Here is a 69,202-nt window from a genome sequence, read left to right as displayed (position 1 = left end):
GAAAGTGGTATGAGAGAGAGAGAGAGAGAGAGAGAGAGAGAGAGAGAGAGAGAGAGAGAGAGAGAGAGAGAGGCATCATTGTCCATGCTGTGCAGAGACTCACCTTATTGCCTTTGTTCACAAGTTTTTGTAATTCTTCAGAAACCTGATTGGAGAAAACAGGCTTTTTTATAATAAAAAAAGGGGAGGGGAGTTTTCAAAAACATGTTTTACAGTATGAGGTGCTGCATATTGCCTCGATCTCTTTGGAAAGGAGTCTAACAAATTGAGCAAGTAAGCATAATGAGAAAATGTATGTGTACACTGTGTAAATTGTGGCTCTGTCGTTCCACCTTCAGTGCTCTTAAAAGCTGTCGCTTGTTCCTCCAGCCTTACTTGCAGGTAAGCTTGCTTAAGACCACAGCGTCCATTTCAATGCTTAGTGAGTTTGTTATTTGCATGTTTGCCTTTTTCATTTTAGTGGAACTTATTGATGCGTGCTTTTGCAAGCTATCCCCAGCCAAAGTGGCAACCATACAATGGCATTTCAGAAATGCCTTGCTTTCCCCAATCTATTTCCTTTAAAAGAATGGCTGTTTGCACCTAGGATGATGTCTCACTTTGGATAAACTGAAAGCAATCACATTCCTTCATGACTTAGCTTAGAAAACCCAATATCTGCCTTTCCCCCAACTACTTTGAATGTAATAGAGGCTTCCTACCCCTCTGTCATTAGTTAATGCCTCATTTAAAGTGCTATAGATTAAGTCTTATACTTAATGGTGCTGCTGAAGAGAATATTGCTTACCTTCCGAAAGACGCAAGGTTCTCTTTAAATCCCGAGTCCTTTCTCTTTGTGAGCTGATTTTGTGGCTTAATGCTATTCCTTACCAGGGTTTTTAAGCTTGTTAGTGGAATGCTAAAAGATGACAGGTAGGTCATTGGTGTTCATGATTTTGGTTGGATGGGCCAGTTATGAATCATTACCGGATCTTTCTTTCCTTTTCTATTTTTAAGTGGGTCCATAGAGAAGATGTGACCATTGCAGGACTCCTTAGCAGTGCCTTCAGCAAGGTTTTCTCCACAATGCTAAGGTAGATCAAGTCAACAGCATGCTTCTTCCTTACTGGAGGAGTGTGTGTGTGTGTGTGTGTGTGTGTGTGTGTGTGTCATTGTTGCAGGGCCACATCCTGTGTGAGCCTGAAGGAGTGATGTTCCAAACACCTTTCTCTTCCAAAACAACAAGAAGAGGGAAAGAGAGATAAAAGAACACACACCACAACATTCAGAGACTATTGGGGAGACATTTCTGACTCTCAGGATTCTGCTGCTAACATCTAAGGTTCCAGTATGAAGGTGATAAGGGAGAATTCATTAGCAAATTCAAAGTGACTGTATTTGGACTCAGTCTAGATTGGAGCATCGTTTCCACCACAGAAGGTAATTGCCCTTCTTCAGGTGCTAAAATAGCAAAGCAAGGGAAATGTTCTTAGTGGCAATTGGTTGGGAATGAGTGTCTTGGTTTGTATTCATTTGGAATTTATACAGAGATGTGATGGGCTTACGGCTATCCTTTCATTTTGTGACTTTTGGGCCACACTGTCCATAAACTCCCCCCACGCTCTCTACCAAACTGCATATACCCCTTGACATCAAAGATTTATGCAATACCCGACGGATGAAATGGGCTCTCGTCTACAGAGTTCACCCACAATAAATGTGTTAGGCTTGAAGTTACCATAGGAATCTTGGTTCCTGTTATTGTAGTCAAAGGTATTGCAGTCAAAGGTACCTTCAAATGACAGTGTCTTTTGTATGCTCTGGAAAAGATGCTATCCAGGTATTATCAACATGAAACTTATATTTGATCAATCAACTAATTTCAAAGAGTAATCAGTTCAGTCTTGGAAGTGCTTTAGGCCACTCTAGTTACCAGTTGCCCGTGATCTGTCTCCTCTTCCTCTTCCCCTTCCCCTTCCCCTTCCCACCACACACATACTGTGCTGGTCCTGAGGGTTAACCATGCGGCAAGGTCCGAGTCCAGTCTGAGGTCAAGTGTGCGGTATGGAGGTAGTCTGTCAAAGCTGAAGCTGGGTCCAAGGCAGGGAGTTGGGTGAGGTCAGGAACTCTGGCAGAAGAGCAGGACAAGGTGCAGGCAGGAACAGGCTACCAGCAATGTTGCTCCCACAACTTGGGACTGGGGCTGGCTGGCTTTTATCTGCCCCAAGGCATAGGGCGGCCCCGGTCCACAGGTGACTCACCTCTCCTGGCCTGGAGGCGAGCACTCCTCCTCCGGGAACTTAGTTCTCTCTGGCTCTCTGCCCTGAGCCTCTGCGGCTCAGGAGAGGCTGGAGGGTTACCGGACCCAGAGGCAACCTCAGCTTCCCCTGACGGGGCTGAGAGTGGAGCACCTGCAGGCAATGGGTCCTTCATCACCTCAGGAGCCAGAGCAGACTCAGCTGGTGTCTGCCCCTGAGGATGCACCACAGGTGAGTACCCTTCAGGCTCAAGCCCCAACCTCGGCTCAGCTGGTTCTGGAGGTGGGGACTCCTGTGCAGGCTGGGATTCCTCAGGTTCAGCCTCCGAGTCTGAATCTCAGTCTATCACACATACTGGAAAGTGAGAGAGGTAAGTGCACATTCCTTCAGAGACAGGTTTCTCTTCCAGCAAAACATAAGCAACAAGAAGGACAGTGAAAGAATGGAACAGAAAAGAAGACACGGAGAGACAACGTTCACCACCTGCAGGGTTACTGCCACCAAGCCTGGAGCTCTCTCATCTTCATTGCCTGGCCCCCTCCTGACATGGCTGCCACAGGGAGGATGCCACCGCCAGTGCCTTTCCCTCTAAAGCAAGGAATGACTGCAAACTAATAATGGAAGCTTTTCCTAGCCCACTTAGAAAATAACAGGGAATGTGTACAAATGGAGTTCCTTCAGCTTCGTGTTATGTGGTATGGACCTATGGTATGTGCAGGTCCAGCCATAACATTGGGCAGAGTAAAAATTATACAAAAAAAGAAAGATGGTAAGTGAAGAAGTGGTCCATGTTGGTTATGGAAGGTAGGCCATAAGAACAGTGAACAAAGAAAGGCGGTGTCCAGAGTTAATGCTGGTGAGAACCCAGAGCTCATAGCAAGGGGAAATGAGGGAAGAGCGGGTCACAAACTTTTTTGTTTGTTTGTTTAAAAAAGGCATTGTGTTGCCATTAATTATCACAAGGTGGCAATTTACCTGTTGTTCTCTGCTCTGCTCCTGGGCATTGCAGCCTGAGTGTTGCCACCTTCGGTCCTAGCCCAGAGACAGCCGTTCTGCTTCTGAACTCCCCTGACATTTGCAGCCTGCACTTTTCATGCTAGACATGCTTCCATTCTCGCCAAGTAATTAGACTTTTCTCTCTAGCCCTGAGTTTATTTTAATACCCTTTTCAAAATACCACTTTCCAGGTGGGGTACAAGAAACCCCTGCTAATTGGGCATCTGGTGTGGGATGAGAAGAGGCTTTCCATTGCAAATAACTTGGATAACAGGTTCATTAGCACTACCTTTGGTGAACTGGACTTTTGACTGTGTTGATCTTTTAGGACATGATTAAGCTTCTCTGTTTATTAATGATGCCAAATAAGGTTGAACGTGCTCTGGTGTAACATAGTGCCTTGATTCTGGGTCCTTGCAGGTATTAGGAATGTACTGACTAGGTATGTGGCAAAGACATGTTGACGTACATTCATGGGTCAAAACTGATTTTTGACATACTCAGATAAATGAAAGTTAACCAACACCCCTTTTGGAAACATGGGTAACCCTTGGAGATTAAGGCGCAATCAAAGCAAATTTCGAAGCATTGTGATTTTGGGCTCCATACATTCATTCTTTCTTTTTGCATAGCAGGATTTGGATTCAGATCACATCCAGAAATTCTGAATGTACAGTGGTGCCTTGCAAGACAAAATTAATCCGTTCTGCGAGTCTCTTCGTCTTGCGGTTTTTTTGTCTTGCGAAGCACGGCTATTAGCGGCTTAGCGGCTTAGCGGCTATTAACGGCTTAGCGGCTTTAAGAAAAAGGAAAAAAACTCGCAAGAACTCACAAGACATTTTGTCTTGCGAAGCAAGCCCATAGGGAAAATCATCTAGCGAAGCGACGCAAAAAACGAAAAACCCTTTTGTCTTGCGCGTTTTTCATTTTGCGAGGCATTCGTCTTGCGGGGTACCACTGTAAATAAGTCTTAGGGAAATGGCTGTAGCTCAATAGTAGAACACATGCTTTTCTGTCACAGACCTCTTGACTCTGCCAGAATCTGGCCTGCTTTGGTGGCCCCAGATGGAAGAGGATGACACTGTAGGAGAAGAAGCGGGGGGGGGGGGCTGGAAGCTTGGTACCCAGGGATGCAGGCATCCTTGTGACACCAGATGCCAGAGAGGGGGAAGTTGTCTCCATTGCCCCTGCTGTCGAGTGCAGAACCTCATTGGGGAGAGGGGAGGACTTTGACCAGCCAGTGGGAGGGCCTGTGCAGGAGAAGGAGGTGGAGGAGCTGGAGTCAGAGGAACAAGAATGCCACCTCGGTAGGTGGAATCAGAGGCACCCACTCAGGTGGAACACACATTTGAATGTGCACCTGTCCCTTAAGGTGTGAGAGTTCTGTCAGTTAGCTCATTTCACTCCACCTCTGAAAGCATAGAGAGAGGAGTATGACAACTTGTTGGGACATCTTCATTGCCTCTGTTCAGTTCTGCTTTGCTTGCCTTTCCTGTTTACCTTGGAATCCTGGCTTGTGTACCCAGTGCTTGTTGCTGGGCCTTTACTATTATTTGACTCAATAAAGCTCTCTTCCTTACTCTCAAGTAAGAGCTGCTGTTTGGGGACAGGACCAGCCAGCCAGCCAGTTGTAGGGATGGGTGAAAAATTACATTCGGTTTGCATTTTAAAGCAAATCTACCTACCATACGAAACACTATGTGAACTGAAAGACAACTGTTTTGAAATTTGCACTTATCTGAATTTTGCAGTACAGTTCTCCAGCCAAGTCATGTGTACAAAAATGCAAATATTAGGGTAAAATGTGCAGTAAGATGCATCTGATATTGTCAAAAGAATTGGCCTTATATATGACCTTGGCAGCACGAATAGTAATTGCAGCTCAATGGAAAACAGTTCTAGATTTTACACTTACTGTGGAATATAGCTATAATGGAGAAAATTACTCTGCATTTGAGATTTTGGCAAGGACTAGACCCTCCTGACACTTTTTATATGTTTTGGCATTCCATACAGCAGAACCATCATTTTCAGACAGCCCTCGTCACAAGCCTGGAACGAGAATTTATGATCTGATAATATTGATATTCCATACTTGGACTTTGTTGTTTTAACTCATGGGCAACTACTCATTCTACGTGCCTATTTTATAATTTTGTTTTTCGTCTTCTAATTTTTGTCTGTTCCCCCTGTTTTATATACATTATAAAATGAAATAAAATTTAAAACTTTACAAAAAAGGCACATGCCAGTGAGATTAATATTTGAGAATCTATTGCACTGGGGAAAATACATCTGCCAAGATGGTCATGTTAGGGAAAACACTGAAATTTCCTTTGACTTTTCATAATTTTTGAATGCGATTTCTTTTCCCATATACTGATGGTCGAAAAATACAAGATCAATGTGTGGGATTGCACTACATTTGTCCCATTCACCAGAGTTAAACTGTTGTTGCTGTTTCTTCCTTTTTCTTCTTCCTCCTTTGAGGACGCAATAAGTGTTGGTGTGGAAGAAGTTCAGCTTTTGAGCATTGTTCCTGAACATTCAAGCAAATACGTAGGGCTGCCTCTGAAGGCGGATCAGAAACTTCAGCTGGTGCAGAATTCAGCAGCCAGGTTGTTCACCAGGGCAAGACAGTTCAAACATATTACACTGGGAAGACACAAGACCTACCCACCCGGGAAGAATGGCAGATGAAGGTGATGGACTACATGTAACTGGCGGAAATGACTGGCAGAATCCGAGGCCAGGGAGAAGAGTCGGTGGAGGAAGATTGGAAGAAATTTAAAGTTTATTTACAGAAACATTGTAAAATTAAGGAATGTTAGAAGGATGTTGGAATGAAGTTATGTGGTTTTAGCAGAAATGCTATAAAGGATTAAGTAAAAATAGATTGTTAATTGGTGAAAGGAGAGAATGTAAAGTTAAATTATTAGGACAAAAACAAAGATGGAAAGGATTTGCTGAAATAGCTAACTGAAATAGAATACAAAAAAGGGAGGTGTGAGGAGGTCAAGGAAACAAGCATATGAAAGATAAGTTACGGGAAGGTTTGATTTGTTATTTATTATTTTTATTTTTCTGTTTTTTCTTCTTTTTTTCTTCTTTCTTAATGTGATGTATTGTCTTGTTTTTGCTTAATTTGGTGTTTTCTCTTTTCTCTTTTTGTAACCTTTAAAACTTTAATAAATATTACTTTAAAAAACCCCAAACATGTTACACTGATCCATGCCCGACAGCAGTGGCTACTGATTAGTTTCCGGGCCCGATTCAAAGTGCTGGTTTTGACCTATAAAGCCTTAAATGGCTCAGGACCACAATACCTCCAGGACCGCCTCTTCCCATATGAACCTCCCCGAACCCTGAGAACATCTTCTGAGGCCCTCCTTCGTGTGCCACCTCCTCGAGAGGTGTGGAGGGTGGCAACACAAGAACAGGACCTTCTCTACAGTGGCTCCCCACCTGTGGAATGCTCTCCCAGGGAAGTTCACCTGGCGCCCTCACTATACTCTTTAGGCACCAGGCAAAAACGTTCCTTTTTAACCAGGCCTTTGGTTGATCTGATTTACATCCTATGCCCTTTTAAAATGTGGGGTTTTTTTGGAGGGTGATTGGGTTGTTGTTTCCATTGTTATTGTGTATTTTGTGGTTCTATATCTTGATTTTATTCTGTGAACTGCCCTGAGACTCCTGGATATAGGGCAGTATATAAATTCAATAAAAAGTAATTTGAATTTCTCTCTCTCTCTCTCTCTCTCTCTCTCTCTCTCTCTCTCTCTCTCTCTGTGTGTGTGTGTGTGTGTGAGAGAGAGAGAGAGAGAGAAATACTATTATAACAAATAGAAGAGAAGGGAGAATCATCCCTCCAAAGGCAGATTTTACAAAGCATTAAAACCAAACAAAGCAACCATCCAAATTGCTTTCATGCTGTAGGTGTGCTAAGGAAAAATATTTTTCTTTCTCCACAAGGTGTCTCCACAGTACAGCCATAACACAGAGCAGACCTCTGTACGGAGGTGAAAAAAGAGAATATAGAAGAAAAATACATTGGCACATGCCTGTCTTTATTCTAAAAAGCAAATTGCAGCCATGGAGTGATATGAGCCAGAGGGGTGGTATCATGGCAGCAGGGAAATGACACAGATTGAATAGTTTTCCTGTGAAAATCCATCTCTCCCAAGGAAGCTGATAATTAGTGGGAGGAAGAAAGCTGGTGTTGGCCCCAGTGGAAGCTGCCGTCCTATGCCAAATAGAGGCTTTTGTGGTGGTAGAGTTGCTGGGGCTTTGATAAGGGAGGAAAGGGTTAATCCCCCTTCCCAGTGCGCTGTGGTCCCAATCTCAATCAGTCACAGCCCCGCGGCATCTGCTATTTACAGTTTAATGATGATTCATGCAGCTCCAATTGATGCATTCAATGTCATGTGTCATTTGTCTCTCCGTCGCATCTGCAGAAGGCTCCATGATCAGATGAGGTAGATTGGAAAGCCTGAACAGTAAATCATGCAGAGATGCAGCAGGCAGCTTCCTCTAGAGCTAAGTGCTTTCACATCCTCAGAGGTTTTAAAATGTTTAATTTATTTGCATATTATGACACACCAGTATAAGGTTACCAGGTGTCCCTGTTTCCCGGGGACAGTCCCCGGATTTACAAATTAGTCCCCTGACAAATCCATCTATTGAGTAGGAAGTTGAAAAGTGTCCCTGGATTCATTGAAAAAAAATCTGGCAACCTTACACCAGGAGTTTTCTGGTATGTTTTGGACAACTGTCATTCTTGATCTAGAGCAGGTGAGGCCCTCTTAACGAACGCTGAGTTCTGGGAGAAGGGGGATCAGAGATACTTTCCAGTGACAACGTGTCAGCTGGCTGCCCTGCCGCAGTTCCTCCCCCCTTCTTAGAATCATAGAATCATAGAATCATAGAGTTGGAAGAGACCACAAGGGCCATCGAGTCCAACCCCCTGCCAAGCAGGAAACACCATCAGAGCACCCCTGACATATGGTTGTCAAGCCTCTACTTAAAGACCTCCAAAGAAGGAGACTCCACCACACTCCTTGGCAGCAAATTCCACTGTCGAACAGCTCTTACTGTCAGGAAGTTCTTCCTAATGTTTAGGTGGAATCTTCTTTCTTGTAGTTTGGATCCATTGCTCCGTGTCCGCTTCTCTGGAGCAGCAGAAAACAACCTTTCTCCCTCCTCTATGTGACATCCTTTTATATATTTGAACATGGCTATCATATCTTCTTCTAACGCTTCCCAACTCTTCTGTTCACCTATCTCTGAGCTGTGACTTCCCTTAAGCTCCTCAAACCCCTGATATAAATCAGTGCTGTGTTCTTCTTCTCCTGCAACGTCAGGAGAAGGGTGCGTGTGATTTCCACCATTCCTCCCCTCTCTCTCCCTCTTGAGTCCAGTCCCTGACATGCAGGTGGACTGTGCAAGCAAGACAGAGGAGCAGGGAGTACCCAAAATGTACCAGGCCACGCCACTTGCTCCTTTGTGCATTAACACAGGGCTGTTACTAGAGCAAACCTGAATCCCATGCCTGGTCATAGTGTGGAGCTCAAGATTTTTGGCAGGAGTTTTAAGTGGGTGTGGTGTGGTGTTAGGTATAATTTTCAACAGCAAAGATGACAGAACTTGGCAGAGCATGAGGACACCTTATATTTTTATTTATACAGGAAAATTACACACACACACACACACACACACACACAATGAATATATAATATATACTCTAAATACACAGACACACACACTGTGTATATATAATATATACACACTCCACAGTCCATGCACACACAAACACAATGAATATATAATATATACTCTAAATACGTGTGCACACACGCACATAGTATATAGTATATACTCTCTCTAAACATGCCCACACCCACTCGTTATGCATATATTGTTCTGAGTTTGTGTGTGCCAGACAATTCTAATCCCTGGCTCCAGCAAGTGTTAAAAGCTAAACAGGCCAGGCTAGCTTTCTGCTTTCAGGTGATCACTTGGCGACGGGCCATTAAGAGAAGAAAGGAAAGGTGATGGGCCATTAAGAGAGCAAATGAGTGGGGCCCCTCTTCTTTTTCTTAGATAGCTAGAAGGACAATGCCTGAGTTTGAGGGCAGAATTTGCTGTGATGTGACTGAGTGGAAAAAGTTGCCGGCTGAAAAGTGGCAGTGGCTTCTGGTGAGGTCTTGTGAGAGTTCTGTGAGATCTTGTGAGTAAGCGAGGCTTCTGGAGGTGGGGTGGTGCGAAGGCACCTTCCTATTTAGTCTCAGGCAGTGAAAGAGGATAGGTTGTTCCTGTAGTTTCCAGGTCACCTTCAAAGGTAGCCCCACGTACAGCGCACCACTCTGGCGAGCCTGCACCACTCTGGCGAGACAGTCTGTGGGCAGGTAGGGTCTCAGCATTTATCTAACTTCATGAAGAATGGATGCCCGAATTTATTTGCTTTCCTGTTTCCTCCCCATCCCTATGTGTTAAGTTGTGGGTGAACATATCAGACGACACAGCGATTCTTCAAACAGCTCTTGATTATTCACAGGCCAGAACTGAACTGAACTGAACTGAAGGGTTCAGCCAGCCTGCTTATATAGAGCTCCACTAGAACGCAACAGTAACTATCCAATCACTGAACGTCACTTTCAATCCCTTATTTGCATATGTGGACCTGAGTGAAAACTCTCTACAGTATCCCCCTGCTGGCCCAGGGTGAGAACTTCAGTACATAACACCATGCATCTGAACATTGCAATGCATTCTCAGGGAAACTTCCTCAACCTTCATCCTGACACAGCACATCCACATGCGTCTCTCCTTGCATGGATCCTCCCATCTTTCATCCTTCGTCCACTCATTCTCCAGCTGCCTTTCTCTGTGCTCCCCCATCCTCTTTCCCTGATGGGGTGAAATGTCTTGCATCAGTCCTCATTTAAGAGCTAAGGTGTACCCATGAAACATTTTGTGTGCTCCCTGCCCCACCCCGCAATGCGGTATGTGATAGGACTTTCTGATTCCCCTAAAATCACTCTGCGTCACTGTTGTTTAATGCTTGCTGCAAAAACCAGCTCGGCTCAGCTGGAATGTCCAGTAAGGATTGTTTTTTTTTCTTTTTGGCCCCAACTCAGGTTAATACATCTCCTTGAAAGACCTGTTCAGCCCCAGCTAGATTTACCTCCCAGGCCTTTATGTGCCAGTTGAACAAAGGAGCCTTACAGCAGGCAAGGCCTGAGGGCAGAAACACAGTGAAATTTAATGTAGGCAGAAGGCCGAAGCTTTTGGTTGCTGCCAGCAAAGGTCACGTGTTGGGAGCTGAGGAACAAAGATAATCAGGAAGAAGAAACATATCATCACCCAATATGCCCCCCGAATGAGGGCAAACCATCTAATATCCAAAAGCGTCATGAAAAGATGACTGCAAATATATTCCATCCACCCAAAATGTGTGGAAACGCTTGGGTCTGTCTCACTATATTTCCCTCGCATACAAAAGGTCTTTTATGTTAAAACCTTGGACTGGAAAGTTTACTAGAATTGCCCAGCAAAACAGTATTTTGCTATGTACACAGAGGTGACTCGTTTCTTAGAACAGGGATTTCAGAATCCTTCCCAAATCAATTAATTCGCCAAGGAACTCCTGCCACAGAAATTCTCCCACGTTGCAGAGGATTCTGGGAACATTTTATGGCACACTCATCATTTGTGTGGGGCAATTTTCCAGGGAGAGTCCCAGAATTGCAAGAGCCATCCCGGCTTTTGATTTGACCCCGGAATGCCTCAGTTTCCCTCGCCGGTGCTGCTTCTGCCGAGTTCAGGGGGGAGGAGGAGGTGGTTCTTGTCATGAGTGACAGCGGCTGCGGTGGTTGCTGCAAAGGAACGTCCTCTTGCCTCTCCATGGCTACCACTGCTGGCTCCTCCCTTGTAGCAGCTGCTGGAGAGCGGGCAAGGAGGAGGAGGAGGCGAGGCTGCAGCCGCTGAGGTCCAGCCCTGTGTGATGTGCCAGCTCTGAGGGGCAAAACAACAACAAACCTCTGGTTACGTGAACCATTCAATAAACACACAAGACGTAACCGGCTGCATGTTTCAAAAAATAATATATACTATTCATTGTATTGAATTGTAGATTTCAACAGAAGTAGCTCATAAAGTTCAATGAAAAAAGTAGAAGACCCAGTGGATCAGTTCATTCTCTAATCAGTTTATGCATAAGGTCCATATATGTGAAAATGTCTATTCCACCTGTCCGTTCACAGAGTCCAAGAATCCACATGAAAGGTTGTTGCAGTTCCACAGAATCCTTTCACGGAGTCTAAGACAAGGATTTCTGGAATATTAGCCTTGTTTCGCCGTCCTAGGCTTCATCAGTAGTATAAACTAGGTAATGCAAAAAAATACAATATCGTAATCTCACCCATTTTTACAGCAAAATTAATATAAAAGCCGTCAACAGCCATACATACCATATATGATATCGCAGGACAGTGGATCTTATAGCATAGTAGTAGCTGTAAGCAGCAAATTTTACAGAGTGGAGTTATATGGACAAGCACAATACTGATTCGAGTAACTGGTGTTGGCAATCAACAGGGTCTTCTACTTTTTTCATTGAACTTTATGAGCCACTTTTGTTGAAATCTACAATTCAATACAATGAAGAGTATATATTATTTTTTCAAACGTACAGCCGGTTACAGCTCTGAGGGGCAGGCAGAGGGCAGAAAGGGGGCGTAACGTGGAGCGCAAGGAGTCTCAGTTTTTATTCTTTTTAATGCTTTGTGTGTCCATGTGCCCCCTTTCTAAAATTTATTTATTGGTGTATGTTTTTCTTTTCGTAAAATGAAATAAAATTGGGATTAAGGGTTTTCCCATAATGGTGAAGGGTGTGTGTATTGTGCCCTGTCGTCCATAGTCAGAAATGTTACAGTACATGGTGTATGTTATGTTAATACAAAACAGTAAGAGCATAAATATGTATTCTGTGTTTAGTTGATATATTAATACAGAATGAAATTAAATTGAATATCAAGTGCCAGTACTCATCTAGGGTTGACTACTAATTGGTATACAGTGGTGCCTCGCAAGACGAAAATAATCTGTTCTGCGATTCTCTTTGTCTAGCGGTTTTTTCGTCTTGCGAAGCAAGGCCATTGACAGCTTAGCGGATTAGCGCTACAGCTGTCAAGCGGCTTCCAGCGATCAGCTGTTAAGCGGCTTATCAGCGGAACAGCTGATAAGCGGCTTAGCGGCTTAAGAAAAGGGCGGAAAAAGCGGAAAACCCCCGCGGGGGGATGCAATATTTTTTTCGTCTTGCGAAGCAACCCCATAGGGAAATTCGTTTTACGAAGCGCCTCCAAAACGGAAAACCCTTTCGTCTAGCGGGTTTTTCGTCTTGCGAGGCGTTCGTCTTGCGGGGCACCACTGTATTCTGTTCCAAACAGAGCAAGTGATGATCTGAACTAACAATTTTTGCATTACATAAACACAACCTCTTTAGCTGGTAGTAACTATACTTCATTCTGCTACATGATAGGTAGCCTACAGCAGTGTGCTTTTTTGGTTTTGTTGCTTTTGTCTTTTTGCGTGTTCAGACCCAGAAACCCTAAATAAATTCACACTTGACTCAAATTTTGGTTTTTGGCAGAATTTAGGCCACAACTTTATTGATTACAGAAAGTGACTGGTTGCATAGGCTCTGGTTTGACTAGCTCCCTGCCATGCAGGTAGCGCTGACCCAGGGCACCAGCATAGGTCAGCCAAGGGTGAACACCTGGATAAGTGGAAAGCCAGGAACAGGCTAACTCCACCACCCAAATGTCCCCCTGGACTCAGGCACGGGCACAACCCCCTCTTAGGGGTTGACCAAATCACCGAGCTCCTGCATTCCTTTAACGGAATACCCTTCACATAGGGATGGCGAGAGCGTTCTCCCATCCCTATCACCTGAACCAGAGCCCATCTGCAACCTTACAAGTTTTGACAATTTGCTATGCGGCAGGCGAAACCCAAATGGCAACAGCCAATCAGCCAATTGGGGAAAATTCCAGCCATGCCCCTGTCCCAACAAAAGACAACACACGACGGCAAAGCAAGGTCTAGCTCAAAGCCCTAAAAGTAGGGAGAGGTAGGCGGGTGTTCCGAATGCACGCACCGAAAGAGGAAGCTCTAGGTCACGTGCATGGCCATAAATAGCTCCCTTGAACTGTTTGGACTGTGTCCCATTGGCCAGATTGCACCCAGCTTTGAGGGACCTACGAATCAAGTGTTGTAGCTGACCAGTCACACCCACCCACAACACAGGGTGTCGGTTTTCCAGGTCTCACCACAATACATGCCCTCTTTAAGGGAGGACCCGATTTGGCAAAGAATGAGTTGCTGGTACTCAGTTCCAAGAGTCCTTGGGAAAGAGGTATTGATGGTTAAACCACTCTGGGAATTGCTGCTCTGTGAGAGGAACAGGGGTTTCCTAACAAGTCTCAGGACCCTTAAAAAGGTAAAGGTAAATGGACCCCTGACCATTAGGTCCAGTCACGAACGACTCTGGGGTTGCGGCACTCATCTTGCTTTACTGCCCGAGGGTGCCAGCGTACAGCTTCCGGGTCATGTGGCCAGCATGACTAAGCCACTTCTGGCGAACCAGAGCAGCGCACGGAAACACCGTTTACCTTCCCGCCGGAGCGGTACCTATTTATCTACTTGCACTTTGACGTACTTTCGAACTGCCAGTGGCATAGCGTGGGGGGTGCAGGGGGCCCCGGCCGCACCGGGCGCAACATCTGGGGGTTAGGGTTAGGGGGCACAAATCCACAGGTTAGGGGGTGCAAATTACTTGCCTTGCCCCGGGTGCTGACAACCCACGCTACGCCACTGCGAACTGCTAGGTTGGCAGGAGCAGGGACCGAGCAACGGGAGCTCACCCCATCGCGAGGATTCGAACTGCCGACCTTCTGATTGGCAAGTCCTAGGCTCTACTTAGCAAACTACAATTCCCAGGGTTCTTTGGCAGAAGCTGTTTAAAGTGGTATGATACTGCTTAATTGTATAGAGCAGATGAAGTGCAAGTCATCTAATGCCCAATAACCAAATTAGATGAAAGCAATTTCAATATCGTACATAGGCTTCCTTTTTGTGTGTCTTGGATATTTGTTGCTACGAGGCAAAAACAACATCAGAGATAAGTGTTTGTTCACATATCAGGTTGCCTGAGAGGAGGGAGTGAAGGGAACAGGTTAGCCTGAACCATGAAAATAACACATGAGGAAGCAGCGATTTCACAATTTTTATCAGAGCTTGATGTCATTAGGCAGCGTGATGCGATTAAAAGGCAAAAGCACTCTCCGCACGTTAACACAATTGATTCATTCAAAACGCGGATGTTTGGGTCCCCTTTAAAGTAAACACAACACAAAGAGGTGATAGAAGCTGTGTTATCGAAACTCAGGTGCAGGCTACACAGTAGTGTGGTCTCTGAAAGGATTAAGCTGCCACAATTGTGTATTAGTTTTGGAGAGGTTGCCCTGATGGGAACATATTTTTACCCCCTTTGCCTTTCATCACTCACAAGAATTGTTTGGACTGTTCTTTGTTGCGAAGGCTGGGATTAGACATGACCAAAAATGCAGGTTCATGCAAGTTGTTCTCCTTTCTCTGCATGGACAGGGGCGGAGGAAGGGGGGTGCGATAGGTGCAGGTCACCCCGGGTGTCACCACTGAGGGGGTGACAAAATGCCAGGCGGCACTCACCTCGGGGCCTGCAATGCGCCCAAGCAATGTGTCTCTCCTGGGACAGACGCGGTGGCTTGGGCACGCGCAGGCTCCACGCTGCCCAAATAGTCCACCCACTGCCTCTCCCCCAGCTGTAGGGCGGCTGAGTGGGAGGAGCAGGCAGACTCTGGAGGCCCCATGGTGCGCCCCGCCAGGGGCATATGAAGTGGGGGGCAGAAGAGGCAGGCCACCCCGGGTGCCACTCGGGGTGTGTGTGACAAGGTGGCCCCTGCCTCTCCCCAGCTGTAGAGCGGCTGAGTGCGCGCGCAGTCCGTATGGGATGCTGCACATGCACAGTCTGTACAGCATGCCGCACATGCCGCACATGAGCAAGTGGCAGCCCGTATGGATGCCGTGCAAGCGACAGCCCGTACGGCCGCCGCATGGGAGCGGCAGCCCATATGGACTGCGCATGTGCGGCATCCTGTATGGAGTGTGCTGCGTGGCAGCTCATATGGTCGCTGCGCATGCACACTCCAAATGGGATGCCGCACATGTGCAGTCTGTATGGATATCGCGCATGTGTCACTGGGCGGTTTGCCCTGTCCCTCGGTGTCCTGCCCCAGGCGCCTGAGCAGCTTCCTCCGCCGCTGGACATGCAGTAGTGGAAAGAAGGGATATGACATCGCCATGTGGTAGCCAATAGCAAAACAGGGCAAAGGAATACATGATGCAGTGATGTCATGTCATGTCACAGCCCAGTTTATTTACTACTTCCTCAAGCTGGTGGTGAAGGAATATAACATAATCACACTCCCTCTAGGGTTTGATTGGTCTCCTAGGGTTTGATAGGTGGTGTCACATGATGTGCTGCCTCAGATGTCCCACACCAGTAGTCCTGCCCCTGAGGACCACCATGACATGTACTTTTGGGTGGTGGTGGTCATGTGAACCCTCTTTCATGGTGGTAGCCCGTGTGGACCAACAGACAAAGGTTTTGAAACTCCTAGCCAATCAGGGAAGGAACTGTGAATTTGTGGGATGTCATTTCTAGAGAGAAGCCTGGCTTGTGCCGAGATTTGTAAAAACAAAATAAGGTGTGTTGATTGCTTTTAAATTCTAGGAGGCTAATGTATGCTCCAGTGATTCTGATGTAAAAGAACCACTCCAGATTATAATCTGCCAGGTTGCAGCAGTAACAGACAACATCTATATGCAGGTATGAACATGTTTTTTATTTTCCAGATCAGCTGTGTAAGTAGCTAAAGCAATTTTTTAAAATAATAATAATAATTCCCCTCTTGATTTGTTTAGAAGTTTCCAGCTCTGAAAATAAGCTAAGAGCCAGGTAAGCTTATACTTCAGGCTTATAGGGGCAACTGATTAAAAGTACTCATCTCTCTCTGTCTCTCTCCTCTGGAATGTTGAATCACTGTTTTATTTATTTAGAAAGGGTTTATTTTTAATGAAAACTTATTATGCCGATTATGTGTTTTCTGATATGTTGCAAGCCACACTGGGAACCTTCAGGTTCAACGGCAGGATATAAATCAAATAAATCAATCAAATCAATCAAATAAATATATATTGGGATGCTCCCTTACATTAAAGTTAAAAACCAAAATAACTTCCTGCAAGTTCCTAACACCAGCATATCACAGAGAAAGAGTCAGTGTGGTGCTCCTGAGGCAGGAACATGCTACTGAGGGCTCTCATGATTATTATGGTTTGACTCATTTCACCCGTCTGAAGCCAGCTGGGGCTTTAACAGGACAGCCAGCAGAAAATCCCTCAAAGGCATTCTGGAAACCAGTTGGATCTCCCAGGCTCTGCAAGCTGGACATCCTAATCAAACCATTCCACATCCTTGCAGAGGCTAGAAGACCTGATCCTTTACTAGTCATGGCCTCTCCGTGACAAAGGAGTCATTCCTGATGCTCAGCAGGCATTGCCAAATTGCGGCGTGACGCATTTACATGCCTACACATAGATGCATTTAAGTCATTGCTGTAACTTAGGTTGTCAGTTGCCTTGGGCTCACTTATGTAAGGCAGGGTATAAATGTTTAAAATAAATGAACTTGCATACTATTTTACCAAAGTTGTGGGTAGAGATAAATTGGCATGTACAACAGATTGCTACTGATACGGTTGAAAAGGTCCCAACTCAGGTCAGTTGGAGGTGAGGGTTTTATTTTGGTATAACATTTTTGGAAACTGAGTTATTATTTTGTAATTATTGTTATTGCTGTTAGTGTCTTCAGGACATTATGTGGGAAGTGACGCACAAATAAATAAATGAAGAATGAAGAAGAATCATCATTACGGCTTCCGCAAAGCCAAGCAGTAACCTTTCATAGTTCAAAGAAAATGATGTCAAGCATGTGGATAAGGTTGAACTCAGAGACATTATCAACTTGGACTCTCAAAACAGCTTTTGACATAGTTTCTTGTTGAAGGTTCCTGAGCAAATTTAGTAGTCATGGGAGCACAGCTCCTGTTATAGACTTTGTTGTGGTTGTTGCTGTTTAGTTGTTTAGTCGTGTCCGACTCTTCATGACCCCATGAACCAGAGCACACCAGGCACTCCTGTCTTCCACTGTCTCCTACAGTTTGGTCAAACTCATGCTGGTAGCTTCGCGAACACTATCCAACCATCTCGTCCTCTGTCATCCCCTTCTCTTTGTGCCCTCCATCTTTCCCAACATCAGGGTCTTTTCCAGGGAGTCTTCTCTTCTCATGAGGTGGCCAAAGTATTGGAGCCTCAGCTTCAGGATCTGTCCTTCCAGTGAGCACTCAGGGCTGATTTCCTTAAGAATGGGGAGGTTTGATCTTCTTGCAGTCCATGGGACTCTCAAGAGTCTCCTCCAGCACCAGAATTCAAAAGCATCAATTCTTTGGCGATCAGCCTTCTTTATGGTCCAGTTTCACCTCCATACATCACTACTGGGAAAACCATAGCTTTTACTATACGGACCTTTGTTGGCAAGGTGATGTCTCTATTTTTTAAGATGCTGTCTAGGTTTGTCATTGCTTTTCTCCCAAGAAGCAGGCGTCTTTTAATTTCATGACTGCTGTCACCATCTGCAGTGATCATGGAGCCCAATAAAGTAAAATCTCTCACTGCCTCCATTTCTTCTCCTTCTATTTGCCAGAAGGTGATGAGACCATTTGCCATGATCTTCATTTTTTTGATAGACTTGTAACTGGTTAAAGAGGAAGAAGCAGACAGTAACCTTTGGTTTTGGAAAGATTTGAAGCAAGCAACCTTAAGCTATTAGTATGATCAAATATGGTATATAACATATATGGAAAAATCAACTCATGAAATCAGAGTAGCACACTGTGCCAAAATCAGATAAATTTATTAAAGAGTGATATAGGTTTATTACATTTGGTGAATGTAAACACAAATAATGTGAGCCCACCATTTCATGATGATAGGATATGGAATGCATCATGATTTTAAGTAAGTTTAAAATAGCTGGATGTAAGATGTGAATTACAGGGGATTGGGATGAAGAATGCCATTGTAGCATTGTCATTTGACGGGGGCTCAATGTGCTGAGCAGGACAACACTATAACAATCCTATACCTGTCTACTCGGAAGTAAGCCCCTTTAATTTCCATGGTGCTTATTCCCAGGTAATTGTGTACAGGAGTGCAGCCTAAGTGACTTGTTATGGAGCAGGAAACACAGAACTACTAAACATTTCCCGTTCTTAGAGTCTGGTCTGACTCATAACCACTTAACGTTTATTGCATTATTAATTTTTATAGGCACGATAGCGTGATTAGTGTGTAGGAAAGTATGTGTCAATAGGTTTTATAGAGGGCAACACATGGAAATGCTAATGGTGATGTTTTGGGCGCACACCGCGCTTGACTAGATTCAAGGGGTTCAGTGTTTGCTGGCTAACATCTCCTTTTCAGCCAGTTTTGTTCCAGGCCTCGATAACAGCATAGCGGATGCTCTGTCTCAGTTTCAGAAGGATCACTTTCGGGCTCTGCCACTCAGGGCTAAGCTGGAGCCAGAGCCTTTTCCCGTGGATCTGTGGGCACTTCGAAGCACTCCATGATGCAGGGAGTATTACAATCCATAAGCCAGGGCTTGGGCTTCCTTTGAAACATTTAGGCTGCACGTGGGGCAGGCCTGGGTCACATAGGATGAGGATGTTCTGCAATACCTTGTCTCTCTTAAGGAACTAGGGTTAGCCATCAAGACCTGCCCTCTGAAACTACTTCCATGTAGTCAGGCTGCTCAAGGGTTGGCAGTGGTACCACTCTCCAGCCCCAGACACTAGGAGACCAATTACATGTGACCTCTTTAGGGACATATGGGGAGTACTGGACACCATCTGCTGGTCAGAATATGAGACCAAGCTTTTTTGTGTGGCCTGCTCCCTCTCATTTGGCGGGCTCTCCAAGTTGGGGAGTGCATGGCCAGCTCTCCTGCCGTCCTACTCCTACTAAGTGACCTACAGCTTGCTAAGACTTCCCTGAGGGTGTGGATCCAGGTTTCTAAGACCAACCAGTTTGGCAAGGGGAGGGGCATGCTGTCTATGAAAGCCTCTCCTCATGCTGAAGCTTGCCCTGTGGTCAACACCAAGTGGTTTCTGGCCAGAAGGCCCACAGGCCCTGCCTCATCCACACCAATGGAGCTTGTTTAACAAAGTCAATTCACAGGAGTTCTAAGGAATGCTCTCCTCACTTGCAGTGATAACCCCATGGATTATGCTTCCATTTGTTCCACAGTGGGGCAGCCACCACAGCTTTCAGATGGAGGCTGTTGGCGTTCCTCCACCTACAAGAGTTAGATTAGACCTGAAATAGCCCCAATGCTTAATCTTTCCTGTTGATGGCCTTGTTTCTGGTGCGGCACACAAGGGAGTGTGGATCTGAGGCCACAGCATTGGGCATTGGGCACTGCTATGTTGTAAATTGACACGATGGGGCCAACACTCTGGTTTGGACATATAACATGGCTTGGCTGGAGTGGTATGATGTGGAACGGCTTGATGCCTTTTTCTGATATCTCACATCACAGTGGTGGGCCTGCTGGATGCTCAGATCATGCAGTCAGGAGCGCCGGAAAGGCATTGACCTCACCATTGCAGCAGCAGTGGACCTTGAGGCACTATACGTAACACACTCACTAGTGGCAATGGTGCGGTCAGAATGTCTGGAATGGCAGAAATGTTGGGGAGCCACGGAACTAGTAGAAGTCAACCATGCATGGAAGAAACTTCACAGGGCAATGCAACACATGATGTTGCAACTGGGAGGCTGGGTGATTTAGCACCCTGGAATCATATTTGATAATGGGGCGCTGTACCAAGGAATGAAGGTATCCTGTTAAGGGGATTCAGGGGGAGGAGCTTCTGTCCAGATGCCCAGACAGGGGCTTATGGGCTAAAGCACTCACAAAATGGTGATCTTGGGGAGTTGCCCCAATTTGATGAACGTCATAGGGTGGTTTTTAACCTTGATTAATCTGCCAGATAATCAACCAGCAGCGGGTTGGTTGATACTGGATACACACCCAATGCCTGTGTCAAAACCTGCTGACATCTGCAATCAATAATAATAATAATAATAATAATAATAATAATAATAATAATAATAATTTTATTATTTATACCTGCCCATCTGAATGGGTTTCCCCAGCCACTCTGGGCGGCTCCCAACAGAGGACTAAAAACAAAATAAAACGTCAAACATTAAAAACTTCCCCAAACAGGGCTGCCTTCAGATGTCTTCTAAAAGTCAGATAGTTGTTTATATCCTTGACATCTGATGGGAGGGTGTTCCACAAGGCGGGCGCCACCACCAAGAAGGCCCTCTGCCTTGTTCCCTGTAACCTCACTTCTTGCAGGGAGGGAACCGCCAGAAGGCCCTCGGTGTCTGGGCTGAACAATGGGGGTTGTATTGTAATTGTGTTCATTGCAATTTCACCATGCCTTAGTCCCACCACACATGGCTCAACTGTGCCTGAACCTACAGTGAATGATGATGTACCATATATGATTCAATTCAATTGCTTTTGATTTATGTGTCCTTTCCAGGAATTTTAATTAATACAGATAGCCCAGAGCAGGTGCATAACTCTATTTGGGCTGAAAAGACATGTCAACAGCATTATTACGTTTGACATCAGGCCAAGATGTTGCAAGACACCTCTCTGCTGTTGCTATAGTAAGCCAGTCTTTCCAGCTGAGTCCATGCTCAACCTTCAATCATTAGAGTTGAATATTCTCCCCATATTATGGCCGGTATGCTTCTGAATATGAGAGAGTACTCTTGAGCTCAGATCCTGCTGGACAGAATTCAGTCCCACAAAATTGCTCCTTGACACCTCCCAGTTTAACAGCTCACAGTGTGCTCAGTACATCCCAGTTGTCTTCTACAACACTAAATCACCCATGTACCTTGTTTGTGTCAGAAAAAAATTATAACAATGATGTTCCCTGCATGAATGTGTGTGGCACAGAAAATGGCACACATCTGGATTTTGTGAAAAGGAGTGTTAAGAATCCCTGATACAGAACAGTGCAATGCAGCAGTAAGCTCAGAAGATACAGAGATCCATACCCCTCCAGTCTGTCCCATATGACAGGCATTTTCCGTGTGTGTATAATATAGACTGTCTTTCTCCACAGCCATAGGCCTTACATACCTCTTTCTGTATCTGTCCATCTGTTTGTGGCTTCAAACTATAACTGATTAATCAGACAAGATAATGGATTAAAATACTTCTGATTGACTAAACAGGTGCCCTTGGTTAATCAGGAAACAGAGGTTAAGACAATGGTTTCTTATTTTAATACAGGAACTTACCTAAATGGTAGGTTGCCACCCTAAGAAAAAATGTATTTCCATTTCTCTGGCACACATAATGGAAGACTTCTTCTAAGATGTTGTGTGTTTGGGGAACTCCAGGACTGGTAGCTACCATAAATTTTGCCCTCCCAGTCTTTCTGTTTGGCCCTCAGGAGACAAACCAGACATGCCCCATGCCCACTGTGAGTGCTTTTGCCTGGCTGGACTGTATAAATCCTGTATGAATTCTTATTAGACCTTTAGCATGGCTTGGTGGAAGATATGTGAGTACATATGTAGAGTGGAGAGCATAGAAACCTATGTTTCTACATGGCCATAGTTTACTGTGTGAAGGAAACAGTTATATCCATTGACCCACCCACTTTTGCTTCTGGCCCCACCCACTACTGGCCTGGAAGGGATCCCATGAGGAAATGTGGCCCTTGGTCTTAAAAAGATTCCTCGCTTTTGATCCAAAAACAAGTAAAAGTCTGCTGCTCTTCTTGTTCTTCTTCTATGTGGGTTCACTAATATGTAAATTTATGCAGATTTGCATGATGAATTAATTGACTAGTTGACCAAAAACTTGTATGGTTAATAAACTGAGATTTCTTTAATCAGCCCAAGTGTCTTATATATCTTAAACACTTTTAATTTGCAAATGTCATTATCATCTTTATAATGGTTTACATCAGGGGTCAGAAACCTTTTTCAGCCATGGGATGGTCCACCATCCCTCAGACCATGTGGTGGGCCAGACTATATTTTGAAAAATATATATGAACGAATTCCTATGCCCCACAAATAACCCATTGATGCATTTTAAACAAAAGGACACATTCTACTCATGTAAAAACACGCTGATTCCTGGACCATCCATGGGCCGGATTGAGAAGGCGATTGGGCTGCATCCTGCCCCCGGGCCTTAGGTTGCCTACCCTTGGTTTACATCAGTTACTCTGTTTCCCATTTTTTCAGGGAAAGAGCTGGAAACAAGAGAACATGGGTAGCTCAAAGAATCTAGGGAAGAGATGTCTCCCAGATCTCTCTACCCTTTGGCCCAGGGATGGTGAGCCTGTGCCTTTAATAATTCTGTAGAAGATTAAGAAATTTCCTCATCAGCACTCAGATAATGCTCCGAGGGCAGGTGATGCTGTTGCATTGCTAAAACTAGTTACTGCCTGGCTAGGAGGCCTCCTTAACAGGAGAGAGACTGCAGAGACCCAGGTAAGATGCATGAGTTTTCTGAGCCTTCTGGGGCAGGGGGAGGGAATTATAAGTATATTTAAAAAGTGAAGGGGATGGGATTACATAACAGTTTTGGGGCCTAGGAGGGAATGCCTGATGGCACGAAATGCATTGTTATGTTTCCTCTTCCACACACCTTATTAAAGGAATCAAAGCTTTTACTAAGGCTTTAATGAAACATCTCTGTAGGCTGCAGATCCTGAGTCTGGTCCCCAAGCAGAAAGCCAGAGACAACCGAAAGCATCCCTTCAAATTGCGTGCAGCGCTTTTAGGTTGCACACATCCAGCTCTTTCCTGCTCACATTATTCCTTTGAAGCCTGGCCACACTGTGGGAGAAGTCAAATTAGAACTAGTCTTGCTGGCAGATGACTCACATGTACCTGCAGGCTAGGAGAAGAGCAGAAAGGAAAACCACCTAGTTAATTAAATTGCACCGGGATACTCAAACTGCCTAGTTAATTAAAGAGCAAAATATATGTCACGAGGCCTAGTTTGGTCAGAATCGAGGATACACTTCCAGAGTTAACACTAAATACATTACTTCTGGTAAATGAGCCACTATAGCCGTCAAAGGGCCATGAAAATTTGTGCCCCAGACTCGTCTACCCATGTACTATCTGAAACCAAAGGGGCGCATTGGTTGCCAGGTGTGAAATATATTTGCATTATTTCCTACCCCTCCCCAATGTGTTGCACATTTGACTTCATAAGAGGAAACTCCCCTAAAATGAGTGGACTGGCTAAAGAAGGTTGGGCAGGAAAATGGAGAGAATCTAATCTCTCCAGTATGTTTGAGAGTTGTCCAAAGCCACAATATTAGAAGCTCAGTTGCAATGTAACCTACAGCTCAGGAAATAGACAGTGGTACCTGGGGTTAAGAACTTAATTCGTTCTGGAGGTCAGTTCTTAACCTGAAACTGTTCTTAATCTGAGGTACCACTTTAGCTAATGGGGCCTCCCGCTGCTGCCCTGCTGCCGCGCAATTTCTGTTCTCATCCTGAAGCAAAGTTCTTAACCCGAAGTACTATTTTTGGGTTAGCGGAGTCTGTAACCTGAAGCGTCTGTAACCTGAAGCATCTGTAGCTTGAGGTACCACTGTACCAGCATGGCCAAGAGGGTGGCATCATAGTTAACAAGCAGGTCCAAGAAGGCTTCCTTCCGAAATGGACGTATTGGCCAAATGAGGAAGGTATAATAGCATACAGTATAAGTAAGTTACTATTACACTGACTCTAGGTGCGACTTGACTCTAAAAGTGTTTATGCGAAAGAACTGTCATTTGTACATCTCAGCTATTGTCTATGCAGATTGTACACTCATGGATCATTCCCCATGAATTACTTACATAAGTGCAGGCATAGGCAAACTCCTGCCCTCCAGATGTTTGGGACTACAATTCCCATCATCCCTGACCACTGGTCCTGTTAGCTAGGGATGATGGGAATTGTAGTACCAAACATCTGGAGGGTTGGAGTTTGCCTATGCCTGCATAACTGTATGGCTCCACTGTTAGTGTACACAGGTACACAGATGGTACACGTGTTGGATGTAATGTGTGAATCCCCTATGGTGATTTACCAGAAATAAATTCCATTCGGTACAATTGGACTTACTCTGGGGTAATTGAGTTTAGGACTGCAACCGGAATTTAGTCATTTGATTGGAACAGTACGGAATAATATGGAAGGCTTAGGAAATGCCTTGAGTTAAAAGTGCACCACTTACCATGATACATGCACTGCCTTCTAATAAGTTTGTGCTCCATAAAAGAGACTGAGTCATGGTTTTGAAATGGCTGGCAAAGCTAAAGTGCTGCTGGGGTTTAGGGAGCATAGAAGTACCATGTGTGGGCGGTGACTGATGTTGAAGGAGCAGCGATCTCATCATTATCTTTCGATGAGCAGACTTAGAGGAAAGAGGTTGGCTCCGTACTTATTTCATGGCCTCTTCTATATTGTAAATGCCTGGCTGGATTGTAGTCTTTGATCTGGATGCTGTCAAATGGCCCTTCACCGCAACGTGGATGTGCGATGTCACACGCACACACCTGGACGTAGTGCATGTGATGTCATACCAGTGTGGTGTAGTGGTTAAGAGCAGTGGACTCGTAATCTGGTGAACTGGGTTCGCTTCCCCACTCCTCCACATGCAGCTGCTGTGTGACCTAACTATAAAATTTGGAGCCAGTCCTGGAGTCATGGGGACTGTCTGCCTTGTAATCAAAAGAGTGGAATCAAAGAGTGGAATTAATTTATTTTTGAAAATGCTACTTTCATAGGGACGCCATCTATTTCCAAGTTCTCTAAGGCGCTCCATTGATTTCCCTTATTGCCAGACATTAGGTCTATCAATGGTGCTGAGTTGATATGCATTGTAATAGCTGTTTAGCTTTGGAGTCCTCATCCTCCAACAGCAAATATTTTTAAATGTGTGGTTTGGCTGCTTGAAATATGAATTTTTTGAGTTTTCTTTAGCATTTGGACATATGGGCTGGTGGGATCCAAACTGGTAACATTTGAAATAAAAGTAATTATTTTGGAACAAGCATTATTTTAGTTGTAGCCAGTTGGTCTATGATAGAAAATTGTATTTTGTTCCAGCATCAGATGTCCATTTTTATTGTTTTATTTACTTTGCTATTATTTATGTGATATATTTTGTTTAAATTATTGGTAACCTGAATAACTAAGTATCTGAAGCTTTTTCTAGCTTTTGGGATTTGCAATATTTTGGCTAAAGTTTCCTAAAGTTGTGGGGGAGTATGAAAGAACGTTATTTCTGATTTTTGAAAAATTACCTTAAGTCCAGAGATATTGAAAAAGGTCTTCAATACTATACATAATAACTTCCCTGCATAAACTGGGTCTGATGTACATAAAACAATATCATCAGCATAAAGTCCCAGAATGTATTCTCACCATTTCCTGTCAGAATTTGGCATATCTCATTGCCAGAGGTTCTAAAATAAAAGCAAATGGTAACGTTGATAATGGGCAATCTTGTTTTGTCCTGTGGCTAAGCTGACATTTTTGTGAATCTGTATTATTTATCCGAATTCTACCAGATGCAATATCATAAATTATTCCCAATATTCTGACATATTTAGGGCCAAATCCATTTTTAATCACTTTGATTAAATACTTTGGTTCAACTTTGCCCCCATCAATGATTTTGAGTAGTGTTCACAGAATATTCATGGAGTTTCCGAAAAGTGTTGTGCTGAAATATTGAGAAAGGTTTGGCAGCTCCCCATAAACTGTCCATGCTTTGCAAACTTTTGCCTTGATATCCTACTGTCATCTGAGGGGTTTTTAAAGAACACAGTCCATACTGTCCTCCTGTTCCCAATGCATACTGTATTCAGAGTAAGGTTACCAGATTTTTTTCAATGAATCTGGGGACACTTTTCAACTTCAATGGGTTTTGTATGGGGACTGATTTGTAAATCCAGGGACTGTCTCCGGGAAACGGGGACGTCTGGTAACCTTAATTCAGAGACATATTGCATCTATACATTGAGATTTAATGGTGTTGTCTTGGCTAGTAGCTGCTCTATTAATTTGTCTAGTGCTTAAAAAAACCAAAACACCACCATGTAGGGTAATGATTATGACCAAATTCAATTAAGTTAATTATGCACTCCATGAATAAGTACTTTGTTTTGTCTCTCCTGAATCACATTGTGCCTGTGCCACCTCAATGGGTGGAGGAGCAAAGAAGCACATGGACCTCCTCTGGCCATAGTGAAGTTGGGACATTGAGGTTACCATCTCAGCCAGGAAAGCAAACTGCTTTGCAGGAACCTCCCAACTATTGCGCTACATGTTTACTTCACAATGCACCAAAGTTCTTGCTCTTGATACATATATATTATTTCCTCGAATTCTTATTTACTGACAATGAACAACTCATAATGTTATAGAAATGTTACAGAAATGAATGATGTGAACCACAGTCAACACAACAGGGGCGAAGAAACACGGCCCCCTTGCTGACAAATGTTTGTAAGGTGGGACCAAATAAATAATGACATGTGGATCTGTTGTCAACAGCCCAGCCACCCATAAATGAAAATGGCATCTTGCTCCAACAAATGAGTTCTCTTTCATAATAATAAAATGGGCAGAGGGAAACTTGGATTGAGGCAGAAACAGTTCATCGGCTGGTGGGCAGAGTTGCTACACTCGCTTCCCAGCAGGTGGGGAACTGTTGTTTACAGGGAGTGAGGTGGAGGTCAGCATGGTGAAAACACACCAGCAGAGACAATCCAGCACTGCTGGCTGTGTGTTTGCAGCGTGCCAACCTCCCCACTGCCTTGCCCCTTCCTCTCAGTAAGCAACAGTGAACCACCTGCCAGGAAGCTACCACCTGATGAGTGGCTTTTGAAATGTGGAAATGGGTAGAAGTCAAGGAAAGGAAAGTGTACTATCATGAATTTATGCATCTTTCAACACTTGGCTCTTCTGGCAACAGCCAATTGCTTCTCCTTTCTCAGACAATGTTCAGCGATGGTAGTGGTAGTCAAAAGCAGCTGGCAGAACTAGATGGTGGGGTATAGCCACCCATGACTCAGACACCTTGCTTGACGCGGGAAGTCTTAGTAAACTCTGGCTGATGGGCCAAGGAGATTAAGCATCCCGCCCCTCTTGGAATAGCAATTATAAAACCATTGCACTGGGCAAACCTGAATTTTGGCTAGAGGCAGCGCCAAGATTCATACTTCCATGCACAAACATCACACCCAATGTGCATAACAATGTTTGCCAGGCACTCATAATCTATTATTGGTTTGTTGGTGAGCGTGGCATGTGGAGAACCGTGTCAGTTGGTTACTGTTTAAACTCAAGTGACTCACACTGTTTCCTTTGCAATGGCTGGATGTTACTTCTCAGAGTTCTACAGCATTGTAGCAAATTGTGTGGCTGTCATTGGAATCATTTGGGCATGATAAGTAACCCACCACATGCTCAGGTCCGGAGTCTTTCAGAGTTAGTTCCAGGTGTGCTTCTCCCTTCATCTTCTGGAAGAATGAACCCTTGAACAATAGCCAGCCTCTCAGCTATGCTCAGTTTCTCAGGGTACAGAAGGTAGTTGTAAACTACAGAGGCCACGCTGGCACCAAAAATGGGTCCTAACCAGAAGACCTGTGGAAACAAGGAGATGTTTAAGCTCTGAAAGCAACCATAAGAGTCATATCCTGAAAACTGTGGCTGGTCTTCTAACCATGATTTCAGTTATATGCACTTTTATTTATTTGTTATGTCTTTATTTGTTATAAAGTGGCTTGAATGCTTCTCCCCCTCTCTTTATTACCTCACAACAAACTTCTGAGGCAGGTTCGTTGGGGGTTGACCCAAGGTCATCTAGTGAACTTCATGGCTGAGTGGGGATTTGCTTTCCCAGGTCCCAGTACAACCCTTTAACCACTGTGTCACTGGATTGATAGGGCTAGGAAGTCGAATCTGCACCAAAGCTGGTCAAGATTCTTTATCAAATGGTAGTGAGCGCTCTTCTGTCCAGGTTACCTAGTCACAGTCTTCCCCACAACCGTTAGATTTACTGTATTTCTGTTTAAATAACAATTTAAAAGAAAGCTGTGTTCTCTTTGGGGTTTTGGTGATGAATTTCCTCTTTTCGGGTGATACACTATGTGGCCGTCCTGCTTGCCGACCCACAATTTTAGGATCAATTATGCAGCCTAGTCTGGCTAATCAATAGTGCATCATACAAAACTTACCCAGTGAGCCCCGCTGAATTTTCCCATTATGACAGCAGGTCCAAAGGATCTAGCTGGATTTAGGGAGCAGCCAGTATAATAAATCTGTAAAAGGCAGAAAAGACATGGGTTCAGATTTGCCGTTCTTCTCGATTTCTTCATATATTCTTTCCCCTCTAGCAGTTAGGATCCCTTCATCAAGTGATCCATCACAGAATTGTAGAGGGACCACAAGGATCATCTAGTCCTACCCCCTGAAATTTGGGGATCTTTCATGGAGCTTGAAACCACAACCCTCAGATTAAGAGTCTCATGCTCTATGAACTGAGCTCTTTCCTCCCATCAAGGTGACTTTATCTAGGTATCCAGTCTCCAGGTGCTCCCATCCAATACCATCTATGAACTCTCGTCAATTTACCTTTTTGCATGATTTTTTAAAAAATATTTTCTATTATTATTTTAAGTTACGTAACATACATAACGAATCAAAAATTTATCAAGACAGAAAAGAAGCATTACAAAATCTAAAGTATAACTAACTAAACAGAATCAGAAACAAAAATACCAAGCGGCCTCTATGTGCAGATAATCCAGAAAGCTTTCAAATGAATGCAGAGATACACCATTGAAATCAAACAAAAGAGAAAACAATGTTTACCACATGGATAACATTCTTTGTTATTCTCTGTAGAACTGAAAGCAACCTGTGTTTCTTCCAATTCTACTGTCATTCTTGATGCTGAATATTCACTTCATCTGAATTTTCAGTATTTTATTTGTAACTTTGATGTTTGACAGTATTTTATTTTATTTTATTATTTTAATACCACCCTCCCACAAAATATTAGGGTGGTACACAGCACTACAAAAGCATTTTTAAAAATCTGTTAACATGAAACTGAATTTTGGACTTGACAACTGACATGCAAGGTTATTTAACATGGATAATATTTGACTCCTAGCATATAACATTTGACTGTATTTTGTAGTTGATATGGAACAGCACTTAATATTTTGCTGTATCTCATGAAGTTTCATTTTTGGCGTGTGCCAAAATAAAAAAAAACCAAGAGATGCTAAGAAATCTAAAACACTCTGACGTCCAAATTTCACAATCAAAATGGGAAGAATAACATGTAAAATTTGCATTTCAAGATTTGGAGAAGTTCGAATTTCAAAGGATGGCTGTGTGTCAGTCTGCTTATTGTTTTGGGAAGTGCAGATTGGGCAGGCTAGCTTTTCCATGTGAACTGAATTGAAATTCTCTCCCATCTCTTCCTCATTCCCTTCTCCATGAACTGATGGGATTAGGGGTCAGCAATGTCATTATCATCTTTATAATGGTTTACATTAGGGGTCAGTAACCTTTTTCAGCCATGGGATGGTCCATTGTCCCTCAGACCTTGTGGGGGGCCAGACTATATCTTGAAAAAAACCAACAAACAAATTCCTATGCCCCACAAATAACCCAGAGATGCATTTTAAATAAAAGGAAACATTCTACTCATGTAAAAACACACTGATTCCTGGACCATCCACGGGCCGGATTGAGAAGGTGATTGGGCTGGATCCGGCCCCTGGGCCTTAGTTTGCCTACCCATGGATTGACTTCTCCAGTGGGGAGCCACTTCTGCTTGTGTAAGTTACCCACACAATGTAGAGCCCTGATTTTTCTACATGAAACAGACAGGCTGCGTGAGTAGTGGAGGTTCCCTGATTCATCCATTATCCCTGCCGCTTGTGTAGAGTAAGATGGATGGTGCCCAGAGGAGAGAGCATGCTCACTGTTGCTCTTCCACCTCAAGTGTTGATTAAGCAGAGAAGCAGTGCATTCAGCGGCGGAACAAGCCGATCCAGTGCCTGGGGTGGCACGTGTGCCCTGCGCCCAGGGGTGGCGCCAGCTGCCTGTGCGCTGGGGCAAAGTGGGACAGGATGCTCCACAGGTCCTCCAAGGAGTCTGCCTGACTCTTCCCACTCAGCCATGCTACAGCTGAGGGGGAGGCGGTGGGCGGACTGTTTGGGGCAGCGTGGAACCTACGGGCGCCCAAGCCACTGCATCACTCCCAGGAGAGATGTGTGGCTTGGGTATGCTGCAGGCCCTGAGGTGAGTGCCGTCCGCCATTTTGTCACCCCCCTTCAGTGGTGACACCTGGGGTGGCCCACCCTAACCGCCCCCTTCCTCTGCCCCTGTCTCCCATCCCTGAGTAACTGCACTGGTTTTACTGTTGTTGGTTTTTTGTTTGTTTTTTTCGCAGATTTTTATTCACTGGAGGGAGGACTTCCCCATTTTCATTTTGGCATCTCCTGGTCAAGTAAACACTGGAATTCCCTCAGGGCCCCCACTCCAAATCTTTAATTTCTTTAAAAAAAAATAAAAAAAAATAGTGCACACACGCACGCACACACCAGCACATAACCATTTCTAAATATTTTTAACTCTAGCTGAAGTAACTTTTCCTACCCTGCCTTCTAGAAACAAGTCAACTCATCTGTTTCTGAAACTAGGGGAAAATGATAACTCAGGCGCTTACCCCGATGAGGTGAGCCATGGTGACTGCCAGTCCAATAGACAATGCTGCATTGCCCCTGCTCTCCGTCCTGCGTTTATCAGTGGCAGAGAAGATGCACATGACAACCGAGAAGGTTAGGATGATTTCCACCACCAGGGCCTCACCAGGGTTTGTGCCATAGGTGAGCTGGCAAAATGGAAGAGATGAATGTGAAGAGAAAACAAAAAGTTCTAACATGCAGCATCTCTGTAGCTCTAGGCTTGGTCCTCACAAGCCTCCCTCTAATACAATATTCCCCAACCTGGTGCCCTACAAATGTTGTTCAACTCCAACTCCCATCAGCCCCAAGCAGCATTGTTAATGGAAAGGGATGATGGGAGCTGTAGTCCAATATCTGGAGGGTTCCAAGTTGGGGAAGGCTGCTCTAATGGGTGTCTATTGCTGCAATCCTAACCACACTTACTGGGAGTAAGCCCAATCGAGTTCAGTGGGACTTACTTGTGAGTAAGCACATATATGACTGCACATTTAGGATGCAGCCCTATCCTGAGCTGGGAGTAGATCCCATTGAACACACAGAGGGATTTACTTCTGAGTAAACCAACAGTAAATATGATAGCTCTGTAAGGGTTCCCTTCTCTTCTGCCAACAACAGTCAGACAGGTCTTCTGAGCAATTCTGCCTTAACTGCTAAATCTTCCTTTCTCCAATGAACTTTCCCCTGTACAATGCCTTCTTTTGCTAATTTTCTCAGTTTTACTGTGGGAGCTGGAAAGCTAGATTAGAAACCTGTTTTGCCCAGGTGACTCTCCCAAGGATACAGGATCACAGGCAAATGCAGATAGTGATGTTGCTGGTCTGCTTTTCACCCAGATGTTTCTCCTTTTCCATTGCAACACCACACACACAAACATCAACTTTTCTCCACATGGGACCAAAAATAAAAATAAAAAAATCATTTGGGAAAACTGGATCCCAAAGTGACCAACCTAAAGAAAAACCATATTGTCAGTTAGCAGCCTATTCCTCTTGTTCTACTGCTTTCCCTTGGGGAAAATCACTGTTCAGCACTCAATTGGAACAAACCACAACTTGAGTTTTCTCCGGATTGATATTTGCGGTGATTTAGAGCTAAAAAATGGGTTTTCCTGAGAAGGAGTGGGGCAAGAGGAAAACCGCTTGGACACGTGCTATCTAGGCACGAGACAAGTGGAAGATCTTGGGTCAATCTGTTGTGCAATGTTGATGCAGCCAGTGTTCCATATTGTAATCCAGGAATGCAAATTAGCTAGAATCAACCCATATAGAATTGCTGGTTTTGTTCACATTCCTTCATCTGTCTAATTTGGAAGGCTGGGAGTCACTTGTGCAAGATTCTTCTTTTTGACAAGGTAAAAATAAAAAATAAATAAAAATATGCACCCCACCCCCAAAACCATTCCATTGTAACTATCCAACCTCCCAAAATTTCAACATCTCTTGTGATGGTTTGACCCCTTTCCTTTTTAACAGTACAAATTCTACAAATACCTTCCAGATTTCCTCAAAATAATAACCCCTGCATATTCCCTGTCTTACCTTAATAGCACATGTTAATTTATCATTAATAGCTATATACCACCCCTCTTTATATCATTCTTTCATTTTATATTCACTTTGTCCCTTCCACTTCCTAGCTATAACAACTCATGCAGCTGTCAATAAATTTGTGAGCAAGTCCTTCATAGACTGTGAACCTTCCACCCCATAGTAAATTGATAACAATGCTACCTCTGGACTTTCAGTCAGTTTAACCCAGTGATTTCTGTTATCTCCTTAAACACCCTTTGCCAAAAAAATTGTACATATTTACACCCCTACCACATGTGAACATAAGTCCCAGTTTCTTGGCATCCCCTCCAACATAACACTGAATATTCCTTGTTTATTTGATTTAATCATATTGGTGTTAAATACCATCTCCATACTAATCTATAGTAATTTTCTTTTATCTTATAGACAACATTTTCAAAGTGCGTTCTCCCATATTTCCCCCCAGCTTTGACTATTTATCTGCCTGTTGTCTCCTTTTCCCACACCTCATTTAATTAATCTTGTTGATCCTTCATTTTTACTAATATTTTATAAATTTCACTAGCTTCCCCTTTTATAACTATATTTTCTTCTTTATCTCCCCTTTTAATAATCATTTTTTTCAAATTTTATATATTCTTTGCATTTCTTGTTTTCCCTTAACCACTTCTTTGTCCATTGCTCTAGTCAAACCAAGTTATTTTACTTCCTGTTAGAGCTTCTCTTATTTGTTCTTTGCTTCTCATTTTCTCCACCTATTCCTTTATTTTAAGTATTTTCTTCTCTTTCGCTTACTTTTTCAATTTCCTTTTTTCAATTTACTGGGAAGTCTTCTAGCATCATCACCAGTGTTAGTGGGGAATTTTCAGGTATCAATGTTCATTTATATTTCGCCCATATCTCAATGATGTTTCTTAATAAGAGATTTTCAATATTCTGCTACCATTGCCTATTTGGTTTGATAAAAATCTATATTCACAAACGTCTCCCTCATTTCCCGTGTACCATTCTAGAACCATTCTAACTCTCCTTGTACTGTTATCCCATCTACAATATATCTTAACTGATTTGCTATATAATATAACTTGATGTTGGGGAGACCCAGGCCACCAGTTTTCAGGGGTTTATACCATCTTATTTTATTAATTCTAGGTTTCTTATCCCCATTACAAAATTTATTAATCATACTTTGCCATCCCTTTAATCATTAATCATACTTTGCCATCTCTGTCTCCAATATCATAATTGGTAACATTCTAAATAAATAAAAAATATTCTACTTGTGCAAGATTCTGTTGATCAATCATTTCTTTGGCAATGGAAAGACTTACGTCATTGAGGGCTAATGTATGGCGGACGTCTTTGGGTGTCACGGAGTAGATGATTCCTGCACCAGTGACAGCTCCCAACAGCTGTAACACCACATAGAACACCGAGCGGACGATAGAGATCTGGTTCCCTACAAAGTAGGCGATGGTCACTGCTGGGTTGACGTGCGTGCCGCTGACATGACCGAACGCTTGAACCAAGGTGCCGATGGTTAGGCCAAAGGCCATGGAGGTCTGGAGGACACTGGGCAGCTGTAAAGGCCACTTGAAGGCTGAGCCCAGGACGATGAAAATGAAGATCACAGTGGCGACAAATTCACAGGCAAGAGCCTGGGTAAACCTGAGTGTGAACAGTTCCTGTTGCCTTCGTGGTGGAGCAGCCGCCGCCATTGTGAGATCAGAGAGGAGGTAGGAGCAGTGGAGATGATGAGGTGGAAAGTTATCCTGCTTGGAGGCAGGGATTGGTGTAAAGTGTAGGGCCGTGCACACATTTATAAGGGACTCATTTAATGGTGTGTGGGTGGAGCCCAAAAACCAGTCAGTCATCCTGAATTCTCCTTTGGAATTGGAAGCATTTTGGGGATAAAACTACCAGAGCCTTTTTCAACATTAAAGTGAAGGCCCTGGCACTTTGGGGTGTATGAGTGTGATTTCCTCTCATTTTCCTCAAAGCAATAGGTTTCTGCGGAATGCCTTTGGACATTTAATTTTCTTCCTTTATTTCCCATTGTGTGGGAGGTGGTATTTCACACATTTTATTTTGAGAACATGCACAGACATGCTTATTAGTTTATTAGGCATATTTATAATCCACCCATCATCGACATGGATACCACTGTGAGACTCAAAACAGTTTTGTTTTTTTAATCAACCCAAATGATGCACACCAAATATCCCATGTTTAAAATCCTGTGTGCATTGCATGTATATATATGGCTGGACCAGCTCACAATTACTCAGCGAAGACCCAGTGATATTAATGGGCATGGCAAATTTGGTTTCATCAATGTCAGTGAGTCTACTTTAAGTAGGAGTAACATGGAAACCGCCCACCCTCCCCCCCTATTATATATATGAGCTGTTTGGTGTGTATTCTTTGCTTTTAATGTTTTTTTAGCTTGTGGTTTGTACTCCACTCTGATGTTAGAGAGAGGGGGGTTGGGAATTTTGAGGGACTCTAAATGATTCCTTCAAAACACATTCTCTGTACCCTTTTTGGTGTTTGTTCGCCTATTCACAACCCTTGTTTCTCTCTTTTCCTGCAGCTTCTGTGCCATTCCCTCTTATTCCCTGAGTGACACCTCCAGATGTCATAAATACACATACTGTATATTATGATACCATCAGATCCTGCTAAATGATGTTGTCAACAGGCCAATTCAGTTAGACAGCAGAAACTCTGGAAGTGAACTGCAAACATTTTCTTTCTTTTCTCGCAGCTCGCCCCACCCCCCACAATTTCTTTTTCCACCAGGGCGTAAAAATGTTGGCACTGAAATCTCGCTTAAAGCAATATTCGCAGCAAAGCAGGTTATTCGTTCTCCAGGGAAATATTTGATAAATTTTGAGGGAAGCTAAAAAGTTTATGTTAAGAGTAGTAGATTTCATGGGGAGTCTCCTTACATCCCAAGGTTGTTACTTTGTTGTTGTTGTTGTTGTTGTTTAGTCGTTTAGTCGTGTCCGACTCTTCGTGACCCCATGGACCAGATTTTGGCTATTTTGGCTATATTTACTAGATTTTGCCTATTGTAAAATTCAGGATGAATTTAGAGTAATTTCTTACCCAAAACATCTCAGGATTCTTGAAGACAACTAAAAGTGATTTTTAAAGAAATGTAACAATTTTTTTTTTAGGAGAATTAGTTTCCACACATTCAACTCTGAGTAGTCATCATTTTCCCAGATTGTCCCAGTTACAGATAGGGAGCCGTGTTGGTCTGCCATAGTCAAAACAAAAAAAAAAATCCTTCCAGTAGCACCTTAAAGACCAACTAAGTTAGTTCTTGGTATGAGCTTTCGTGTGCATGCATACTTCTTCAGATACACTGAAACAGAAGTCACCAGACCCTTCTATATAGTGAGAAGGTGGGGAGGGGTATTACTCAGAAGGGTGGTGGGAATGGGTGATTGGCAGATAGCTGAGATGAGCCTGTTGACGACTCTTAACGACTGCAATAGGTCTTACAGGAAAAAGCAAGGGGTGAGAAGGTGAAAAATGGCTTTGTCATGTATAATGAGATAAGAATCCAATGTCTTTGTTCAGCAGCTTCTCTTTCCAGTCTATTTCTGAAATTCCTTTGAAGTAAAACAGCTACTTTGAGATCTTGTATAGAATGTCCTGGGAGATTGAAGTGTTCTCCTACTGGTTTCTCTGTCTTGTGATTTCTGATGTCAGACATTCTATACAAGATCTCAAAGTAGCTGTTTTACTACAAAGGAATTTCAGAAATAGACTGGAAAGAGAAGCTGCTGAATTGCAACTTATTACCATACTGAAAACCATGGAGAGACCTGGTCTGAACAAAGACATTGGATTCTTATCCAAGAACTAACCAGATTGTCCCAATCATGTTCTTTTGGGGAAATGATAGTTGTCCATAATGGCCATCTTTCCCCCACACAGAATGACACATTCTGTAAAAAAATAAAATGGTGGTCACTAGGTGACTGTGAGCTTTCGTCTGAACACCACCTTAAATGGTAGCAAAAATGTAAAAAAATCATTATATTATTATTAGTACCAAGGCATGGCATTTTAATGAATGAGACAAGAGAGGTGCAAAGTTATAATGAATGAAACATAAAATGAATGTGGCTTTCAGCAACAAAAACAAATGGAGTCCTTAGATGGTTCCCCCACCACTCTTTTTTTGAATGATATTCTTTGTGAAAGAAATATATGATATAGATGAAGAAAATATTCACTTTAGGTACCATCCAGTGGAAAGTTGTCCCCCACAAGCCCCACTGAAATGAACACTTAGTTCTTCAACTGTAGGTCCCCAGATATTGTCAAATATTCATCATCCCCAGCCATCCTAGCCAAAGGTCATGGATGATGGGATTAGTAGTCCAACAACATATGGAGATCCAAACTGAAGGATTCTGAATTAGATGATGTCTTGCTTGTCCCAATGTTATTTTAATAGGAACACAAAAACACTGCACGTAGGTTGGTTCCAGGACATCTGCATGATAGATGTAATGCAATGCACATGAGCAATTTAAAAGCACTCAGGATGCACATTCATCAGTTTTCCCCCCTACACAACACGCTGATGCAGAGGGTGACGTAAGGCCCCGTGACAAGCTCAGGAAGGAGAAATGATGGAGGTGGAGAGCAAAGTGATGGCCTAGAATGAGGCAGATGCTCACAACAGTATTTCTGCCTAAGTTAGGAGGAAAAAAATACTACTTGGAAGCCACTCCCTGGCTACTAATTACTCTTTATTTCTCCCAGTTCCCCATTGTGTTCTTCCACAGTGCTGCAAATGTCCACATCCATATGACCTCTTTCCAATTCCTCCTCTTCTCCAGCTTTCTTCCCCTTGTCACCAGAACCCTAAAACTGTCTTTCTCCAACGCACTCCTACCTTATTCTCTTCCTTCCTCATTCTCTCTCATTCTTCCAAATGCCATCTTTACCCACACCTAATTCCTCTTGCCCTTTCCCCAGTTCCCCTTTTTTCTCTCCTCATCACCAAAATGACTAAAACTATATACACAACCTTCCCTTAACACCCAAGTCATTGCCTACAGACCTTAGTCTCCTCCTTTTTCTGCTCCTGCCTTTAGAACCAACCAATGAAAACAGCACAATGACAGACGACTGCAAAAATAATATAGAAAGCTATAGTGTTTGGAATTCAAGATAGCACTAAGTGAACATCCCATCAGTGCAAAGTTTTCTACCCCTTGCCCCTTGAATCTGTTCTAAAGGTTCCTCCAACCCTGGATTTAGGGGGCTGGCATGGGGCACTTACATAGGGGGGACAGGGAATCCCATTGTGCTAGTGCTAATTCTTGCACTAGATCAACTATTTAGTTCAATACCACCTACAACATATCACATTGGGGGTGAAAGGTCAAATTTACTTGGTCAGTTTTGGCACATTGTGTCTGCTTCTTCTCATTACATCACCGCACACTTACATATTACTAGGGCTACGAACCACTGATGGCATTTTCAGCTCTATGTTTCTCGTGATAAACTGATTAAAATGAAATAGATATAAAATCAAAAGAAGAGCCTTGCTGAGTCAGACTAATGTTGACCTAGTCTTGGTCTTGCATCAGACCTAGTCCTGCCAACCAGATTATTCTAGGAAGCTCAGAAGCAAGGTGTGAGGGCAATAGCCTACTCCTACTGTTGCTTCCTGGGAACTGGTATTTAGACATGAGCTGCCATTAAAGATGCATGGCCTGTATAACCATCTTGGCTCATCGCTGAAAGATCCAGCCTCTGAAAATTTATCTAATCCCCTTCCGAAGTCGTCTAAGCTAGCACTTCCTTTATTGTTGATGCATAGGAGCTTATATCTTGATGCATCATGGTAGTTGGCATTGCCGTGGTATTTGTGAAACTGCTAGCGTGCTCACATAACAATAATAACTCGGACAAAAACCACCCTCTACTCCAAAGCTCCTCTTGGGCTTGAATGTAAAGTGGCTTATGAGGAAATACAATGAGGAGATGCATGATAGCAAGTGCTACTGTCTTTTTGTGGAGAAGAAGGATTTTCACTTTAAATTAGGTCTGTAGCAGGCATTGCATCATTCTCAGGTAAAGTAATAATTTAATTTAATTTTTGTTTTGTCTATAAGTTCTTTTAATGTCTAGATTATCCTGTCCAGAGGGCTCAAAACAAACTGATTCATCGTCGGCATCTATGTATATTGCTAGGAACATAAACAATGGTACCCTCAGTGATTACTGCTGCAAAGCAAATAAATGGGTGCAAAGTACTAGTTATGCCTGCTAAAGGCACAGATTTGTTTGTTTTAAAACGGGGTGGGGGGTGGGCTTTTGGACCTTTGTGGATAACTTTGCAAGTGAGGCCCTCCTGATTATACCTCATCTTGCAGATGTCTATCTTGTGGTGACCATGGAGAGGGCCTTCTCTCATGGGCAGAACTACCTCCCCATAGAATTTAGGTGCCAACAATGATGCAGTTTAAGTGCTTATTGAACATTACTCAGGCCAGTTAGCACAACTTACGGCATTTTCTTTGGTTACAGATGCTGTTCTTTGATTGAATGTCTTCTTCACCTGCTTTTCATGGGTTTCCAACTCCAACCTTCATAGTCAGTGAATGAATGAATGAATCTTTATTTGCGTCAGCCATCGGTCACAGCAATAATAAAACAACTATACGATATACAAAGAATAGAAATAAAAAGACAATTATATAAAATACATTTTAGGGTTTTGAATCAATAGTCAAATAGTGGATCTTATTCTGATTGTCCCAGCTAAAAACCTTGCAACTGTTGCTATCATCTGCTCCTCTTGATCTGCTAGGAGAAAAGACACTGTGGCAGTGTTTGGGTGACCTGGAATGGACAATAAAAGAAGGGTGATAATCTCATTCCTCAAGTCTTTATAAAGAGTGCAAGCCAGAAGGACATGCGCCACTGATTTGGTACTACCATCTCCACAGGGACATAAGCGTTTTTCATGTGGAATCTGTTCGAATTGTCCCTCAAGTACAGCCGAGGGCAATACATTCAATCTTGCGAGAGTAAAACTGCTTCTATATTTTAGAATTGCTAGGTTATGCAGATAGAGTGCCAGAGAGTCAAAATGGGAAGGTGGAAACTAGTCATACCATGGGCAAAATTTCCTTATTGTGGCCAAGTTGTTCTGACACTCAATATCATTTAGGTGCTGACAAATTAGACTGTTTGCTTTACTAAAACCCAAAGTGAGTAGCTGTTGTGGTGATAAACCACAAGAGTGAAGTTTCTGATAGACAATTTTAGTCCAGGCGCTTTTGTGACTATCTTGCAGCACTACGGATATTAGACCGGGGAGATTTGAGTTTAGGCGAAGCCAATAGTTAAGTGTCCTACGCCAGATCTGTAATTCTACCGAGGGAAGATTAGCCTCTAGGTGCAACAATGCGCTTGTGACACAGGGTGGCACAGAGAAAATTTGCCTTAAGAACTTTGGTTGGACAGCGTCCGTCAATCCAAGGTGAGAGCCTGTCCAAATCTGAGCCCCATACAATAACTGTGCTAGGGGTTTAACTTGGAACACTTCCAGGACTGATGGTATCTGTTTACCACCTTTTGTGTGAAAAAAATGTGTCAGAATTTTGGCACTTTGGGCCAAGCATTTCTTTCTGCTTTCTGTCTTTTCCATTTTATCAGAAGTTTATACTTCTGTCTGAGGGAGACACATGCAGTTAGAGGGGAGATTTAGTGTTCTTATATTTGTGGTAAACTCTCTTCAGGTGTCTTTTAGCCTGTTTGCACTCTTTGTCAAACCAGCTGATAGATTCTATTAACCTTTTTGAGCCACTGTTTGTAATCTCAATTCTTAAGTGGCCTTTCAGCCTATCAGTCAATGTCTTAAATGATTTCATGGCCTCAGCAGCGGAAGTAGCTGAAATAATAGCAGTGTGGATAGCCTTTAAATCATCTGCATGAAGAAAGTGAGTCAATGCTAAATTAAGTAATGGCATCCATTTAATTCTATTGGCTGTGGTTATGCCTAAGTTTGAGCTGGAGATAAACTGAGTTTTTAAGGAAGAGTTGTTAAGTTGCAGACCTGAGAGTACCATTGTTAAGGGAAGGTGATCACTTTCAATATTGTGGCCCACTTCAAACTCCATAACAAATGTGCAAATCGTGAGATTGCGATATAATCTATGACACTGCCTCTGAACTTTGTAAAATGGGTATATTCCCCGGGGCCAATCTCCCTCTCTATTACCGTTTAATATTAGCAGGTCACTCTGCCTTACAGCCTGGGCTAAACAAAGCCCTGAGTAGTTACATCTGTGATCTTTAGATACGTGGGAGGTGCCTCCATCTAAATAGGTATCGGATTCCGGAAACTGATTATAATGGGTGTATAAGTTAATGCCGTTAACACCCATGCGTGCATTGAAGTCTCCTCCAATGATAAGCAGTGCTGCAGCATAAGTGGATTCGAGGAATTAACAGTCAGTGTGTTGTTAGAATGGGATCATGTGAACATAGGAAGCTGCCTTATAGTGAGTCAGACCATTGGCCCATCAAAGCTGAGTCTTGTTTAAACTGATAGGCAGCAGTTCTCCAGGGATTCAGGCAGAAGTCTCTCTTTGAACCTGGGACCGTCTGCATGCAAAGCAGATGCTTGCCCACTGAGCTATAGGCTCTGCATATGCAGAAATGAGCCTTTATACATGATTGGGAACCCTGGAACAATCAGGGTTCCTGATCACAAGTACAGGCCCTACAGACAAACAGTTGTGTGGGTGTACAACCTTAGCTAAGTGCATGGAGGCTGGAGGTGAGGGTCCAGAATGCAGCTCAAAGTAGTTATTCTAGATTACCTAATGTCGGAGTAAAATCCAGTGGTTTGGCTTACCTCCCCTCTCCATAGCTTGGTTGGTAAAGGTAAAGGTAAAGGGACCCCTGACCATTAGGTCCAGTTGTGGCTGACTCTGGGGTTGCGGCGCTCATCTCACTTTATTGGCTGAGGGAGCCGGCGTACAGCTTCTGGGTCATGTGGTCAGCATGACTAAGCTGCTTCTGGCGAACCAGAGCAGCGCACGGAAACGCCGTTTACCTTCATGCTGGAGCGGTACCTATTTATCTACTTGCACTTTGATGTGCTTTCAAACTGCTAGGTTGGCAGGAGCAGGGACTGAGCAACGGGAGCTCACCCCATCGTGGGGATTCGAACTGCCAACCTTCTGATCAGCAAGCCCTAGGCTCTGTGGTTTAACCCAAAGCGCCACCCACGTCCCTTGGTTGGTACTGGCCAGTAAACCAAGAAGACAGAGTCGAACGATGCCCTTTCCCCTACTCGTCTCTGAGCTTTGTAGAAAATATTTGTCATATCCATTTTCTCTCTGGTTTCACAACAGTGTAGAATGAGGGAGGGAATACTTTGTCTTTCATCACCCATTACTCCTGCTTTTAACTTATCTTGCTTCCTTCTCTCTGTGTGTGTATATGTATAACTGGCATGCAAACCAATTTTATCCATGTTCTGTCTTGCTCCTAAATAAGTGTCTATAGGATTGCAGTCTTGGTTTGACAAACACCCCCTCTCCGTTTCAAAACAAACGGCATGTGTGGGTATATAATTACCTTTGTTTGCCAAAAATATATTGGCATGTGCTTTCCTTATTTCCAACCCCCAGAGAATAGCCTCTTTCCCCCTCCTAACATTCTCAACACGTGGCAAAACAGTGAAGCACTCATTAGAGGCCACCTTCTTAATTGGTCACGCAGATCAAGATTATGTCAAAGGTCCTTGCCACAAGGTTAAATGTGATTATTTCTGACATGAGCCACCTTCAATTAGGCAAGATGCATAAAGAACTACTATGGAGTGGACGGTATCAAAGCTTTTAATCAGTGTGTTTTTGACATTTCATTTGGACTCTTAGTGGTTCAGTGACAGCAATCCTACTCCAAATTGAAAATGCCAGTTCTTAGACAAAAAGCAGTCCTACATAGCTTCCAAAATATGTTTTTATTGGTGTTAGAGCTCTTCTAGAGGAAGAACTTTCCTATATTTGTAACATCTACTAATAAGCCTTAAATTGTGACTTGGTTCACTTAGGTTCAGCCCCAGAATTTGTTTTTTGTACCAATAGGCTCAGTTTGGGAGGTTGGGAGGTAATAAATAAAAGAGTCTCTGAGCATGTGCAGAGTTTCTTTCCATCACTGATCTGTCCTCACACAGGATCACAGAGTCTAAGGCAAATGAGAAGGCTCTCAGACAAGCTTGAGCCTGGGCATCACACTTTGTAGAAACTGATCCCTGTCTAGGTAATAAAAAGCGGATTTTCACTGCAAGGCTCCAGTCAGGAGCTCTATGGATCAGACACTGACTTCCTGGACCACCAGGACTTTGGGAAGGGGACCTGAAACAGTTGCAATTGACAAGAGACCCTCATGCTTGATTAATACAAAGAAAAAAATGTGACTTTGTTGGTATGTAAGTTCTTGTTCAAATTGCTTAAACCATGTTGCTTAGAGTAGAGGATTATAAAACGCTAGCTGCTAAGACAGTACATCTGTTGCATAAGTAGTAACCTGCAATAATGGTCTGATGACAGTAATGGTGGTTTGCTGACTGCAGCTGACTGCACCTTGCAGAAAGCTTGGTTTTCATCTCTCTCTCTCTCTTTTATTTAAAAAGGCAGTTTCCCAACATTCTGTCCCACTGCCATGTGACTAGGGACATGTCCACATAACCTGTTTTCTGAGCATTCATCCAGATTTGTTAGCTGGGAGGTTAGATTATGTTGTTTCAAGGCAAATGTTACCCAATACTTCCCAGTCCATTTTCCCTTCACTTGTCTTATCGCAAAAAGTCCAATCTTTTGGAGAAGGTGGGTTTGCAGGCCCCAGGCACGCTGAAGTCATGAAGGATGGGCTGAGACAAGGTGAAATTGCAATAAACACGACAACTAGGGATGTAAACAGGCCACAACTTTATTGATCACAGGTTTTGGTGCAAGCATTGGGCTTGTATCTTGAATCAACCAGCCTTTCAGCTATTTCATTATTTCACAGGGTTAACTAAGGTGAAGGATCGCCCTGTGACGCATATCAAATCAGGGTGACCACACCCAAGATCAGCCAATTTGTGGTGCTATGGCTCATCAGCCCTCATCTGGGCATCTGGAGAGAAGCACTTATGCTTTGGAACCCTTTAACGGGATAGCCTGATTCCTTGGATGGTGGGCGGGGAGGGGCTCCCAACCAACTGCCCAATGAGACTCAGGATCCAACCCAATGCCTTATCTGCTGCTCGAGTCAGTCTCTCCCCACCGACTCTATGCTAAACCAATCACAGCTGCAAGCAACCCTTAATGCTCTTGCACATGTCAAGCAGCTAGAGCTCCTTGCCTGCTGGTGAAAAGGGCACCCCCACGATTGGCTACAACCCAATGGCCAGTGGAGGAGGAAGTGATGTTCTTCCCTGGCTGTGGACCCGGCTGGATGGACACCTCGCTGCCACAACCATGCTGGAATGCAACCACCGCCTCCCCTCATGGGGAAGGTAAGTAGCCATTGTTGCACCAACCAATTGTAACCGCACAGATAGAATTTGCAGGCATGTGATTGAACTCTACCTCAAAATAGGGATCCCCAAGAAACAGAACCCAGGATGGGGCTAAGCAGATGAAAAGGCAGGGTTATGCTGAGAGCGGCAGGGTTGCTTCTCAATAACTAGGGGTCACCAAGTCATGAACGAAGCTTAGCCTCCTTCTCCATTATTGTCCCTGAGCACGCCCATCTTCCCTGTGGGGAAAAGGAAAGTACTGCAGTTGGGAATACTGCTGCATTAAAGCACACACCTGCTTTCCAGTTTGATGGTCTGGCCCCTTCTACTGGGGATATGGCATGGCAGGGGGTCTGTGCAATATTTGCAGGGCCCTTATTCTACCCGGTGTCTGAGACTGGACTGAGGAGGAGTGGTGGGGACTGTCCCCCTCTCCCTGAATCTTCTCGAGAAGAGGAGGTCAGTATAGATTTAGAACAGTGGTTTGCAGAAGGACATAGTTCAGAGGCTGCAGAGGGGAGAAGCTGGGAAATATTGGGAGAGCAGCAGGGGAGAGACAGTCGACACACTCAATGTCTTTAGAAAGACCCACCCCCTCTCCTGACCCACCCCTCTCCCAGGACCAGGCATGCATTGAGTAGAACAGAAAGCTCAGAGGCAGAAAGCACAGATCAGCCAGCACAGGGATGGTGTAGAATAGGAGAGACGGAGGGGGTGGGACCTTACTCAGAGCAGCACCATTTTCTAAGAGAGACCACATTCCTTTGTTTCTCTCCTTTGTGAATATTGAATAAACCACTTGGTAATAACTCTCTTGTTTATCTGCTTCTTGGCTGACGCCATGGGAGGGATTGGATTCTCTGAAGCCTGACACCTGAGTGCCATCACAACAACAGGGATTTGGTAGTATGAAGCAATCAGGGCTCAGGGATAGTTTCCCTGGAATCCACTTCATCACATCTTCAGTGCTGTTGGTGATGATTTGCTAGAACTGATGTATGGCTTATTTACATTTAATCTTTCTACTAGGGTCACAGCTAAAGGTAAAGGGACCCCTGACCATTAGGTCCAGTCATGACCAACTCTGGGGTTGCGGTGCTCATCTCGCTTTATTGGCCGAGGGAGCCGGCGTACAGCTTCTGGGTCATGTGGCCAGCATGACTAAGCCGCTTCTGGCGAACCAGAGCAGCACACGGAAACGCCGTTTACCTTCCCGCCAGAGAGGTACCTATTTATCTACTTGCACTTGACGTGCTTTTGAACTGCTAGGTTGGTAGGAGTAGGGACCGAACAATGGGAGCTCACCCCGTTGCGGGGATTCGAACCGCAAGTCCTAGACTCTCTGGTTTAACCCACAGCGGCACCCATGTCCAGGGTCACAGCTACTCAGGCACTAAAACAGAAGTATTTTAGCAATCAGCCAGCACCAACACCTGGAAGCTAGTTGCCAAGACCCAATTCCCCTGCAGAAGCCTTGAAAGAGCAGCAAAACCCAGCTCCAAATTTGAAAAGGAAAAGACTGGATGGAATAGATCAAGGGTTACCAAAAAAATTGGTGTTTTGACTACTGTGGAAATACAGATATTAGATATTTCTGCTGCTATGAAGTATGAAAAGATCAGATAATGTGGAAACTCAAAAGTCACAATATGGATTAAAGCGTAAATTGTAAATGTAAATATGTAAAATGTGTGTAGTGTTAAACTCTAAAAACAATGTATTTTTTATTGCTTTGCTTTTTTAAATAATAAAAAAGTTTAAGACTTTAAAAAAGATATATATAATGCTTTGTATGCAGACGATCCTGGGTTCAATCCATTGTAGGGCTGGGAATTGTCCCGATATGAAACCCTGGAGACTTGCTGTCAATCTGTGTAGACAGTGCTGAGACAGATGGCACCAATAGTCTGGCACGGTATAATGCAGTTTCTCATGGCCTTAATCAACATGTTCAGAGCTTCTGGACTCGACATGTTTTCTTGCAGTAAGAGATAGGTAGATAGCTAAATATAGATATATAGATGCTGGGTTGTGGCAGCAGCACTCACAGCTGAGTCTCTGCTGGTTACCTGAAAGGAGAGGGGAGGGGTGAGGGACCAGGAAGGTTGGCACCATGCAATCTTGGGTACTCTGATGAATCTTCTGTTGTGGCCAGATATTTCTGGAAGCACTGCTATTGTAAGTGCTCCACCCACCTCCCTTCTGTCAAAGCAATCACTGCAGAAGCATTGGCAAGCTGCTCAGTCACATTTGCCGAACCCCCTCCCCCAGCCAACCCTTTTCACCAAAACATAACGGGTTTATTTCTAGATCATAGTTAGGAATGGGGGTGGCTAGCAGGGATGAAGGAGAGCTTTTTGAGAGGTACAGTGTTTCATTTCCCCACTCTGGGTGGATGGGATCTCTACAAAAGAGATGCCAAGCATCAGCTACAGTTAAGGTGAGGGAGGGAAGCATTATTTTGTGTTAGATTGAAGTGGGGTTCATAGATGCCCATGTAGCATGCCTTGCGATGGTTCTGAAAAGCACATGTAGGGTGTCTTCCTTTTAGGGTGGCCACTTACGTGTTGCCAAAAAAGAAGAAACACATTGCTAAATGAAAACGACAAACACACACATATTTGCATATATTTTGCATATTTATGCTAATTGATATGTACTGACGTAAATTTAGGGGAGGGTTTTTTAATTTAAACAGAAGGCAAAACATCTCACCTTAGTGGAGAACACTGTGACCAGTTGGCCTGTGTGCAGCTAATAGTTGATGGTTCACCTTTAAACCAGATAGGAGGTCCTTTATATAGGCATATCAGAAGAGGATCAGTCCACAGCCACATTGGTTACATTATTATCAAATTAGAGAGGTTTTTAATATGGATAAAAAAATAGGTTTCCAGGTGGAAAAATCGAAATGAGAAACAGAATTGTTAGAACCTAAATCTAAGGTACTTTCAAGAATGTACAACTTGCTGTTAAAGTGGAATACTCAGGATGAGATGGTCAAATCAGCTATGATTAAGTGGGCACAAGACATTGGTCATAATATTATGTTTGCTGACTGGGAACGGTTATGGACCACCGGTGTGAAATTTACGGCATGTAATGCCTTAAAAGAAAATATTATGAAAATGATTTATAGGTGGTACATGACACCAGTCAAGCTTGCAAAAGTATATCATTTGCCTGATAATAAATGTTGGAAATGTAAGGAAACTGAGGGAACATTCTTTCACCTCTGGTGGACGTGCCCAAAGGTTAAGGCTTTCTGGGAAATGATCTATAATGAACTGAAAAAGGTATTTAAGTATACCTTCCTTAAGAAACCAGAGGCCTTCCTCCTGGGCATTGTCGGCCAGATGGTGCCAAAGAAGGATAGAATTTTCTTTATGTATGCAACAACAGCAGCAAGAATACTCATCGCAAAGTACTGGAAGACACAAGATTTGCCCACTCTGGAAGAATGGCAGATGCAATTGATAGACTACATGGAATTGGCAGAAATGACTGGCAGAATCCGAGATACGGGAGAAGAGCAAACGGAAGAGGATTGGAAGAAATTTAAAGACTATCTGCAAAAACATTGCAAAATATTTGAATGTTAAAGCGATGCAGGATATAAAGATAATGTGGCATTAGTGACATAGTTGAAAGGAATATGTAAAAATGTTTTATGAGAAATAAGGTTGAAAAGTTAGAATGTCATTATGTCAAACTTATGTAAGAGAGTATAAGGGGAAAAACTAGAGACATAACAGATGAAAGGTACAATATAGAAGAAGATCTGAAAAAAAAGGTTAGGCATTGCTGAATATGATGGTGTAAAAAGGGAACACAGAAAAAGGAGATGCGAGGAAGTCAGGAAAGAAGGATATGAAAATAATGGAAACTGGATATATATGATTTTTATTTTTTCTCTTAGGTCTAGTCTTTTTTATTGTTTTCTATGTTTTTTGCTGTATTTTTCTGTTTTTGATTGACTGATTGATTGTGAGGGTGTTTTTCTTTTTCTTTTTCTTTTAGTCGTTTTTTCTATTTTGGCTTTGAATGTGAGGTTTGTTGTATTGTTTGAAAATCGCAATAAATATCTTTAAAAAAGAAGAAGAAAGAAACCCTTCATGTGTGTGTGGGCAGGCTGGGTGGGTGGGGAGGTCAGGAACCTCAGACCAAGGGGCCAAATGTAACCTTCCTGGCCTCTGTTTGCCCCTTGAGATTTTCCCCAGGCCACACATCCTGCTGAGTCACAGTCCTCACCAGGAGTAAAAAGGTAAAGGTACCCCTGACCTTTAGGTCCAGTCGTGGACGACTCTGGGGTACTTGATTTCTAATAATGCCTCTTCCTTGCCTGGATGGAAGATGGAAGATAGATACGAGTGCATAGCTGTCAAGCGTCCCTTATTTGGCAGGACAGTCCCTTATCCCAGCACCATGTCCTGCTGTTGTCCCTTATTGATGATGTCCCTTAAATTCCCTGGGTTTCAAAGGAAGCAGCTCCTCTCCCTCCCTGCCGGCTGGCCAGGGAGGAGGGAGGCTCCAACTGTGTTGCTTGGCTGCGTTGCTCACTCAATAATGAGTCTAAGAACGACTGGGGGGTGCATGCTTTGTGCCAATCAAATTGGCCGCATTGCCTGGGGACTCGCTGTTGCTCAGCGCTTCCCAGTGGAGAGTTGACGGCGGTTTTCCTTGCTGCATCCCCTTTGCCGGGTTGCTGCGCTGTGAGAACCACCGCTTGAGGCTTTGTTTGGCTGCTGGCTGGGCTTTCTGCCTTTGGCTCGGAGGGGCTCAGAAGTTGAACATACCTGTGCTTGGAAAGTCCCTTATTTTGGCTGCTGATCCCTTATTTTCGAGGCTGCTGGTCCCTTATTTTCAAATCTGTAAGTTGACAGCTATGTACGAGTGTTGCCTATTGTTGTTGTTGTTGGCATCCGTCTGTCTCAAGAGACATTGGCGTACACCTCCGGGGCTGAAGTCAAACCGCTGGAGAATCACAGTGCCTGTGGGGTTGCGGAGACTGGTAACATAGCTGCTGCCTCCCACATTGGTTTTTGCTCTGTTAGCAGCAGCAAAGTGACCTCTCCACTGAAGAGAGCCAGTGTGGTGTAGTGGTTAAGAGCAATGGACTCATAATCTGGTGAACTGGGTTTGATTCCCCGCTCTTCCACATGCAGCTGCCAGGTGACCTTGGGCCAGTCACACTTCTCTGAAGTCTCTCAGCCCCACTCACCTCACAGTATTTGTTGTGGGGGAGGAAGGGGAAGGAGATTGTTAGCTGCTTTGAGACTCCTTCAGGTAGTGATAAAGCGGGATATCAAATCCAAATTCTTCTTCTTCTTCTTCTCTCTAGGGCATAAGGCTGGGCAGTGTGTATGGAGGTCCTAGGCTGCCCAGACGACCAAACCTCCCTCTTGGCTTTGCCAATGTGGTCCAAAGGAAAGCAGAGCAATGCATTTGGCACCAGTACGGAGGTAAAATTCACATTTGTTGCTCTACTCACTTTTGCCTGTGCCCCCTACCCAGTGGCATGTGGCCCTCAGTAGGTGTCCAGAAGGAAACATGGCCCCAAGATGAAAAATGTTCCCTCTCTCAGCCTGACAGGCTACCATTGAGTCTCCCTGGTTCTCTGTGAGGACCACTAGACCCACAATGACATATCCCTGAGCCATTGATGTTGTTGCACTGTGTGTTTTTTTTAGTTTTTTAATTCATAATAAATAATACAATATATTACAGAGACCCTCATAATAATAAATGAAATTGCATTAAACAGGAAATAAACTCAGCAAGACACCGGCCAATGCAGAAAACAGCAGTCTTTCCCCGCCCAGCTCAAGTTATATAACACTTTGGAAAGGGTCAATGGACAGATCGTTCTTTCTGGATTGATTTTCCTCGCACATCTCTGACTTCCCCCACAGCTGCAGGAGGACTGACTTTTGGTCCAGTTCCTCATCATACCTGTGCTCACCTCTGGATGAAGCACCCAAAACTACCTTCCCTTTAATTGGGCTGCCAACCAAGCAAACAACAAAACTCTCCCCAGACATTTCAGTGACGTTTATTTGTTTTAAAATCTGATTCTGTTGCCAAATTATTTTGTTCAACAGCCAGAATTTGCGGCTAGTAAGATTTTTGTTTCAAGCTGATTTTTCTTTTCTTGAAGTGAAATTCAGCTGCACCTCTCCCACTTGGTGCACCTGCAACGTGTTTTGAACTCTGAAGGTGGCCCTCATCCTATCCTCAGGAGCTGAGCCAAATGGTCCATTTCACACACTGCTGCGTGAGTGACTGAGTCAGCAGCCTGCAGTTGTGCCTGTTTTCTCTGTGGCCAACACCTTTCCTTAGTCCAAGCAAGGAGGAGTTGCAAGGGCCCAGAGCCGCAGGCGAGATTTTGTTCAGGGGCAGCAATTGAGAATACTCTCACACGTGATCTCCTGTGCAGATCCTTCACCCTTCAAGCACAGGCCAGGTCTAACACCTCTGTCAACACCAGCTGCAGCAGCAAACCTCTGGATTTTATTGGCTCCACTCCTACTAATCCCATTCCCCCATCCCGACTCCTGGCTCTGCCTCCTCTAGGTCTTAACCTCTTGATACCTGGTCAAACGCAAATGCTAGCAATCCTCTCACATACCGCCTAGAGGCAGAAGTGTTGAGCTGGAGCAAGGATGTCCACCCGTCTAAGGAAAGGGTCTTGTGCTTTATACAGTAGATCTAGAAATTGTTTCTCTTCCTTTTGCTGCTTGCTTGAACCCATGGAAGATGGAAATCAAGGCAAGGCAAGAGTCAGGATGGTGTTTTCCTTTTCTCCGTGAATGTGGCAGTCTTTTTCTTTAAAGGCTGGGGTGTTTCACACGAATTCTCATCTCACTGTCCAATGTATCACTCCATAAAGCCCACTGTAACTTCGACCTGAGGGGTTTATGTGAATATTTACAGTTTATGTGGACTGGAGATGTATTAAGCATACAAAAAAGGGCTAGTTGCAAGCATTATTGCATATATGAAGCTGGACCAAGCCTAGGAAATTCAAGCTCAGGCAACTTTGCCCCCAAACCCTGAAAGCCCAGAGTATATGTGGACCTGGGGGTACTTGTCCTGCAGCCCATCAGGAAGGGAAATATAAACTGCTAAAGAAACTATTAACACACCCACCCCTCGCACAGTTGCAAAAGCTAAGTTGCCAGGCATAACTCTAGAACACTTTCAGGTCTTTGCCGGTCCTGAGACGTTACAATACGATTCTTGTTTGCTGCGGCACTTTGAATGAATGCCTTGCTCCCCAAACGGACTGTGCTCAAACCATCCATTTTCCAGCTTTCTTCTTCCCATGCACCCACACACACACATGCACACTCACACTCACAATGGTTATTTACACAAGTAATGTCCCCCTGATTCCCTCTTTGGTCCCCAGGCGTCAGTGGAAGCTATCTTGGTTCTTTAAATTGCAAGGCATTTGGTCAGTGTTCATTTGGCATCAGGGGGTGTTTGAGTCTTCTCTACCTTCTCATCCAGAGCGTTCTCATTTGCAGGAGGCCATCTCTATGCTTTTCTCTTTCTCTTCCCACTCTTCTTCCGACTCGTAAGTGCCTTTCACAATGGCGACCCTCTCTGACATGTTCATTGGATGAGGCATCAGAAGGTAGTTGTAAAGCAGAGAGGCCACAATGCCTCCAACGATGGGGCCAACCCAGAAGACCTGAGGAACCAAGGGAAGGGGTTAGAAGCTGTCCAAAGACTTTCAGGCTCCTTTGTGCCAGTGAGGCCAGAGCAGAGGTGGTTGATTCATCTTGCATCTTCCATGCAAGAAATGCCTCATGGGTTTGGGCAGAGGTAGGCAAGCCCTTGGCCTAATTTCAAAAGCATTTTGCAAGCTAGCCATTCACATGCCCTCCAACATTTCTCCAATGAAAATAGGGATGTCCTATTTAATAATAATGATAATTTTACTATTTATACCTCGCCTATCTGACTGGGTTGCCCCAGCCACACTGAGTGGCTTCCAACATCAACAACAACAACATTAAACATTTAAAAACTTCCCTATACAGGACTGACTTCAGATTGCTTGGGAGTCGAATAACTCCATACCCTCCAACATTTCTCCAATGAAATTAGGGACATCCTAAGAAAAGACGGGACATTCCAGGATCAAATCAGAAACTGTAAATCTCTGGGACTGTCCCAGGAAAATAGGACAATGCATTCTGACTTCGCTATCTGCACACAGTCTGCTAAGACAGAATTGAGAGAGAGAGAGAGAGATTGAACGGGTAACACATAGTGAGAGAGAGGTAGAGGGGCAGTGAGAAATAGGAAAAAGGGAGTGGCACAGAGAAAATGAGGGAGAAGGGGACAGAGATAGAATGAAAAGGGGAGAGAGAGAGAGAAAGAAAGAAAGAAAGAAAGAAAGAAAGAAAGAAAGAAAGAAAGAAAGAAAGAAAGAAAGAAGAGAGGGTAGGAGAGTGAAAGAGGTTGACACACTCGCTTTTTCTAGCCCCACCCACTGCTGATTTCTTCCTAGCCCCCTGCCACCATGCAGCCCCCAACAGATTACTCCTGAGGGGATGTGGCTCTGCAATGTAGATAGTTGCATGTGGAGCAACAGAGAGCAACCCTTTCCTCTTTGGTTGGCCAGTCCCAGAACAGGAATGGGTGATCTCTGAACCTGGGGGGCCAGACATTACAGCTATTTCCCTACGGTTCCTGCTTGGGCAGATCTTCTGATGAATTTCAAAGGAAGCAAAAGGAATTTTACTAAAATCTGCATAATTTCTCAAGGGTGCAATCTCTGTTTCGTCAAAAGCAAAAATTCACAGGAAATTTGGAGGTCCCTGGCTGGGCCAAAAAAGTCAAGACATTTTAAAGGAATCAGAAATGGTGACTGGCGATTTGCACATCCTATTTGGATTTCAACTCCACATTTTAGGGACCACAATTTCCCTGGTGGCCTAGTGGCCAATTTCTGAGTCATGTATCAGCACCATTGTGCTCATGGCATTGCGAATCTTGTTGAAATTTGGTGGCCCAACACAGTTCTAAAAACATAGATGAAAAATTACACACCCAACATGGTGCCTTGTAATTTAAAGCTCCCATTAGTTTCTGCCAGTATGGTCAATATTTGGGAAGTTGTAGTCATCTGAAGGGAACCACATTGTCTATTCCCACTGTGCATTATCTTTTACACGGAAATACTTCTGTATTAAAATATGTGTGACTTTGGTTTTGCATCCAGTAAACCCTAGCCGTGCAGAAACTAAGGGTCAGTTTTCACTGCTTATTTCCTATGACTGTCTTTTACTTCCGAGTGAAAAGCTCTAACTTCTTACCCAATGAGCATTGCTGAATCTTTTCATGACAACAGCAGGTCCAAAAGACCTGGCAGGATTCATAGAGCAGCCAGTAAAATAGATCTGTGGAGAAGAGGGGAGGTGTTTGTTAGGCATCTAAACATTTCTTGTAATTCCAATGTTTATAATCTTTTTTAAAATTCAGTTTTGCAGTACACATTTAAATTCAAACAGACATAACCATCAACATTTAGGATTCCCTGATACATTGGACTTCCCTCTACCCTTCCATGGTTTCCATTTTCAATCTTTTTCAACTGCATCATATATTTTCTCTATTTTTCTTAAAGTAGTCCATTTTTACCTTCGTTTATAGCACATTACAAGCATTACTCAAATTCTGCCAAAACTTTTAGCTGTTTACAGTGTTCTCTTAGGTAATTTGTAAATTTCTCCTATTCCTTATTAAAGTTTCTCTCTTCCTGGTTACTGATTTTCCCGGTCATTTTTGCCATGAAGCCTAGGATGGAGAAACAAGGCTAATATTCCGGAAATCCTTGTCTGAAACTCGGTAAAAGGATTCTGTGGAACTGTAACAACTCTTCATGTGGATTACTGGGCTCTTTGAACAGACAGGTGGAATAGATACTTCTACATGTATGGACCTTATGAAATCTACAAATTGATACAATGAATAAGGTAAAGGGTTAGGGTTAGACCCCTGACCATTAGGTCCAGTCATGGCCGACTCGGATTGCAGCGCTCATCTTGCTTTATTGGCCGAGGGAGCTGGCATACAGCTTCCAGGTCATGTGGCCAGCATGACTAAGCCACTTCTGGCAAACCAGAGCAGTGCACGGAAACGCCGTTTACCTTCCCACTGGAGTGGTACCTATTTATCTACTTGCACTTTGATGTGCTTTTGAACTGCTAGGTGGGCAGGAGCCAGGGACCAAACAACGGGAGCTCACCCCGTTGCAGGGATTCGAACCGCCAACCTTCTGATCGGCAAGCCCTAGGCTCTGTGGTTTAACCCACAGCGCCACCTGCGTCCCACACATGAATAGTATACCTTATTTATTCAAAAGTACAGCCGGTTACATTTTGTGTGTTTATTGAATATGTTCCACGTAACCATAGGTTTGTTGTTCTTGCTTTGCAAAATCAGGCAATCCCTGCAAATTCTCCCTTCTAGCATTCCCCACACCATGGAGCTGCTATCAGATTCTCAGCCCGGCCATGCTTGGTGCGGTAGGAATCCTGCTTGTGTGCACAAGCACTTTCATGCGAATGCTGCATCTCTACACGAGGGCCATGGGTTCCCTGCCTCTGCTCTACCCAAACAGGCCATAGCTCTATAGTGCAGCACACCTTTAGCATGCAAAATGTATTTGCTTCCAATCCTGGCTTCTTCAGTTAAAAAGGTACCGGTAGTAAAGGATGAGAAATATGATTGTATCCAAAGCTAGTCCTGCTCAGAGTAGACAGACCTAAGTTAGTCATGTCTGTTCATTTCTATGGGTCCACTCTGAGTAGGGTTAGCATTGGATTCAACCCATACTCTCTGTCCGAAACCCTGGAGAGCCATTGCTGGTCAGAGCAGACAACACTGGGTTAGATAGGGAAACAGTCTGACTTGGGGTTTTTTAAGCAGGGATCTGTCATGGATGCTTTAGCTGGGAATCATGCATTGCAGGGGGTTGGACTAGATGAGCCTTGGTATCCCTTTCAACTCTACAGTTCTTTGATTTTATGAAGACTGCTTCCTACTGCAGAAATGACAGAAGCCATAGGATTCTTTGCATGGAGCTCCCACCTCTCATCTCCGCCAAGCTAAGCAGTTGGTTCCTTACCTCTCTCACCCTGACCTAGACACTGTGATCCACGCAACGGTCACCGCCAGACTTGATTATTGTAACTCACTCTACGTGGGGTTGCCCTTGAGACTGACCCAGAAACTCCAGCGGGTGCAGAATGCCGCGGCAAGACTCCTTAAGGGGTCTTCACCGTGGGATCCCATTCACCCGGTGCTATACCAGCTGCACTGGCTCCCGGTGGAGTACAGGAACAGGTTTAAGGTGCTGGTTTTAATCTTTAAAGCCCTATACGGCCTAGGCCCCTCATACCTATGGGACCGCCACTCCTGGTATGTCCCATGGAGGACCTTACGCTCTTCAAACAAAAACATCTTGGAGGTCCCAGGCCACAGGGAGGTTAGGCTGGCCTCAACCAGAGCCAGGGCTTTTTCGGGTGTGGCCCCGATCTGGTGGAACGCTCTGTCACAAGAGACTGGACAGAGCTGTTCCACCAGGCCTTTGGCCAAGGCACAGCCTGACCCCCTCCTTTGGCAATCCTCACAGAACTCTAGCCCAATGGTTGCCATTAATTTGAGTTTGAATTGATTTTAGAATGAATTGATTTTAGAATGCTGTAGTACTTTTACTGTTTTTAGCTGCTCTGAGCCCGGCTTCGGCTGGGGAGGGCGGGATATAAATAATTTTTTATTTTTATTATTATTATTCTCCCTGTGCTTAAGTGACTGTGGCCCTATATCACCCCCCCCCAAGTGATCAGCACTCAAGGCTGCCATGATGTGGGGGCATTTCAATCTTTCCATTTCCCCCTTCCTTTTGTTTCTGTACCACCACTTTGTTTTCCACGCAGAAGGTCGCAGGTTCAGCCCCTGCCACTTGCACCTTGGAGAGCTGCTGCCAGTATTTCTGGACACACCTGAGCTCGATGGACTAATAGCCTGACTCAAAACACCGGACAGCTCCCCATGTTCCTAAAAGAAAACCTGAGCAGAAAAACACTTACCCCAACGAGGTGGCCCAGAGTGACAGCTAGTCCGATAGACAGGGATGGAGAGCCCACATGGTCGCGCCGGCGGCTGTCAGTCGAGGCAAAGATGCACATAACAAGCATGAAAGTTAAGATCATCTCCACCACCACAGCCTGGCCTGCGGTTGTGTTGTTGCTGAGCTGTCAGGATAGAAGAGAAGAGACTGCAGTTACAATCTTGCACATTCATCTCTGTAACTAACTCCTGCTTAAAACCAAGAAAAACTACTTCCAACTAAGTAAAGGTTATTCTTAAGGGTGCTTGTTAAGAAAACAACAAACCCCAAAGTGCAATAGGACTTCACGGTTGCTATTAGATTTCATTCCTCTGAGCTGCACTTCACTCTCTACTTGGACGCTGCCAAGCTTGCTGGAGGTGTGGTGCTTAATAATACTAAATAAACAATTCAGCTCACTGAGCTTCAACAGAACAAAACTGGAATTATAAACCCCTCTCTATAGGACAGGAAAGGATCTTTAAGAAGCAACAGGAGTTGGAGTTATACAAGGCATTCATTGTTTTTTAAATGGTCTATCACTCTGTCCATCTTTTATTTCCTTCATTTATCTCTCTTTTGTGACTGATTTCTCATACAGCCTCATCAACCTAGCCCTGAGATATTATCTCTTGGCAAATGCTTTATCTCCTTCAAATGCTCTTTACAACAGCTAATACCTGCTGAAGAACAATGCAGGGGGAAGCTATGGGATTTGCAACAATTCAGGAGCAGATACCAGGATCCTCTTTTAGGCAGCCTTAAAAGAATGTTCCCTGGCTCCATTAAATGAGTCTCTAGCTTACATTTAGAAGAGGGGAGTTAGAAGGAACTATAAGCATTTGGGATTTACATAGGTATGTTGCGGGTCAATGAAATTCAGGGGGGGGGGGAAATAGATTTTAAGCCCTCTGGTCAGGCAGCTTGCATCTTTACACACATGAGGTTTAAGGTAATTCTTGCTTTGGGGGCAGGTTTGTAATGCAAATATCAAAGCAACAGTGGGCAGGTGGCTTATCTACATTACAAATGTTTCTCCTTCCAGCTTCCTCTTCTACATGGACAACAATCCAGAGCTACAATTCAGTGTTAATGTGGATAACGCAAGAGAGATTGAAATGCAGAGCAGTCCGAAGATTCCCTTTTGCAATCTTTGCATGTTAACTAAAAGTTTAATAGGAGCAGAAGAATGGTTGCTGGTGAAAATTTAGGAAACAAGGGGAAGTTAGCTGGATCCTTAGCTATAGTGCAGCACTGAACAAGTAGGTAAAAAAATCTGATTTCCTTTGGTAGGAAATTTGTGCTCTTACAATGGAAACCTGGAACTTCCAGTTGCCTTTAACACTGACTCCCTTCCCTTTCCACAACAGGCGCTGTAGCACTACAAGTTTGACTTCACCCCTGAAGGCGCACTCTTCTGTTGTCTCCCGAGAAAGATCAATGCCAACCAACCAGCCTTAATGCCTTACAGATGCTTTGGACTAAAACTCCCCCCATCCCCTAGCATTAGCTCTGCAGGCAGCAGCTGAAGGGAGCTGAAATCCAAAACATCTGGGGAGGACCAGGTTGGCAAAGGGTGTTCTGAATTTTCACTATGTTGTGCTTCCCATATCCTCCTCCTGCTGGCTTAGCTGGTCTTGTGCCTTTTCCTGTCCAGGTCTAATGAGGATTCTAAACCTTCCCGGACGGTCCATTTAATTCAATACACAGCCCAGCATAGAGTTTAGTGTGCTGAAGACTGTTGGATCTTTCAGCTTCATCCTGGGCTGAACTGACCTTTCACAGGGATCTGAAGAGATCCATGCTCACACACGGGAAGCAAATGGGAAACTCTGTGTTCACAGTTGTTGGGCTTGCGTGTAGCTAATTTACTCTTCCTTCCCACATCCCTGAGCATAGTACTGAATGCTGTCCACTGGACTGCAGGAGCAGCTTTTGGAGTGGGAAACCCAGCCAGATGGGCAGGGTATAAATAATAAACTGTTATTATAAATTATTGATCCATTGGGAAATAGTGGGAAAGAAGTCAATGCCTTTCCAAGAGGACACAAGGCAACATGCACCCACTGAGCATCAACAGTTTGAAATGGTTCCAAATTATTATCGTTTTGAAAAACAACTCTAAAAGGAATCAACATCTGTATATCTGCCCCGCTCCCCAGATCATTCTTCAAGTGGGTAAAGCTGGAGTTAAAGAAAAAGTATAGTTCTCTCTCTCTCTCTCTCTGGGACTGGCTGACTCATTTGCTTGGATATGAGAGACCTTTGGAAGAAATGCCACATTGAAAATTACAAGGCACAACTAACCTGTCCTAACAGCAAACTTCCATGCCTATTCTTACTCTACAGCATAATGTGCTGGTGGGATCTCTTGTGGCACAAGCTCTCCAGAGGCTAAGTTCAGATCTCTCCTGAGAAGCCAGTTCCCCTTTGAGGGGCACTTGCCTGCCCGAAGTGCCAAACCACCAATATCACGAATCTAATCCACAGCCGCAGCGAGTACTTACCGCGTTGACTGCCAGGTTGCCACGGGCGTTAGAAGGAGTCACCCCATAAAGTATGCCTGCTCCGGCGATGGCACCGATCAGCTGGGCTGCAACATAGAACAATGTCCGGAGGAAAGAGATCTGGTTCCCCACAAAGAAGGCAATGGTCACTGCTGGGTTGACGTGGCCGCCGCTGATGGGACCAAATGTCTGTACCATCGTGGCAATGGCCAAGCCGAAAGCCAGGGCGATCTGGAGGACGCTTGGCAAGGCCGAAGGCCATTTCAGGGCTGAGCCCAAACCGAAGAAGACGAAGAGCAGCGTGGCTAAGAACTCGCAGAAGACAGCTCGGAGAAAAGCGATGGTGCAAATTTCTTTTCTCATGGTTGCACTGGAGCAGGTGGGATGGCAACGAAGGTGTGAAAGTCTCTGCTCTGTCTGGGATGCCAAGGGAGTGAAGCAAAGTGCTGGGCCATACAGAGAGAGATATATATCTACAGGTGCTGCAATAAAAGATCCTCTCCAGGTATGGGTGGAGCCAATAAATGTGGCCAGTCCTCCTCTCCCCCCTCCTGCTCCTGTGGAGTTTGGAAACTTTCCATCTTCAGACAACAACTGCACCTTCCTCTCTTGTAGGCTCCAATATTGGTGCTGATTTTCTTCTTCTCTCCTTCAGACAATGGGGTTTCTATTGAATAGCCTTGCTGTCATTAGATAACCGCAATATTGCATAATGCCACAGAGATTAGCACCTTGTCTGTTTACCTTCTTTTCTTCTCTTTTCTTGTTCTTTCAGTTTGTAACACAAGGCATTCCATCTCTATTAAGCTTTTTTTTATTTTTAAAAAATTTACTCAGATATTAGGCTTCTAATATGCCACTATTCCCCCCTCCCCCTTCTCAGGACTGAAGAGTGGAAAGTAATCAGGCAATAATTGTGGACAACTCTGCAGAACTGGATTCTCCAGTATGCCAGCGCAGGTCTTGAATGCATTTCTTTTGAATCGTTAGGAGTTTTTGGTTGTTTGCTCCAGAAAATGTGACAGCTTTTGCCCTATGTTCATATCTATCAAAAAAGAAGGTAAAATAAAACAATGGGTACAAACCTACATGCAGCCACTTGCTGCAGAGCCGTGAAATGTATCAGCAGTGTAGAGGTTTAGTTTACAACCTGTAAAGTTTCAATAGGAGTGTTTATTTAATACCATTTGGATAACTGCCCAGTATTACATGTTATCTGGGTGGCTCACAAAAATTAAAAGAAACACACACACAATGCAAAACACTATAAGTAGTACAAAAGCATCACTTGTTCTTGTTTGGAAGAGAAAAGAGCAATTAATAGCCCATCAAGCACAATTCATAAATTGAGACAGGTGGTAAAAGCACAGGTTGCTTAAAAGATTGGATGATTAAAAAGGTATTTCACCTAGTACTGAAAAGACCATACGAATAGTACCAGGTGAGCCTCTCTGGGGAGACTGTTTAGTAATTGGGGTGCCACCACCAAGAAGGCCCTCTCCCATCCACCTCACTTCATTTGGTGAGAGCACCCAGAGTTGGTCCTCTGAATAGGACCCACCTATCTCTTTATCTACCTGACTGCACTGGCTGCCAATTTGTTTACTGGCCCAATTCAAAGTGTCGATTTTGACCTATAAATCCTTAAATGGCTCAGGACCACAACACCTCAAGTATAGCTTCTCCCCAGAAGAACCAAACTCTGCCATCATCACCTGGGGCCCTTCTTCATGTGCCTGCTTCAAGAGAGGTCCAGTGGGTGGGAACATTTTCTGTGGTGGCTCCCCATTTGTGCAATGCTCTCCCCAGGGTGACTTGTCTGGCACCTTCATTACAAATCTTTAGGCATCAGGTGAAAACATTCTTCTTCTACAGGACGTTTGGCTAATTAAACAAATGATGTGCTTTTAAACTTTGCTTGTGTGGGGTGTTATTATTTTGTTTGTTATTATGTTATGCATTTTTGTGTTCTATCTTGTAAACCACCCTGTGAGCCTCAGAAGAAGGGCAGTATAGAATAATAATAATAATAATAATAATAATAATAATAATAATAATAGAAACAGTTCAAAAGAATCCCATGGTCAACCATATCAAAAACCACTGAGAGAGCAATAAGGTTGTACTCCCCATGTTTCTTGGACCCAGTCTAATTCTTTCTCTAAACCCTAAATTTAATAAATAATAATAGTCTAAACCAGGCTGCTGTTTTAGTTGCACTGGGGAAAACATTCAGGTGTCTCCTACGTAACTAATTAGGTATTCAGGGAAAGACAATTTAGACTGTAGAGACTGCAAGGAGGGAAGATTTGAGTGTGCCTAGTACTTCTTCCATATCCTTCAAAGCAACTGCATAGGGCTAATTTGTTTTAGAAGGAGATAACGCTCATGAACTAGTTTGACCCTAAGCATTCCCATGTTTGTCTATATTGCATTGCTCTTGTGCATAGTGAAACCTCTCACATTGCTTGGATTACCTGGTTAACCACACAGAATATTCAGCTGATCAGGGAAACAAACAATGTGCATTTCAGCTTCTGTGAGGAAATGAGAAACTGTCAGTTTGGCTGGGGTTAAAACTCCAAACAGAGGCAGGCTAAGGGCTGGGAAGAGGTCCTTGGATATAGAGACGCTAAGGGGCAGGGAGCTCAAAGGCAGGGAAGGTGAAGGAAAGTTTCAGAATCAACTGAGTATCTGAAGGAAAGGTAGGTGGAAAATGAAATTTAAAGGAAAGGAAAGAGGAGGCAGGAAGCTGCAACAAGAAGTGGGCTTTCAAGGAGGGAACACACACAACTGAAGCTCAGGAGAGGCTGGATTTCCTCAGAGGGAAGAAGACAGGAAGACTGCAGAAGGTGGGCCAAGAGAATGAGTGGCTATGGGAATGGGATAAAGTGTACAATAAAAAACAATGCTTGGTGGAGATGTGAAGAAGGAGGCAGGTGGAAGTGAGGAGAAAGCAGGATAGGGACAAAACTGGAAAGCTGAAAGGAGCTGTGTCCCACTGGTAGGAAGTAAGTCACCAAGAAAATGAAGCTGTGAAACGTGGGGACCAGCTAGGAAGCCAAGGGGGCATGAAGTTTGCTAGGTCTAGAATACAGGCCCTGGCAGAGTAAATCAGGCAGTTAATGGCTTTAAATGTTGTGGGTGGCGCTGTGGTCTAAACCACTGAGCCTAGGACTTGCCGATCAGAAGGTCGGCGGTTCGAATCCCTGTGACAGGGTGAACTCCTGTTGTTCGGTCCCTGCTCCTGCCCACCTAGCAGTTCGAAAGCATGTCAAAGTGCAAGTAGATAAATAGGTACCACTCCAGCGGGAAGGTAAACAGCGTCTCCGTGCGCAGCTCTGGTTTGCGGCTTAGTCATGCTGGCCACATGACCCGGAAGCTCTCTGCGGACAAATGCCGGCTCCCTTGGCCTATAGAGCGAGATGAGCGCTGCAACCCCAGAGTCGTCCGTGACTGGACCTAATGTTCAGGGGTACCTTTACCTTTACTGTTGTGGTAGCATTGTGGCCTGACTGTTTTGAAGGACCAGAATAAAACCCCCAAAGCCATGATGGATTGCATGTGAAATAGATTTGAACTAACCAGCTATTTACCAGCTATTTACTATTTATTGTCAAACCGGTGTTCTACGTCACAATCTTTATCTGTCCCCAAAAGATCTTTATGGGGCAGGTTCTGAGAGTGCCGATTTTACAGGGAAAGAGCTGAGGTTGGGACAGCAACTCAGCCAGGGCCATGCGGCAAGTCCTAATGGCCAAGCAAGGATTTGACTGCCAGAACAAATCCAGGGGGTGGATTTCACCAAACAGAAAAGACTGGAGATTCCACAGGCAGATGAGGACTGAAATAGGTGAGGCTTTGCCGGGGGGGGGGGGGAATCAAGCCACTTTTCAATGCTCTTCAATGATCATCCTTATATTTGCATTTTGAATGTATTATATTATTAGGCACGGACTCGGGGCATAATTGGCATCTGCAGTGGGTTAATGGACTTGCTGGTTGCATCCAGAATGATAATAGCAAAGGCATGTGCAAGGGTAAACCGGCAGCTGCCAACAAACACACACACACACATGAACACTCACACATACTTTGTGCTCTGCTCTAAGCTTCAGTGAACCATTATTCTGAGCAGCCAAAGGTCAAATAAACAGTACTGTTTCTCTGCACAGTGTGTACATGTGTCTGCCTGCCAGTGTGTGCACAGGGCAGGGTGTGCACCTTTAGGTGGCACAGCTGGGATGAGGTCAGTATCATGCACGTGTTAGAATCATAGAATTGCCAAATTGGAAGGGACCCCGAGAATTGCTAGTTTGTGACTGATTCTGCCTTCTCTTTTGAGAGATTTGCTGCCCTCTGCTCTTGAGCTGGCTCGGGCGATATATTAAACGGCCCTGTGATCCTAAGTACGTGATGCCAGAACAAATGTTGTTTTGTGGATGTAGAGTGTTGGATAGGAAAGCCCGCATTTCGAGGCAAATCAACCTAGTTTGTGCTTTTCGAAACAATACACCAACTGAAAGAAAGCCATCCTTCAAGATTCACACTGCTCTGAATTTTGCAAAGCAGTTCTATAGCCAAGTAATGCGTACTAAAATGCATATACCAGGCTGAAGTGTTTATAAGAATGCATTATATTTGGGGAAACTGGCTGGCAAAAATGGGTATATTAGGGGAAATCTGCAGAGAAATTTGCATTAAAATGCTGGTGAATTTGCATGATTACTTTTTTTTTTAAAAGGGTGATATTTAATTCACTTTCACTCAGTAGACACATTGAAATTAATGAACATGATTCTAGGTTTGCTCATTTCAATTTCTGACAATACTGTAAGTTTACTGTGAGTAAAACTTTGTTGACTTTCACCCAATATCGCAAACTGGTGTGTAAGTGCGTAGAACTGAACTTAACACTGGGAAAATGAGAAACCAAAATCGACAGATCCACTTATTCTTAATGTTGAGGGAGAGATCCAACCCCTACAAAGTCATGAAGCTCACTAGTTGGCCAAAAGTCAGTCACAATGGGCAGAATTCAGTGTCACATTATTACAAATGGTTCGTCTGTTGGTACGACTGCCCCATCGGGTGCACATCTACGATAAGCTGAGAAATGTAGGACTGATGGACATGCCTTTCTCTAACTTGAAGTGCTGGTTTTCTAGAAAAAGAGGTGCTGTAACTCACCGTGAACGCGCCCTTTGTTCTCTTATAATGGCAATGGAGCCCACCTGAGGGGCGTTGGAACTGAATTCTGGTGAGTTCGGGTGGAAAAAAGTCCTGCTTGTAAGTGTACTTTTGACAATAAAGACTTAATTCCTCACTCTGGACCAGACTTCCTCAACCTCGGCCCTCCAGATATCTTGATACTACAATTCCCATAATCCCTGACCACTGGTCCTGCTAGCTAGGGATCATGGGAGTTGTAGGCCAAAAACATCTGGAAGGACGAGGTTGAGGAATCCTGCTCTGGACATTCCTTGCCTGACAGCGGTGTGACTCCCAGCATGGTCAAGCATCATGGGAGTTGTAGTCCAACAACAAAACATCTGAAGGACATCTGGTTAGCGAAGGCTGCCTTAGAGGAAGGCAGGATTAAAATCTAATCAATATTTAGAAGGTCTTTTTTTTAATTAAATATTTTTTGTACAGTTTTTCCATGAGATTTTACTCTATGCTGTTTACAATTAAAAATACATGATAAAATAGAAGGTGACTTCTATTGAAACCAATAGTTTCTAGGAATAAACAGTGCTTTTTTTCTTAAAAATTTTTTTAGGGAAATACTGCCCCTCAATGAGACCAAACCTAAATTTGCAAAATGTTTAGGGGTATGCATACTCCTACGTCCCCCCCCCCCAAAAGCACTGGGGATAATATATTTAGAGTTAAGATGCTAAGATGCAGCTCTGATTTACATAGCAAATTGATATGACTGTTTTTAATTGTCCTTCCCTCTTCCTCTCTTTAGCTTGCCTTCTGTCCCCTTGTCCCCCCTGCAGGGAAAAGCAGATGAGTCGTTAAGGAACTAAAATGCTCTGGTAACACAATTTTTCCTCTGGCTACGGAAGTAAAAGTAAGGCGCTGTGAGGAATCTGGGTGTAACTGCAAAGCTGGATGTGATTTTCTTGGAAATCTGGGACAATGAGAATGTTTGTATCCCAGGTGCCTGTAGCAGCTCTTGGAATGAATAGCTGCAATGGGTGTATTGAGGCTTATTGGTATATTTGATGCCTCATTTTGAGAGTAGAGTCTAAACAGAAACATTTGTCATAGCCAAACATAGCCAAGGGCTTTCCCCCACCAAGCCTCTTCACACCTGTTGGAGTCATTGCAGCACCTATGTGATCCTCACCACAGTGCACAAACCCCTGTGTTACAAAGAGTACGTCAGCAAAGTTTAGGCAACACAATGACCATGTCCATACACAATAAACAATCTTTATGGAATGCCTTCAAACTATAACAAGTACAAATTGAATCTGAACAGTGAACAGTGATTCCGGCTATTGACCACTGTTGGACATCATAATGGCTGAATACACAAAGCTTCACAGCTAGTCTTTCATTGTACAAAGTTTGGTAAGGTAAAGGTACAGGGACCCCTGACCATTAGGTCAAGTCGTGACCGACTCTGGGATTGCGGCGCTCATCTCGCTTTATTGGCCGAGGGAGCCGGCGTACAGCTTCCGGGTCATGTGGCCAGCATGACTAAGCCGCTTCTGGCGAACCAGAGCAGCGCATGGAAACGCCGTTTACCTTCCCGCCAGAGTGGTGCCTATTTATCTACTTGCACTTTGATGTGCTTTTGAACTGCTAGGTTGGCAGGAGCAGGGACTGAGCAACGGGAGCTCACCCCGTCACGGGGATTCAAACCACGACCTTCTGATCGGCAAGTCCTAGGTTCTGTGGTTTAACCCACAGCGCCACCTGCATCCCACAAAGTCTGGTACCTCGTTTCATTTAAAGATCTTCAGAGACTTTGAGGCTAAAGTTTCAATTTGTACTTGCTATAGTTTGAAGGAATTCTATCAAGATTGTTTATTGCGTATGTACATGGTCATCGTGTTGCCTAAACTTTGCTGACACAGTGCACAAACCACAGAGCAGGTGCACTGCATAAAAGAGCTGGCAGAACCAATACTTAGAAGGTGACTCATCCAAGCCAACCGGCTCACATGCCTCAGACTTGAGGGGGAAATAAAATCCCCATGGTCAATGGCCATGCGGCCTAGGGGGATGTTCCCTTATGCCCTTCATGGTAATCCGGACAATTTCTCTACTGCGACACTTAGCAAACTGTCACTCACAGGCATAGGTTGCTCCTCATTATTTAGATGAACAGAGATGGCTACCCAAGATAGTATTTGGAGGCCAGGGGGGAGGAAACTTCCCCAACTCCAAGTTACCACAGCTGAGGCATATCTCTCTCTCTCTCTCTCTCTCTCTCTCTCTCTCTCTCTCTCTCTCTCTCTCTCTCTCTCTCTCTCTCTGTAGTAATATGATATCCTTCATATAAATCTGACTTGAACCCTGTCTGTGTCAGGTATTTGCTCTTCTGAATGGAAGAGGCCATAGCTACTCATAGCTTCACCATCCCATTCCCCCTGTTGTCTTCCTGTGCCTGTTTCAAAATTGCAGGCCCCTGCTTATTCCTTGTAAAATGGCATGCGCATGGATAGCACACCCTCCAACATTTCTCCAGTGAAAATAGGGACATTCTATTCCATTATTATTATTATTATTATTATTATTATTATTATTATTATTCCCCATCCATCTGACTGGGTTGCCCCAGACACTCTAGGTGGCTTCCAACATATATAAAACCATAACAAAACACTAAACATTTATTTTAATCTCCATATAGGGCTGCCTTCAGATGTCTTCTAAATGTTGTATAGTTACTTATCTCATTGGCTCGGGGGTGCATAAATCCATACCCTCCAACATTTCTCTGATGAACATAGGAATGTCCTAGGGAAAAGTGGGACATTCCAGGATCAAATCAGAAACTGGGATGGCTTCTGTAAATCTGGGACTGTCCCTGGAAAATTGGGAGACTTGCAGGGTGTGAGATGGCACTGTGTAAATCACAGGTGGCGGACCCTCCAGGTCTCTCACACACTCTTGGGCCTCTTCCCCCAGCCACACAGCTCTGATAGTTTATGGAATGGCAATATATAAATACTGCTACAAGTAAATAATAGAATATCCCGCCCTCCTAGACACACAGCCCTTCTCCTAGGCCATCACTCTCCCTGGCTTTGCTGCACACCCCACCAGAATACTTTTGCTTGACTGGGTTGTGTCCTTGAACTCTGCGTCCCTGGATGGAGGAGAAAGAGGGGTCTAGAGAAATGAGACTTCTGCACGAAGGTAAAATTTACAGCCATTGCTCCACAGACTTTTGCCTGGAAGGCTGCCCGTAAGGCCACACTCAGCCTTGAAGTGGTTCCTCATCACTGGTGTAAGTAAACAAGCCGGCCTGTGGACAGAAAGTACACAGAGAGCTTAATAGGGACTCACAGCTCCATGTGAGTACATCTGGCAACCCATATGTCTCTATAAAGGAGCTGAGGGACCTTGAACATTCTGTTGAGGGTTCCTGTATATTGACCCCCATCTCCTGCTGCTCTGCTGTCCACCCCATTAGGAAAACCATGGGAGCTTTTCTCAAAGTTGGCAGGATTCATACCCCCTGAAATGGGGGTCTTAGCTGCAAATTTCATCCCATTCTGCATCAAAATTAGAAAGTTATAGGTGTTTCCTTTGAATGAGGCCACTGGAGGCTTCCTGGCATTTTTTGGAGATATGCTTTATTTACACACATATATACAGGTTGAGCATAGATGAATATGCATCTTAATCTCAAGAGATGTCCCAGACAGACTGCTCCAGATTGGCTTTCTATGGAATGTACCAGCACCAGAAAGCAACTCAGACTGTCTGCTGTGTCCTTTTCCCCATCCCCAACTCAATCCAAATAATAAAAAAGCACTTTCTGCTTTGTTTCCTGCTGAAACGGATCCCTGCATTAACACATTCTACAGGAGGGGTGGGGAACTATAAGCCCTGATCCCTACCTTCAGAAGAGCCTATCCAATGATAGAGAGCTTCATAACAAACACGCAAAGTGAGATGACCACCTCAGGTGCCAGGATCCACAGGGGCAGCAGACCCTGATGTAGATCTTCATTTCTCCCTTGTTCCTGATGCAGACCTTCACTTACCCCTTCCTCCCTGGCATGGAGGGTGATGCCATTTTGTGCTTCACCTCAAAATGTCTTCAGCTGCCCCTGTTAGCAAAGGGAAAACGCTTGGTCACTCTTGCCAAAAGCCATCAAGATCAGTTCCTGTTGCAGGAAATTAAAATGGTGGCTCCAGGGGGAAAAGGGCTTGGGACAAGTTCTCAGAAGTCTCCAAAAGAAAGAGGCAAATAATAATAATAAAATCTCGTGTTCAGTGTGGTTTAACAAAGGCCTTTGTTGAGTATCTATTTTAATCCCTTGATTCATAATTCCGAGAGCTGGCTTTATCTGTAATTCATAATTCTGAGAATAGCCCTATGTATTATATAAAACAGATGGGGGAGGGGAGGGGAAATAAGTGTAACTCCACTCAAGTTACAAGCCAGTTACTCTGGTTCATTTTGTACTACCTGAGGTTCTCTCTGTACATCACCATGTTTTGGGGTACCGTATTTTTCGCTCTATAAGACGCACCAGACCACAAGACACACCTAGTTTTTGGAGGAGGAAAACAAGGAAAAAAACCTGAATCTCAGAAGCCAGAACAGCAAGAGGGATTGCTACGCAGGGAAAGCAGCAATCCCTCTTGCTGTTCTGGCTTCTGGGATAGCTGCGCAGCCTGCCTTCACTCCATTAGATGCACAAACATTTCCCCTTACTTTTTAGGAGGGCAAAAGTGAGTCTTATAGAGCAAAAAATACGGTAACACTCTCTCTCTCTCTCTCTCTCTCTCTCTCTCTCTCTCTCTCTCTCTCTCTCTCTCTCTCTCTCTCCCCTGGTCAGTTAACACCTAACATGTTCAGCTCAGTTGGCATGGAAGGGATTATGTTACAAGTTGGTTCTCCAAGTTGTCCTGGCTGGATTCCAAAGCCTATTTGTGGTTTCTTCCTAGTCTTAAAAATCTTGTTAGCTTCAGATAGCAATCATGGTGGCAGTTACTTCT

At 44.0% G+C, this 69,202-nt stretch overlaps 2 protein-coding genes and 1 long non-coding RNA gene across 4 annotated transcripts; 1 reads left to right on the top strand and 2 right to left on the bottom strand.

Annotated features, from left to right (window-relative positions):
- Positions 1 to 22,902: 22,902 nt before the first annotated feature.
- Positions 22,903 to 56,472, top strand: LOC309363060. Its single transcript, XR_014165207.1, has 3 exons — positions 22,903 to 22,988; positions 49,713 to 49,833; positions 56,326 to 56,472. It is a non-coding gene; the product is annotated as an uncharacterized lncRNA (long non-coding RNA).
- LOC309362934 (aquaporin-5-like) lies at positions 27,770 to 34,567 on the bottom strand. Its single transcript, XM_081898976.1, has 4 exons — positions 34,140 to 34,567; positions 31,258 to 31,422; positions 28,748 to 28,831; positions 27,770 to 28,154 (listed from the first exon to the last, which is right to left on the bottom strand). The coding sequence occupies exons 1-4, from the start codon at positions 34,524 to 34,526 to the stop codon at positions 27,978 to 27,980; spliced, it is 813 nt and encodes a 270-aa protein (XP_081755102.1). The 5' UTR covers positions 34,527 to 34,567; the 3' UTR covers positions 27,770 to 27,977.
- Positions 50,054 to 60,192, bottom strand: LOC309362941 (aquaporin-5-like). Of its 2 annotated transcripts, XR_014165128.1 has the most exons (5): positions 59,006 to 60,192; positions 56,479 to 56,643; positions 53,701 to 53,784; positions 50,324 to 52,067; positions 50,054 to 50,283 (listed from the first exon to the last, which is right to left on the bottom strand). XR_014165128.1 is itself a non-coding variant. In XM_081898984.1 (4 exons), the coding sequence occupies exons 1-4, from the start codon at positions 59,366 to 59,368 to the stop codon at positions 51,891 to 51,893; spliced, it is 789 nt and encodes a 262-aa protein (XP_081755110.1). In that variant the 5' UTR covers positions 59,369 to 60,192; the 3' UTR covers positions 50,054 to 51,890. The 2 variants fall into 2 exon arrangements, 1 of the variants encoding a protein (XP_081755110.1); XM_081898984.1 differs by having other exon boundaries at positions 50,054 to 52,067.
- Between the last annotated feature and the right edge of the window lie 9,010 nt (positions 60,193 to 69,202).

The sequence above is a fragment of the Podarcis melisellensis genome (assembly GCF_964234715.1).
Source record: "Podarcis melisellensis genome assembly, chromosome: 2".
Lineage (NCBI taxonomy): Eukaryota > Metazoa > Chordata > Lepidosauria > Squamata > Lacertidae > Podarcis > Podarcis melisellensis.
The sequence above is the reverse complement of the archived record's forward strand: the minus strand, read 5'-3'. Positions and strand labels throughout refer to the sequence as shown.

What these genes read in the sequence shown, in the direction of transcription:
- LOC309362934 (XM_081898976.1), bottom strand. Translation starts at nt 34,526, where the DNA reads ATGGCGGCGGCTGCTCCACCACGAAGGCAACAGGAACTGTTCACACTC. An exon ending in ATACATTAGCCCTCAATGAC is followed by an intron (nt 31,423 to 34,139) that starts GTAAGTCTTTCC and finishes CCATTTTGCCAG; the next exon opens with CTCACCTATGGCACAAACCC. An exon ending in CCATGGCTCACCTCATCGGG is followed by an intron (nt 28,832 to 31,257) that starts GTAAGCGCCTGA and finishes TGCCTTTTACAG; the next exon opens with ATTTATTATACTGGCTGCTC.
- LOC309362941 (XM_081898984.1), bottom strand. Translation starts at nt 59,368, where the DNA reads ATGAGAAAAGAAATTTGCACCATCGCTTTTCTCCGAGCTGTCTTCTGC. An exon ending in CTCTGGGCCACCTCGTTGGG is followed by an intron (nt 53,785 to 56,478) that starts GTAAGTGTTTTT and finishes TCTTCTCCACAG; the next exon opens with ATCTATTTTACTGGCTGCTC. An exon ending in GATTCAGCAATGCTCATTGG is followed by an intron (nt 52,068 to 53,700) that starts GTAAGAAGTTAG and finishes TTGGTTCCTCAG; the next exon opens with GTCTTCTGGGTTGGCCCCAT.